General features: G+C 35.2%; 2 protein-coding genes across 9 annotated transcripts in view; both read left to right on the forward strand.

The window, feature by feature from the left end:
• The first annotated feature begins 9,672 nt into the window (after positions 1-9,672).
• On the forward strand, positions 9,673-50,629 carry LOC136037837 (uncharacterized). 7 transcript variants are annotated; one of them, XR_010620051.1, is made up of 8 exons: positions 9,701-9,776; positions 20,666-20,755; positions 21,921-22,080; positions 23,825-23,989; positions 26,416-26,833; positions 29,350-29,514; positions 39,936-41,897; positions 46,480-46,616. XR_010620051.1 is itself a non-coding variant. In XM_065720680.1 (6 exons), exons 1-6 carry the CDS (start codon positions 22,011-22,013, stop codon positions 50,561-50,563), a joined length of 786 nt encoding a protein of 261 aa, XP_065576752.1. In that variant the 5' UTR covers positions 18,236-22,010; the 3' UTR covers positions 50,564-50,629. The 7 variants fall into 7 exon arrangements, 2 of the variants coding, with proteins under 2 accessions (XP_065576752.1, XP_065576753.1); XR_010620052.1 differs by lacking the exon at positions 20,666-20,755 and having other exon boundaries at positions 9,673-9,776; XR_010620049.1 differs by having other exon boundaries at positions 20,666-22,080.
• A 10,240-nt stretch (positions 50,630-60,869) lies between these two features.
• LOC136037836 (origin recognition complex subunit 2-like) overlaps positions 60,870-72,089 on the forward strand; it is a 58,280-nt gene continuing 47,060 nt past the window's right edge. The window contains exons 1-3 of one of the 2 annotated variants that reach the window (XM_065720677.1): positions 60,870-61,016; positions 64,750-64,960; positions 71,648-72,089. The exon at positions 71,648-72,089 is cut by the window's right edge and continues 7,969 nt beyond it. In XM_065720677.1, coding sequence (XP_065576749.1) covers positions 64,954-64,960; positions 71,648-72,089 — 449 coding nt within the window. In that variant the 5' untranslated portion in view covers positions 60,870-61,016; positions 64,750-64,953. Of the gene's footprint in view, positions 61,017-64,749; positions 64,961-71,647 lie in introns of those variants that run through there. The other variant, XM_065720678.1, reaches the window with a different exon arrangement.

Genomic DNA, 72,089 nt, shown 5'->3' on the forward strand with positions numbered 1-72,089 from the left:
GTAGAGGTTTCAAACTCCTGTCTTTTAAAATGTGGATTTTTTTTTTGCCTGAAGAAAGATCACGGATGGGTGTCTATTTGTTGTTGTTTTTGTTTCCAGAAGTGATCGTATCAACCCACTATTTTCTAGAATATCGCGAGAGGGCTCATTCAAACGGAAATTAAAAGTTCTAGTGCCGAATTTTAAGTGACCAAATGAATTTTGAAGCCAAATGTCCCCCTCCCACGCTATTTTTTTTCCCGTAGTCCCCCGATCAAAATTTAACATAGGAATTTTGTTCACCATAGTTGAAAAATCTAATAACTATGACTTTGAAGACGGCTTAATCCACCACAGTTCTCGGGGGAAGGGTTGTAAGCTATGAACTCTGAGCGCAGCTTGCATAAAATTCAGAGCTTAAAGATCAGAGCTTAAATTTAAAATAAATTAAAATTTCAACTGAATAAAAAAAATTTGTATCGTTGTCCCTTGTCATCAATTAGCTCGTCTATTATAGTGACAGCTTCCGTCACCGATACACACTGTTTGGGAGCCGTCTTTAAAATTAAACTCGCAATCAGTTGCAGAACCGTTAAACTTATTTCTCGTACTGAAAGGTCCAACATCCCCAATCAGGAAAACTCGTAGATTCCCGATACTGTGTTTTTACTCTTTGCACATTTTAATGTAAGCAGTCATTAGATGCTAATGTCGGTAAGCAATGAGTTTTATAACACCAGAAAAGATGTTTCAAAGTTTCACCTTTGCTGAAATTTAAACCAAAACCACCGGTTCCCCAAAACAGACACTTAGCTAGATTTTAGAAAATTCTGAAAATTTAACTGATTCCTATTCAAGCACAGATATATCGAGAAAGTTGCTGGTAAGCCAGAAGTTGCAGGCTAGATTTCTGTGGAAAGCATAAAACTTGCCTGATTTTATACTTTTTTTTAGCACAAGCTCCGACTAGGTACAAGAATCTTTTTTGCCAGTCTTTTTTGGCAAAATAAAAATAGAGTAAACGAAAGTGGGAACATAGAGCGCTAATGGATAAAGAATTAAGACTATCTTGTTATTCGAATGTAGGTCAAAATTTTAACATAAATGGGACTGTGGAATTGGGAATGATGAAGTGGGGATAATTATTGAAATCAATCTATTGTAAATTTGTTTAATTTGGGACCCGCTATAGGACTAAGGTCATCCTGGCCCCATCCTGCTACAACTTTGAATATAGATGAATAATGATCATCTATTTTGTTGTAAAAATTTAATCACGTTCTAATATGTTTAAACTGCTCATATTGTTAAATATATTAGTTTTTGCCTCATTTATTAAAAATGCGTCTTAACTATTGTTTAAAAAAGAAGAAAAATAAGCCTTCACGAGTCAGTACAACACTATTTTCTGATTACATTTTCTTGGTTCTGCACTTTCAAGTGGACATGTTTTCGTGGTCAGAAATTTCAAACAGATCAGCCTGAAAATAAGTGTTTCGCACTAAGAATCTGCTTTAGGACCTCTTCTATAAAAATCTATTTCCCTTTATAAGCCCATTCCCTCCTCCTCTCATATCAAATAAAAACTTCAAGTTCACTTGATCCCTCAGTCAAATAAAGTTTCAACTGGGTTCCTTACGCCATAAATGTAATCCTTCGCCAAACCTTTGAGATTGCAAACACGCCCTTTGGACATTCTGGATGCACATAGTGTCCTATAACCTAACTTAGCTTTAACTTTAACTACCCAATTTTCCCTGGAAAGTTAAACTCAATACCTTAGACGATGCTAGGATATCATATATTTAACTTTAATGGAAGCACATAGTGTCTTTCAATTTAGCTGAAAGTCTCCTCAGACATCCGTGGAAGTTTCAATTTGATATCTTTAGCCTTTCTTGAGATATTACAAATGCACTCATTTAGAAACAAAGATACACACAGTGTCTTAATGTTGTTCATATCCCCCACGGCTTTCTAAAAGTTTCAAATTAATACTTTTAGCCGTTTTTAACATGTTGCTGGTGCGCTTTTGACAACCAGGATGCGCGTAGTGCCTTTTCATTTTGTTAAAAATCACCTTCAACAATTCATTTAATTTTCTAACTTAATGCCATTATCTGTTCCCTGAAAAACTTCACTTAATATCGCTTAGCTGTTTCTAGAAATTTGTTGATATACCCTTTCAAAACCTGGATACACTTGATGCCTTTTGGTCATGTCGCTATCCCCTAAAAATTTCAACCCAATGACATTGGCTGTTCCTGAAATATTCCAGGTGTGCCTTTTGACAACCTAGATGCACATATTTTCTTTTGATTTATTTTAACATTCACCTCAACTTTCTCTATAATCTTCAGCTCCATGCTCTAAGCCATTCCTGTGATACAACCGAGCTAACCTAAATGCAATTAGAGCTTTTTAATTAGTTCAATTTCCAACTTAACATGCTGTGAAAAATTTTAACTTATTGTCATTAGCTATTTTTGAGTATTTGCAGATTGACCCTTTGCACTTTGTTTCTTGTGATTTAGTTTAACAGCTTGTCCTATAATATTCTCTGAAATTTCTTACCTATTTTAAGCAGTAAATTAAGTACTTATGTAATTGATACATGTATTTGATACCCTTCCTGATACATTTTATGTATTATGGATCCTACCTTTTGACAACTTGGATGTATATGGTCTTCTTAGATTTATATCAGTATCTCCTGAAAGTTTTAACATAATATCGTTCCTAAGATGTGGAAAATATCCCTTTTGACAATCTTGATGCACATTATGATTTTGTTTTCCACGGCAAGAAAGTTTCAACTTCATACCCCGAACTGTTCTTGGCTGTTGCAGAAATGCCGTTTTTAGAGCATCAAAGCTCAAAGTATCGTCTGGTTTAGTTCAACATTCCCCTAAGCATACCTTAGAAGTTTCCACTTAGTATTCCCATTCTTCCCCTGTATATAGTAAACATGTGTTTTTGCGACCAAAATTTATGAAGTATCTTTTGAGTCACATGAACATCCCTCTTAGTATTTCCTGAAACTTTCAACTTAATACCCTACTAATCTTGTGATACTGAAAATACTCTCTTTTAACAACCTGGATGCAGGTTTTTCATTGAATTTTTTTAGCATTCTTCTCAACACTCCATGACAGTTTTAACATGGTAACCTTGGCCGTTCTTCAGTACTGAAAGTACGCCCTTTTGACAATTTGTTTGAAATTGGTGTCTTTTGAATTTACTTTTCTACCCTCCTCAACGTTCCCTGGAAGTTTCAACTCTATACCGTCAGACGTTCGTGAAATATTGCAGATACGCCTTTCTGTTAATTCAGAATACGCCCTTCTGCCCTAGATTTAAACTTAATACCCTAAGCCGTACCTGAAATGTCAGTTACTTCTGTGAAATTACCGAATGTTACCATCTCAAGCGACTTAAAATGGGATTATCATATTAACCATATTTTAAAACTCGTAAATACCACGCTTTCTCTCCTTAACAAAGTAAAAATTGTCCTAAATCCTATTAGTTGAGAGTTTACCTTTCATTTTTACGCCCAATCCTTGACTATACCCGTCTGGCTTGGCATCCGGATATTTCCAATTGATTGTCTGATAGGATGCAGACAGTTCTCAGAAAGTGCTCAAGAATTATTTTCAATGATGGTAAAGTCCTTTATATCTCTTTTTGTCGGAAAGCCAGTCAAGTCATCCTAAACGAAAGGAAAACAAAATTTTCTTTGCATTTTGCCATCAACGTCTTACATAACCTCCTGAAAAATTCCCTTTTCCCTAATCAATTTTTCTCCCCTCGACCATGCCTCCCTCGGTCTGTTTCAACAAAAATCCTCCTTTTGACCCCCAATGAAATTGTCCGCTCAAAGATATAGAAGAACTTTTATACCGAGTATAAGAAATAATATTAAATAAATGATCCCCCTTTTTACCTTAAATTATTTATTCCTATTTGTAGCTTCTGTTTAGTTTTTTTTTTTTTTACTAAATTATGTTTTGTAGCTTTTAGTCGCAAGATTAAATTGTCCTTGTATTTTCGTTTTGTTGTTGTTTTTTTATATTTAGTTTATCGCTTTTTAATTCTGCGAGTTTTCACATTTGAAATTTTGATATATTTTTTTCTGACTTACATTTGCTTCTTTTTTTTATATATATATGTGCTTTTTGACTGTAAGTTGTGAATTTGGCCCACCTGGGCTTGTAATAATAATTTATCAGAAATAGAATCTTATTTTATTTCTTGCGTTATAGGTAAATCCTGTGCATTCACATAGTTTCTTTCCGTTTAGGACTAGGGAATGCTTTCCCCTAAATGCTCCCCGTGAGCTTTTCCTTAATTCCGTTCTAGTTTTTTTGTGGGCTTTTCCCTTGCATTTTAGTTTATTTGTTTTTTTTACTAAATTGTGTTTTGTAGGTTTTAGCCACAAGATCAAATTGTCCTTGTTTTTTTTTTATTCAATTTATCCCTTTTTAATTCTGCGAGTTTTTATATTTTATATTTTTTTTTGTATGTGTGTGTGCCTTTTGATTGTAAGCTGTGAATGTGATCCGTCTGGGCTTGTACTAGTAATTTTTCAGAAATAGTATCTTATCTTATTTCTTACGTTATAGGTAAATCCCGTGCAATCACATAGTTTCTTTCTGTTTAGGACTAGGGAATGCTATCCCTTAAACATTCCCTTTTCCTTCCTTAAAGGAAACCTTCCTTAAGGTTTTTCCTTAGTACCATTGTATTATATGTTACATACGTAATGTAAAAAACAATGGCCATTTTGCATAGTCTACAGCTCTGTCCCTGAGGCTTTAAAGGATCTTGACGACCCTGGAGGTATAGCTACAGGCTCTTTCGATTATTTTGAACAAAATGGCAATTTAAAAATTTTATTTGAATATTTTTAGGAGTTGCGGAAGGGTATTTTTGAGAGTCGGGTTGGGGTGGGTTCCTCTCTAGTTACTTTGACATTTAAAAGGATCCTACAAGTCTGTTTTCGACTAAGTGAGTTCCTTCTAGAATTTTGACACAATCACCTCTGGAAAGTGGCCTAAGGAAAAATTGTACCATCACATTAAAGACATACCACCCTTTACCTAGGCAGTGCTACTATTCTACCAATTATAGTGTTAGGAGTGTTAGCCTTCTCTACGAAAGAAATAACTCTAAAAGAAATTTGATCTTAGATTTAGAAACATAAAATTGAGGTTGTCCCTCCCCCCCCTTCCTTGCTGATTTAAGAACTTGAAAATTCCCCATGTAAGCCCATGACACCATTGATATTTTATGTGCTAGAAATTTCCCACAGCTAGTAGTTATTTATAGAGCCGATTCCTTATCAAATATTTAGACAGGCGAATCCAAAAGCATTAGATAGATTAACAATAATAATACCATACAATGCTTATAAAAAATAATACCATAAAAGCCAAAATGATTTGAATTCGCTTTGTTAATTTCCCTAATAATTTCGGCTCAATATTTATGAGGGAATATAGTTAACCGATGTATTTTATTCTTTTTTAAGTGTTTTAACATCTTTAGACAATAAATAAAAAAAAATTATTCGCTTTCCATCTTTTCTTTGGAAAAAAAGAAAGTCAAGTGCTGCTAAGTCTTGTACCAATCACTCTTTTAGAAAGCAGAAGGGAACATGTTTCGAATTATTTTGTTAATTGTGTTACCAGAGCAACAGTTTGATTTGGATCTTTTGTTTTCTTATATCACAAAATTTATTAGACCTGAAATGTATTAGTTTCTAAGTAAAGTTGGAACCAAGGTTTGCTTGATGAATTAAAAAGCTGTATAGCTCTTTTATAGGGTGAAAAATAGTTTTGGCTAATGCTTGATGTCAGAAGAACTGGCTAAAGTTATTTTGTCAAGTTGTATCTTTTTGAAGCTGAAATGATTTTTAAATCAGTACTGTGTATTTTTAAGATACGTGACCATTCCAAGACCACATCAAAATATGTTCTTAGAATAATAATACCTTCTTTTAAAAAATTCTGAATTATTACTAAAAAATAGAGTCTGAAAAAAAGAGTATTTTTCTCACTGGTTAACTGATTTACCACTTTTGCGAGCTATTTTTTTATGGATTTCGGCTGAGTCTTCTGTTTCATTTTCTCCCTTCATGGCTAAGGCACAGGAATCGTATCAAAAGTACTTCATATACAGTGAAAGTTGAAGCCAGGCTACAAAGTTGGAGCTTTCCTTTTGTCCCTTTTCTATAGTTAAAAAGGAATTTTCCCTTTGCAAGAAAACCAAACTTTTAATTTTAGATTCATTTTGTACCAAAAATACTGTATTTTATAGTGCTAAGAGCATTATGGCCTTTTGAAGAAACATCGGTGAAGTTTTATATTAATAAATCGTAGTAAACTGTGTGTGAAGTTTAACTCCTATGTATTTGGCCAATTTTTGCTCCTTTAAGATTATGTAACTACTTTATTTTCCTTTATTGAATGCTTTCTTGGAAAAATTTTTTTTAAGTAATTTTTATTTCTTTTAAATTGACAAGCTGTCGCTATCACGTTTAATATTCATATCTGGAAAGTCAAAACTGAAGATATAATAGCCGAAAACTGTTAGCTCAGTTAAACTTCGATCCTCCTGATTTATATATTTTTTCTTCGCTGATCTAGTGTTCGAGAACATTGTACCAAACAGTTTTAAAGAATGGTCTTATTGGTCTAATGGTGATCAAATATGTTAGCACACTCTGACTATAGCCATCATATAATTGTAGAAGGACTAGCCACGTTGATCAGATGGTAAATAGACAAATAAGGTTGACATGGATTGTTGAAAAGCTATTTGAGAAATATAGAGCAGTTGAAAAAGTCTAAGTGACATTCAGCTAATGAAGATGTATTTTAATAACATGCAGGAAAGTTGTAGGGCTAGAACGGGAATGTTGGCTAAATAAATAATTTTTTTTAGATAGACGTTAAATCCAGAAAAGATATTGTCATATATCAGAGTAAACATATCTCTATCTTACACTCTTTGTGCTTAGAAGGAAAACAGTAAAACGGGATCTAATTTACTTAGAGGCAAGACTTAATACAGAGGACCAACGTAATATCGAATGAATACCATTGGATAAGGGAATAGTGTAATAACATTATAATAAGTTATTTTGAGACTGGTGTGGTTGAAGTTTTTATATTTCCAAAATTTTTGGAGATGAGGAAAAGGATCAATTTTTTTCGGGCTATTAGAACAAATCAATGGTTTTGAGGGCGAAGATTTTACATTTTTTTCTTAAATTTAATTCTGCCCTAGGTTGGAGGGAGGATAGATTATCTATCAACAAGTGAACAGCCTCTCTAACCACTACAGCCTCATCTATAACTCCTTCTTCTTCTTTAAAATTTTTTAGGTGTAATCTTGGACCATATATAACTCAATGGCTTTGGAGCCTACCTCTGAAGTTGAAATAATCTGAATCATCAATGGTTAGAGGGCTTACACCAAAACGTATTTCTGCTAAGGTTGTCAAGTTAGGAAACGAATCACGGTTCATGTTATTAACTGAACAATATAGTAAGCATACCAATCGATGCCCTTTTTTTACCCTTTAACAATATAATAATCACTTCTATAGCAAATTCAAATGTAAGCAATTTGTTGACCTCTTGAAAAATGACGACTTTCAAACAGTTCGTGGTAACGAACTGTAGTAAGGAGCGACCCGGCTCAATAGTAACCAAAACTCTAAAAAATTGAATTTTGATATCGATAGCTACATCAAAAGAATCTTATTTTAATGCTGGTTTTAAATATATAAGTTTCATCAAGTTCAGTCTTACCTATCAAAAGTTACGAGCCTGAGAAAATTTGCCTTATTTAGGAAAATAGGGGGAAACACCACCTAAAAGTCGTAGGATCTTAGCGAAAATGACACCATCAAATTCAGCGTATCAGACAACCCTACTGTAGAAGTTTCAAGCTCCTATCTACAAAAATTTGGAATTTTGTATTTTTTGCCAGAAGACAAATCACGGGTGCGTGTTTATTTGTTTGTTTTTTTCCCAGGGGTCATCGTATCGACCAAGTGGTCCTAGAATGTCGCAAGAGGGCTCATTCTAACGGAAATGAAAAGTTCTAGTGCCCTTTTTAAGTGACCAAAAAATTGGAGGGCATCTAGGCCCCCTCTCACGCTCATTTTTTTCCCAAAGTCAACGGATCAAAATTTTGAGATTGCCATTTTATTCAGCATAGTCGAAAACCATAATAACTATGTCTTTGGGGATGACTTACTCCCCCACAATCCCTGGGGGAGGGGCTGCAAGTTACAAACTTTGACCAGTGTTTACATATAGTAATGGTTATTGGGAAAAGTGCAGACGTTTTCAGGGGGATTTTATTTTGTTTGGGGGTGGCGCTGAGGAGAGGGAGCTATGTTGGGGGATCTTTCCTTGGAAGAATCTGTCATGGGGGAAGAAAAATTCAATGAAAAGGGCGCAGGATTCTCTAGCATTACTATAAGAAAACAATGAAAAATAAACATGAAAACGTTTTTTCAAATGAAAGGAAGAAGTAGCATTGAAACTTAAAACGAACAGAGATTATTACGCATATGAGGGGTTCTAAAAATACTTTAGCATAAAGAGTGAGGTATTTAGGAGGAGATAAATGACTCGCTCTTTATGCAATAGTATTTTTAGTAATTTCAACTATTTTTTCTACGGCCTTTCTGATTCAGGGGTCATTCTTAAAGAATTGGGACAAAACTTACGATTTAGTGTAAAGAAGGAGGTATTAACGAGGGTACAAACTCCCTCATATACATATTAAAATTAAAGAATATAAAAGTTTGTTACGTAAGTTAATTCTAAAGTTACGTATATTTTTTGCTAATAAAAAAATTCGTTAAAATTAAAATTAATAGTTGCCTTTTTATGTAACCGAAAAATTGCATGGCAACAAGGCCTCCTTCCCCATCCCATATTTCTCAAAATCGTAGGATCAAAACTAAGAGAAAGCCATTTAGCCAAAAAAGGAATTAATATGCAAATTTCATTTGAATAGTTTACGTGTTGAGAGTCAAAATCAAACATGCATTAATTCAAAAACGTTCAGAAATTACATAAAAAAAACTAGTTTTTTTAACTGAAAGTAAGGAGCGACATTAAAACTTAAAACGAACAGAAATTACTCCGTATATGAAATGGATTGTCCCCTCCGCAATCCCTCGCTCTTGATGCTAAAGTTTGACTCTTTGCCACAATTCTGCTTTTTAAAACAATTAAAAGCTTTAGCTTAAAGAGCGAGGGATTGCGGAGGGGACAATCCATTTCATATACGGAGTAATTTCTGTTCGTTTTAAGTTTTAATGTCGCTCCTTACTTTCAGTTAAAAAAACTAGTTTTCTTATGTATTTTAATCAAAGTATGAGCTATCGGTCGTTTTCTATAAAATGATATGCAAGTACTTGAGCTGCTTGTCCCCAGCAGTTTAAGGCCAAGAGGCCGGCTGGTACCAATATGGCTCTTCCTACTCACTCTCGCTCTCTTCTGCACAGTAGATCTTCATTAATAAATTAGCTCGTATTCCATTGTCTTTTTCATAATTTGGATCATCACCCTATAAATCGGCCTTTCAGTATTAGGAGGTAGTTGTAAGCTGATGATGGAGTCAAACATTTCTTCAATTTTTTTTTATTCAACAACATTTTTGGAAGCACAATATGCGTAAATGTTTTTTATCACGCGGATATCTTTTTGAATACCACATCACACAGGAAATGTTTTTCAGTCTTTTTGATTTGCTTTGAATAGCCTTTGGTTTGTTTTTTCAACTTAATTTGATCAAGTAAATTGGAAATTAAGATATGTAATAAGGCCCATCAGTTAATTTAGTATAGCCTAGAAAAAACAGAGATCAGAGCCAACCATTGAATTTCTCTTTCTAAACATAAAGATCACCAGTTATGGTTGTATCCTTGCCCCTTTTCATCTAGGGTTAGATATCCCTAATCTAAACTGTATTACAAAAATCTACAATTTGATAGGGATGCAATATTGTATGTCTTTCCATCTACACTTTGTTCTTACCGCCCAATAAAGAGAGTTCAAAACAAAAATAGGCTAATAGCCTATTCTTTATTTAATCTAAGACTGAATTTCTTCCCCTTCGACTAGTTAAATTCTATCTAAGAGGCTTTTGTCTGTCTAAGAAGGTAGGTTTAGTTGTGCTAGGTAGCCTCAGGAATGTATCTAGAGCCTCAATGATCCCTAAGAAGGTATTTTGAAGTTGAGCAATGGGCAAATTTTTTGCAGTTCATATAACTGCAAAACTCTTCATCAATTAATTGCAACTCTTCATTGATTTCAAGCAGACTTTTGACTTAATTTGGCAAGATAGATTATGGCACATCCTGCTACACTATGGAGTCCCTGAAAACATGATAATCCTGATAAGAAACATGTATTCACATTTCATCAGCCAAGTCCAAATGCCTGAGGGATTGACAGAGGGGTTTCTGACATTGGTGGGTGTTCTTCAAGGTTGCCTTTTGTCACCCCACCTCTTTAACCTATTCCAATCTTTAATCTACTCCAAGCTGACACTGACAAACTAGTGTCAGCAACCAATGCCCTTGGGATGGTTGTTAACACATTCCCAAGACCAAGGTTATGTGGGTGTCTAGAGACCCTGCTTCAAGAAACATGCAGCTAACAATAAAAGGAGAGCCAGTAGAAAATGTTGACTCCTTTTTCTACCTAGGGAGCCTCCTAACTTCTTATAATGACTGCTTAAAATCAATCAAACAAAGACTTGGCCTGGCAGGCACCAACTTCAAGAGCCTCTTGCCAATCTGGAAAAACAAGACTCTGTCAACTTCTCTGAAGGTGTGACTCTTCAACTCTCTCATAATCCCAATTACTATATACTCATGCAAAACTTGGTCAATAAAGGCTGATGAACAAAGAACAAAGGCTTTGATGAACAAAGAATCTCTGCGTTTGAAACTATATGTCTTAGATGCATTGCAGGGATTACCTACATTGACTGAGTCTCAAATGAAGACCTCCAAAAACTACTCGGTTGTCCCCACACCATCGTGGACCAGATCAGAAGCCAGCAACTCTGCTGGCTTGGCCATATCCAGTGAATGTTGGCCAACCAGCTTCCACAAATCAGTCTTGAAGGACAGGTTCACGTCATGCACCCTTGAGGCCAACCTTATAAGAGATGGACCAACAACTTCCCAGTCCATAACCTCCCCCAGCTGATTTGTCTAGTGCTAGATAGATCAAATTACCATCACCACATTCATCATTTGCTCAGAAGAGAAGAAGCCCACAAAGGCCAGACAGGACTTAAGTCAAGTAAGTAAGTCAATATATGAGCATACCATTTGATGCCTATTTGGTACTTGTGTATTATTCAGAACACACTCAATAAGTTAAGTTAGGTCCTTTTGTGAAACAAAATATGATGCAGGTACATTTGAAGTAAATATTTTATATATAGAGGTAGTTAGGTTAGGTTAAGTTTGGTATTTGATGTAATGCACCACCCCCCCCCCCCTCCATAATATGCCAATATATAGCCCAAACCTTTGATAAAGCTAATGAAATAAAGCAGAATATGATGAAAATATAATACTCTATTAGAAAAACTGTAAAATTACCATATAAATAGTATTGTAACATCATCAAACCATGTTATACATGCAAATTGACTTTTTTCAAACATGGCCTATTGTTACACTTCCAAAAATGTTTCTCATAAGAGTACAAAGTCATGTTGTGTGAATTGACACACTGTTTTGCTGTGGGCAACAACCCCTTATGCTGGAAAAATATAATTGCCTCTTTTTCAGTCTTCAGCAAATCCCAAATCTTCCTTTCAAAATCCATGCTCAGACACTATCTTCTATCAATGTGCATAGCAAACTAAATTGAGTTTTGTCTTTGTGGCTATAAAACTAGATTTTCCCAGCAAAATTCTTGAGTGCGTCTTGAGTCATGTACAAGTACCAAATATTTAATTAAAATGTACCTGCAAAATTTAGTTTTGTCTTTGTGGCTATGAAACTGGATTTTCCCAGCAAAATTCTTGAGTGTGTCTTGATAATGTACAAGTACCAAATATTTAATTAAAATGTACCTGTATTGTAGTTTGTTTCACAAAAGAACCTAAATTCACTTATCAAGTTTGTTCTGAATAATACACAAGTACTGCTCTTTTTGATGTTTTTTACAAATATAATAATTGATTCTACTGCATATTCAAATTTAAGCACTTTTTGACTTAACATCACCTTAATATAAATAGTTTTGATACTGAGAAAATGTAGAGTTATTTTGTTCAAAACAACTGAGAAGACATAGTATTATTTTTTCAAAAACAATTGATAACTCATACTTTTATTGAAAATTCATCATTTATAAGAGCTCAAAAAAAGCAAGCTCAAAATTTGTGGTAGAAGTGACTATTATATTCATAAGGAGCATAAAATAGGCATCAAGTGGTATGTTCACTTTATTGGTAAGTCAATTATATGAACTCTGAAAAATTTACCAAGTAATGTGTTGTAGGAGCACATTAAACTTATGATTATTGCTGTACTGTCTGTGAGCAACACTAGATGTACTCTGATTTTTGTTCACTCACAAGCCATCAGGGGCTTATTTGGTGGAAAAAGGATTTATTCCTACATTTGGAATAAACAATTGAGAAAAACCACCCCCAAAATTAAATTTGAATCTGTTTTGTTTTTTAATCATTTTTGTTACACAATTGTGAGGCTAATAAACAAGTTTTATAAATTATACTGTTTGCTATGCTTAGGTGTTATCCAATTTAAGTCAAACTCAACTGAACTGTAAAGATGAAAAACCAAAAGGGTAAAGGCTTATACCTAAGTTTTGCCTAAAGTCTTTGCAAGAGTGGACTCTTGGAAAGAAACTTCAGTTTCTTTGCAATCAGGTATACAGTAGGCCTCTAGTAATGCATATAGGAGAGAAACACACATAGACCTACATTAGATTTTATATATCTGGATATTTTAATTTAACTTATTTAAAGTTAGTTTGATCTTAAATGCACTTTAGTCAAGTTTAAAATTATTAGAATAAGTGAGCCAAACAGATTTTGATGTCAATGAACCAGAAAATGTGTGGTAATGGAGACTGCTCTGCTATGGAGGATGCTGATGATGTTAACATATTGGATACTTTATTCTTATTAAATAAAAAATATTTTTTCAACTAAAAGTAAGCCATAACATTAAAATTTTAAACAAACAGAATTAATTCTGAACATGAGTGGGATAACCCCTCCTCCACCCCTGCTCATTTTCCTCAAGTCTTAAAATCTCTTGAACTTTTTATTCAAATTCAGCAATCCTTGTATTTCAGGACATGTTCTTACAGAATGGCAAGAAAAAGTAACTATAGCTTAAAATACAAAGGATGAGGAAAAGGTAGCCTCACTCATATGGAATAATTTTTGTTAGGCTTAAGTTTTAGTAATCCTTACTTTCAGTTGAAAAATATGTCATATTAATTTAATTTTTGACCGAATTTCAAATCATGACACAATCCCCCCCTCCTCTTCCTTTTATTTATAAAATTTGCAATGGACAATTCTCCCTGGAAAATTTCATCCTCATGGAAAATTCCTGCCCAAGAATTTTTTATATCTCCAAGTAACAAATACTATGTGTAAACAGTGGGCAAATTGCATAAATTAAAACCATTTCCTCATGGATTATTTTGACTCCTGCCATAGGGACCATGGCGGATCAAAGAGACCCCCAGAGGACAGAGGCATAGTCATTGGACATGTCAACTATGATAAATCAAGTAAATATTTCAAATTTTTGTTTGATATCAATGGGAGAAAATCATGGTCATACATCCCTCCAATCTTTTTGGTCACTTAGAAATGGTGCTAGAACCTTTAATTTTTGTTCAAATGAGTGCTCTTCTAATCTTTTAGAACTATTGGTTTCATACAACCACCCATGTGGGAAAAAACATACATCCATGATCCTTCTTCTGAAAAAAAAAAAATATATATTTTGTAGATAAGAGCTTGAAGCATCTACAGTAGAGTTGTCTGATATGCTGAATCTGAGTGCACAATCTTTGTTGAGATTTCTTGACTTTTTGAGGGAGTTTCCCCTCTTTTTCAAAAATCAGAGAAATACTCTCAACTTGCAGGAATGTTACTAGCCACAGATTTTACTGAGGGGGGGGGGGGGTTTACTGACGGGCTGGTTATTTTTACCAACTTTTCTTTTGTAATAATTAGCATAATGTCCACCTCAAATATGAAGCTTGAGAGCACAGTTCAGCCAAAAGAATTGTTTCACCTGAAAAAGATTAGCCTTTCATTCAATTTCTTGTAGGAAGCTTATATTTAATTAGCTGGTGATCTAGTGGAGAAAGGAGTAAGAAAAGAGGAATAAAGTGACAATATGATTTGTATACAAACAGAACTCAGAAGTGAGAATTTTATAACTTCAATTAAAATATACAGATGAAACACAGAATGAGATATTGTAACAACAATACTCCAATTAAGAAGTCAAACATGTTTGTTATGGCACTCTCAAAACACATCATGACAAAGTGATCAAAACAATCATCATCCATTGTTTATATAAACATGTCATGAGCAGTTTCAGTTTGCTGTAACTCCTTTTCACCTTTGCCAAAGTTGGTGATGCTGTCATAATCCTCTGGTAAACTGACCAAAGAGCTGTGAATAACAATTTAAATGCATAGTTTTCACAGTATAGAGTCTTAAAGACGGTGCAATCAGTAACTTTATAGCTTTTCAACCTCAGTCCTGGCTGATAGGCCAGGACTGGATGAGTTTTGCAAGATCTTGGTCTTTTCCCAAAAATATATTTGTGACTTTCATATCTTTTCGATTTTACCCAGTAAGCTTCAGTATACTGGCTCCAGAAACGAAGAATTATGATGAATTGTATTCTCCAAGCCATTGATTAGGGCCCCAATGATGCTTTACAGTTTCTTGACATAGAACAACTTCTGGTAATCTAGCAGGTTGGCTCTAGGATTAGAAATTGTTTCTGAATAACAAGCAGGTGGAAGCTGTTTAAGTTGGAACTTGTCTTTGGCAAGTGAACCAACTTTTTCTCACTGTTTTTTTTTATGCCTTTATATCCCTCTCTTATCTGATCAGTCTCAGAACATATAAGATGCTGTATGTTGCCATGACTCTTGTGTTTGCAATCACCAGGTCAAGTTGTTTCATTTGAAGCTTTTCTTGCAAGAATCTTTGTCTTGAACAAGACTTGGCATATGAGCATAAGAATTAGAATAAAATCTAAGGAGGTAATGTGGCAATGCAGAAGTTGGACTTCTTCTTCTTTTTTTTATCTTGTCTTTGTTGTCTTCTGTTAGCTCTTTGAGAACTTCAGCAATGGTGTCAAAGCTGTCAAAAATTGTGTCAAAACTCTTTGACCTGAATAACCATATTATGGACAGATTATCAAGCTTCAGTATTGATCCAGCACTCTCAACTGCTTGTTTCTAAGCAATTACTCATTTCATTTGACCTTCAAAGAGGATTAAGTAAAAAATATACTTTCCAAAAAAAAATTTTTCAAAGCAAAGTAAAGGCAATTTTAAACTTAAGATCAGCAGATAAAAATATCTGTTGAAATTCAATCTAAAACAACCGGAAATTACTATTGTAGAATAATTGGTACCCAAATCAAACAGAAATTAAATTAACAATCATAGCATAAAACATACAACAAGTAAGAATTTAAATGAATAAATATATCTTAAAGCAAGTAAAGCTTAAATTAAATATGCAAATCAAGCTTAAAACAAAAAAATATTCAGTATTGAAGCATAAATGAAACCAAAAACAAACAGAAATTAAACAGTCTTGGAAGCAATAAAAAAAAGAAATTCAAATTGAATAGATGATATATAATGGAATTAATTGTTGAAAGATCCATCAGTTCAAAACATCATTTCACTGTTACCATTATTTTAATTTTCAATGCTGTAAGAACTGGAAGAGAAAATATCATTGAAGCGCCAATGATGCAGTAGGCTTTAGGTTTTTACAGTTAAGGAGGTAAAGTTTAGGTTTTTACAGTAGTATCCAAACTCTTGTTTGTAGTGAAACTATATTTGTCTTGAAAAATCTTGGAAAGACTTTAAAAATTTAAACTGAATGTTTGATGTATAATGGTATTAATTGCTGAAAGGTCATAAGTCCAAAATTTTACTTTAATTTTAATGTTTATTTTCAAAATTAAGTTCAAAAGCAAATATTTGTAATGTAGTTTTTTTAGAAGGGGGGGGGGGTTAGTTGTCCTCTGATCTCTTTTGACTTGTCAAAAGTGAACAAGAACATTCACTTTACAAAAAAAATTTCCTCTTTGAAGTATATATGAACGTCCCTTCCATAAGAACAATATATGCCCTGACGGTATAACTTACAATGCCTGCTTATTTGTTCTGGGCTGTTTTGTTGACACCAGAGTTTTGTTATCTACTTCTTAACTATTTGTAACAAAATGGCTATTTCAAAAATTTTATTTGATGCATTTGGATAAAAAAAGGGCATGGAGGGGGGGGGGGGCGAGATGCCCTCTGATCTCTTTTGACGCTTAAAAAGTAAGCTAGAACTTTCACTTTCCAAATAAATGAGCCCTCTCTGAAGTTAAATGCTAGCATCTCTTCCATAAAAACCATATATACACCCAGGGCATAACTTAAAATCCCTGCCCCAGGGCCCTGGGTGGTTGTCTTGACACAAGAAACTTTGTAGTCTGACCCTTGATGTACTTTTAACAAAATGGCTGTCTAAAAAATTTTATCTGATGTTTTTTTGGGAAAAGGGCGGGGGGCTAGTTGCCCTCCAGTCACTTTTGACTCTTAAAAAGGACACTATAAATTCCAATATCCAATTGAATGAGGCCCCTTTCAAGTTAATATGATGACCCCTCCTATATGAAGCACCACTGGAAAAAAACAAAAAAACATTGGAGCCATATGGCCTTTACTGTAGGCAACACTATAGCATTGCCTTTGATATAAATTTTACTGACAACTAAGAAGTGGGGTAAAATTTATTAAAAATGCAGGAATCTGGCTAGTGTATATTTTGTGGTGAAAATCAGAACAACTGATTAAACCCTGTTTTGCAAAACAGGACATATGTTTCTTTTGTTACCTGTTTCCATCCTGTTATAAAAATAAGTGCTCATTCCATATAGAGCAAAGCCCTTGTAATCAACTCACTGAAGTACAGCTTATCAGGATGACCTTGCGCATGGTACTCCCCACCAAGAATATCTGAAAACAAGTTTAGCCTGGCGATCATTAGCCACATGGAATAAGTTCCCAGCAGAGATAATCCCAGAAAATCCTCCCCTCAATGCATTCAAGAGAAGGCACAAGAAATACCTCAGTGCTGGAAAATGAGGTAATTACCAGGACTAGCAGCAAATCATCATCTATGATGGAGCAGTGAAGCCTCTAATGAAAAAAACAATTATATTTTTCATACGTTTTCATTGGAAGAGTAGGAGAGTTCCTGGGGATTCTGTAGACTGTCAACCATAGCTAAAAGATCCTCTAACATTGAGTTGTGTACATGGTTGGGTAACTTCAGGTTTTCCTCCCCAAAAAATATCTCTTGAGATTTACAAAAATTATAACATGACACAATCAAATTGTTTGTTACATGTATACCTAGTGTCTTTTTTATAGCCTTTTAAGAACAAAAAAATTAAGTTCCAATCTCTACCTTCAAAAAATTCCAAGTTAAAAAAAAATTTCTACCTTAGATGCTAATCTTGCTTTTTTTGCAGCTTGCCTCAAAGGCCTTTTTGTAACTGGTTCGTTACTATTATAAATTGATTTGGTAAAATATTTTCATAGATTATTTTTAATTAAATTTGAGTGTAAAGGATTTAGTGACTACTCCCCCAAATCTTTATTTAAAGAAATGTTATTATTCATTTTGAGAATAATTTTGATCGATTCCTGAACTACTTATTTTATCCACAAGTCATTTCTAATGAGCAAAGATTTTTTCAAAAACTATTGTGTGGGAGGGATAATATATATATATATATATATATATATATATATATATATATATATATATATATATATATATATATATATATATATATATATATATATATATATATATATATATATATATATATATATATATATATATATATATTTCTCATCAGTAATGATTTGGGGATAAAGCAGCTTTCTATTACTAATTGCCATGAAACTAGACCTGGCTCATGTTGCTGTAGTCAAGACACGTTTTGTTGCTTAGACTAACATTCTGAATCTGTTTAGCAGTCAGATCATCAATTTTAGATATTTTATGAAAAGAGTTGCTTCTGCAACATTTTGTTGCAGACAATAGTTGCTGAAAAGAGTTGCTTAGACAATAGCGTCGTAATATTAAGAACGATGTTGCAATGGCTGTGTGAACGCAAGGAAAGGCTATGCCAAGACAGTGACACCAGTGTCACTGCTTTTATTACTATCACTCTCCAGTATTGCCCCTAGACCTCAGAAAAATCAAGAAAATGGATTTGAAAAAGGGTAGGCTAAACTAGTTTGGGCTCTACACTATTTAGAAGTGAAACGAATGTATATACTTTTTTTTCAGGTGTGTAATTCAGCATCTGAAAAAAACTATTACCAACGTTTTGTCTTCTTTGAATGAAGTGACAATCCCTAAGATTAACTATGCAGGAAATGTGATGTCCCAAGTAATCACCATGTCTGTTGGAGGTCTGTAAGAGCCTCAGTTTTGGCGAGATACGCCTCTAGATGAAGAGCATCGCTAGTCATGCGGCCTCATGGGTATTTCTTCGTCCTCATTCGATTAACCATACCAACCAAAGCTTGTAAAATACCCTTCACAGGCAACAGCAAACATCAGGCCAAAAGGGTCGTTCAATGCTTCATATTATGTAAAGCACCTGTGACTGGAGTAATCTGTCCAGGAAGATTCTTTTTACTGCTTCTGCTGCAGACACTTTGGCGGCACTTGAACTCTTCCTGGGCAGAGGTATGGATCTAGGTATGGACCTTTCATAGATGTCAGCGTGAGAAAATGTTAAGGCATCTTTAACGTTCTTGAACAGCATACAAGAAGTAACCACCACTGAGACAGTGCTGTTTTATTGATGAAACTCACAGCCATACAAACCAAGGAGATGCAACCAATCAGATATGCTTTAATGACAGATAGAAACAAATAAATCATGGAGAACAGAAAGCACATAAAAGTCTTATTGAATGTAATAGCTCTATTCGGGGGCTTGGTACTACCTTTAGGGGACATGACAAAACAGAATTCTCAACAAACAAGGGGAATTTTGTCGAGACGTGCGATCTTCTTGCAGAGTACTCTCCTACTCTTTTCAACAAGATGCATAGACGGTATGGTCACTACACATCCGATGAATACTAGAAGGACCTTATTTCAGTGATTGGTCCTAGAACTCAGAGCACGCTAGTGGAAGAAGTACAAAGCGCTATTTACTTTGCTGTTCTGGTTGACAAAATGATGGACACCTGGACAGAAGAGCAGCCAAAGTAAAAGAGAGACCGATTGGATGTTATCACTTGAAGAGCCTGGATGCTGAAAGTATAACAATTTTCATTCACAACTCAGTGACAAGAATTGAATCAATAGGAACTGCTTTGTTGTACAGTTCTACGATGGAATAAATATGATGAACTTACCATTCTCCAGTGTTCAAGGAAGTTTGAGAGTGAAATCACCATAGGCGATCTACATTTGTTGCCATGCACATACGTTAAATTTAGTCATTGTGAGCTGTGTTGAATCTGTTGGCACTATTGGTTCTTTTTTCTCACTGGTCCAGACTCTATACACATCCATTTCCAACACCTACACTCGGCATTAGTTGTATGTTGAAGCTAAGGAAGCTACTGAAGTGCCAGTCCTGGAGCTGAAGAGAAGTGCTGCCACACGATGGTCTTACTTGTATTGATTAATATAGAAGTTTAGACTCCAATATGAATCTATTTTAGCTGTATTGTTTTCTTTAAGCGAGGGAGCCGACAGCAAAGCCTGGGTAGAGGCACCTGGGCTCCAGAAGAAAATAGGATCTTTCCTTGTTATCTTCCAATTGCACTGCATAGCAGCAATTATGTTAGTGCCAGAGCTGTCTCAGTAGCTCCAGGCCATTGACTTGGTTGTTTCTCAATTGAGCACCCTAATTCAGGGCAAAAGAAGGTAACTTACTGACCTTTATTCAGACCCTTCATTAGTATTACCTTTGAGAAGGCAAAAGAGTTCATGACATAACTTGAAATCGAAGTACCTGCTGTGTATGAACCCACAACTGGACCCTCGTTTGTTGGTCAGATGGCATTTCTGACGTCTTCAATCAAAGTAAATGTTCTCTGAGTGATGGAGGAACATTCTGGGTATTTTGATCGAGCTGGTTGAACAAGTTCGTAGGTTAGCCTAGTCTGTCCTGTTTAAAAACTCATTGAAATGTTCTTTCCATTTGTACATTTTTTCTAAATGTCCCCTGATGACAGTTTCATCTGATCTTTCAGATCAGATCAGATTTGTTTGTTGATTTGACCAATCTTCATCTAATTGTTCCACTGGTTTCATTAATTTTTTTTTCCTTTTTCAATTATTTTAGAAATCATCTTTTTTGGATATCCATTACTTATTCGAATATCCTTGAAGAAGCTCCTTCATTATAATTTAATGGATCCAAATATCCAAAAAGGTAACTTATTCTCTTTTTCTTTTTCAATTGTATGTTGAAATTCCCCTCCCAAATTATTTAAATTTCTTAGAAAACCTTCGATTTGTGTTTCCCCATAATTCCAAATACATAATCCATATATCTGCCCCAAAATTTAGACAGAACGAAAACAAGAGAAGAGAGAAACGAAGATAATACGAACCAGTGAAAAACGTAGACAGTGATGCGAATGTTTGGGTCAAGACCTCCGCTTGACCGTCCTTAGTGCACGATAATAAAATAAAAATTACTAATAAAAATCCAAAGGTAATTAAAAAAAATCATACCTTAAAAAACACATGAACTAACATATGAAGACCTTGTTACATAAAATATGTAACAGGGAAAGGGTAACTGAACAAAAGTACAAATGGTAACTCGATTTTTCAATTTATACAAATCATTTTTTGAAGCTAATCGCTTCCCAGGTACAGCACTATTACATACTCGCTTAGGATGCAAAATATGATTTTGTTGATTTTGTCATGATTAGCCAGTCTGGTCGTTGAAATTTTTATCCAAAATTTAGGTTTGAAAAATATGTTTCTTTGGCTTAAGTTTCTACATGCTCTACATAAATATTTGCTTACAATGGAAATCAGATTTGAATTTTTAATTGCTTTAGAAGGTAATTACTTAATTTTTCAACTGATAAATTGAATGCTAATAGACACTATCTTTTTTGTAGCTCATTTTATATCTATTTTTACTTTTTCAAGGCCTAAAATTGAGAACAACTAGATATACCCTCCTGAAAAAACATAGTGACATATACATAATAGGCCTACACTTTGTAGTGTTGAAAGCATTAAAGCCATGAATAAAACTTTCATTTCAGGAATAAAACCAAACTTTTTCAAGTTTTCGGATTGGAAATTTTAGCAATAGAAAACAGCTAACAGAATAAGCTGATAGCTATATTTTGCTGTTTTTGCCGTGAAATTTTATTGTAACTTAAATCCAGAACTACATTTTAAATTTAATTACATCAAAAAGACAGTTTTAGATTTTTTGCACCCGTAAAGAAAATAATAATCAAATTTGTAAAGCCTTTGACTGCTCAAGGAATCGAGTCTCTTCTGCTGGGGTTTCTGCTGTTGTTAAAAGTCATTATTAGACACCAATCGTAATGTCTTTTGTATTTTAGGACTCTCCTTGTTGTATCCAATTGTATCCAAGTTTCAATGATAGTACTATAATTCTCATAATTTGCATTGATTCCGTTCCAAGATTTTTCATGGACTTGCAACAAATTCTGAAAATGGCTGATCCCATCACAGTTTCTGAGGATTCTTTCATCAAGAATGGTAAGTTGTACAGTTGCTTCTTTTTGTCAGAATAAAAGAAAACCTACTTTGTTCTACAAAATAATTATTCCTTTTTTTCCTCCTTGCTTATTATGCGGTCCTCTAAAAAAAAAGGCTCTTAATCTAACAATTAAGAGCTTAATGGTGATAAAAATGGCTTCTTTGTGACGTAAAACCCATTTAAATTCAATTTATTAGCGTTAATTTTTAACTTTGGTGAGACAATTAATCATCTGGTAGAGAAATTTTATGTGATTCTTTCTCTGTGAAGGTATGATGAATTAAATATCTTCGCTAAAGCAGGGGTAGTTATGGGTATTCAGATGGGAATATCTAATCATAATGCATGTAAGGGATTAATAAAGTTATCAGAATTCAGCTTCTAAACTTTGGGAGACTATATTTTGTATTCTATATATTGGAAACTAATGTAGAAAACCTCGATTAATTGACATTTTTTTCACTTTTAATTGTCCATTTTTGTGATTGTTTAGCTTTAAAATACTATAATTTTTTTTTCCTTCTGTTGACCTGAACAAGTTGACCAGAGAGGAAGGGGGAAGCCAGGGGCAGTTTTCAAAGCTTATCATTGATAATATTTTGGTGGAGGACGGGTGTCCTCCCATAGGTCTTGGAATTAAATATTTTTATAAGTTTTTTTTTTTAGGAGAGAGGGGGGTGTTCGGTCTTGCAGGGCCAGGGGTAAGTTACCATAATTGTTGGAATATAATATCGTTAATAATTTTTTTTTTTGGGGGGGGGAAGAGGATTGGCCATGCAGAGAAGTCTAGGTGTCAGCTCTCTTTAGTTTTGGAATAAAATATCGCTCACAAGTTTTTTAGTGGTGGTGTGGGTTTGGCTTATCTCATCTTTTCAAATATTTTCAAAATCCTCTCAGAAGAACCTAATATTTCCCCTGAACATAACATATAATACTTTCCCCAGGGCTCCGGGTTTTTGTGTTGACCCTGAAGTTTTTTAACCGATGTTTTAAATTATTTTAACAAAATGGCTATCTCAAAAATTTGATTGGATTGATTTGAGGTAAAGAAGCCAGGATGGCTTGTTACCCTTTGGTCCCTTTTGATTCTCAAAAAGAGAAATAGAAATTTCAATTTCCAATAGAATGAGCCCTCGACGAACATATGATCATATGATCCTTCCTTCCATAAAAACCTATGTACCCCCAGGTTCTGGGGGGCTCTTTAAACCCTGAAATTTTTACTATTTGATTTTTAGTCAATTTTGGACATAATAAAAATCCCAAAAATTTTATCGGATGTATTTGGGGAAAAGATGGCCTATTAGGGAAGGAGAGGTGGCTAGTTGCCATCAGGTTAATTTTGACTCTCAAAAAGGGAACTAGAAACTCCGATCTACAGTCGAGTGAGCCCCCTCTGAAGTTTTTACTATCATCCCTTCCATAAAAACCTAATATGCCTCGGAGGCATAACCTAAACCGATTGTCACTAGGATCTGGGATGGGGGGGGGGGCTGTGTTATTCCGGGAGTTTTTGTCATATGATTTTTGGTCAATTTAGTCCAGCAACACTTATCCAGGAACTCGTAGTTATGAGAATTTTGTTATATATTTCAGGTTTCTGTTTTCTTTTGCTTTATATTAAGTAGATTTTTAAAAACGATTTTTGAAAAAAACAGCATATACATGTGATTTTATGTATAAATATAATGTCTGTATATTTACATTTTTACGCGTGTCTGTTTAGTTAAAATTTTGTTTTAGAAGTTGAAGATGTTTCACCAGTTGACAGCGAGAAGCTCTTTCATTTTCCAAATCATCTTTTGTCACCAAGACGTGAAGATGTTCCTTTGTTCAATTTACCTAGCATATCAGGACCATGTAAATTTGAATACGACACCCAGGAATCCAAATGTTCTAACAATGAAGGTACATTGGAAATATTGTTGTTTTTTTTTTATATATGTTAGATAATATTTTATTGGACAAAAATATGACTAAGGAATTCATATTAAGATGGAACTTTTTTTTGTATCTTATTCCAATGTGCAGGTGTTTTTGTAGTCTCTCATGATCATTTTTATGGCACTTGGTATTAAACAATTGACATATAGCAATCGCAAATCTGTCGGTCTGTCGGTCCTGGTTTTACTACTTAAGGCACTTCCAGGTAAGCTAGGACAATGAAATTGGGCAGGCGTATCAAAGACCGGACCAGATTAAATTATAAATAGTCGTTTTCCTGATTTGACTATCTGGGGGGGGGGGAGTGGGGAAGTCGGAAAAAATAGAAAAATAGAAGTATTTTTAACTTACGAACGGTTGATCAGATCTTAATGAAATTTGATATTTGGAAGGATATCGTGCCTCAGAGATTTATTTTAAATCCCGACCAGATCTGGCGAAATTGGGGGGGGGGGGTTGAGAGGGGGAAACCTAAAATCTTGGAAAACACTTAGAGTGGACGGATCGGGATGAAACTTGGGTCGAAAAATAAGCAAAAGTTCTAGCTATATGATTGACATAACCGGAACGGATCCACTCTTTTTGCGGTAGTTGGGGGCGGGGGTTGGGGTTAATTCTGAAAAATTAGAAAAAATGACGTATGTTTAACTTTCGAAGGAGTGATCGGATCTTCATGAAACTTCATATTTAGAAGAACCTCATAACTCAGATCTCTTATCTTAAATCTCAACCGGATCCAGCGTCATTGGGGAAGGGGGCAGTTGGGGGGTGGACCGGAAGTCTTAGAAAAACTTAAAGCGGAGAGATCAGGATGAAACTGGATGGGAAGAATAAATCCCGTCTAAGATACGTGACTGATATAACCGGAACGGATCTGCTATCTTTGGTGGAGTTGGTGGGGGGGTTAATTTTGAAAATTGAGGTATTTCCAACTTACTAAAGGGTGACCAGATCTTAATGAAATTTGATATTTAGAAGGATCTTGGTGCTTTAAAGCTCTAATTTTAAATTCTGACCAGATACTGGGACATTGGGGGGAGTTGGAGGCGGAAACCGGAATTCTTGGAAAACGTGAAAATTTGGGTATTTTATCTTACGAACGGGTGATCGGATCTTAATGAAATTTTATATTTAGAAGGAATTAATGTCTCAGAGCTCTTGTTTCAAATCCCGACCAGATCTTTTGACATTGGGGGGAGTTGGAAAACACTTGGAGTAGAGATATCGGGATGAAGCTTGGTGGATAGAATAAGCAAATGTCCTTGATACGTGATTGACGTAACCGTACTGGATTCGCTCTCTTTGGAGGAGTTGGGGGGAGGGGTTCAGTGATTTTTGCGAGTTTGGTGCTCCTCGACGTGCTAAGACGATGAAAATTGGTAGGCGTGTCAGGGAGCTGCACAAATTGACTTGATAAAGTCGTTTTCCCAGATTCGACCATCTGGGGGGCTAAAGGGAGAGGAAAAATTAGAAAAAATCAGGTGTTTATAACGTATGATTGGGTGATCGGATCTTAATGAATTTTGATATTTAGAAGTACATCGTGACTCAGGGCTCTTATTTTAAATCCTGACCGGCATTAAGCCTCTGATTTTCCTTTTGAATCAATTTATTGATTCTTAGAATTTTGTTAGAGCTCATACCATATTAGCTCTTGGCTCTTAGCTATTCTTGCCTCGTCACAAGTGCCATATGAACTCTTAGCTCTTGTTAAATTTTCACTTGAAAGTGGTTTGGTAGGTTTCAATATTAAACAGTTCGTGGTAACAAACTGTATGTAAGGAGTGACGTAGCTCAATAGTAACCGAAACTCTAACGACAGAATTTTGATACCAATAGGTACATCAAAATAAATGCAAGAAAATTTTTCGTATTTTCGAAAAATGGGTGAAACACCCCCTAATTGTTATAGAATCTTAATGAAAATCGCACCATTAGAGTTAGCGTATCAGAGAACTCCAATGTTGAGGTTTGAAGTTTCTATCTGCAAAAATGTTGAATTTATATTTTTTGGCAGAAGAAAGATTATGGATGCTTGTTTATTTGTTTGTTGTTTTTTTTCTTTTTCCAGGCGTCCTTCCAGGTTTGACCCAGTTGTCCTAGAATATCGTGAAAGGGCTTATTTAAACGGAAATAAAACGTTCTAGTCCCGTTTTTTAAGTAACCAAATAGATTGGAGGGTAATTAGGGCCCCTCGCTACCCCTTTTCCCCCCCAAAATTGTCCGATAAAAATTTGTAGATGGCCATTTTATTCATCTAGTTGAAAGATCTAGTAAATATGCCTTTGGATGTAACATAATACAGCATCATTTGAAAGGTGTTCAAGCTATAAAAATTGCCCATTGTTTACCCATAGTATTTATTATTGGTAGGCATACATACATTTTAGGATGAAAAGACGAATTTCCTGCTGTTTTTTTTATTCACGGGGAAATTTTCAACGTCGAAATTCGTAGACGATGCCACCAGAAGCATGACATTGAAGCCCTAATAAAAAAACGCCGCCTAACTTGGTTTGGCCATGTTTGTCGGAGGTCAGATGACACCCTCACTAAAAAGGCGCTATACTGCAAACCCCTCGCACACTGGAAGAAGAAGCGAGGTGGACAAGTCAAGACCTGGCTTAACACACTCAAGGTGGACCTAGAGCCGATTGGTGGTTTCCGACGACACGGCCGAAGATGGGACAAGCAGTGGCTTGAAATATGTGCACCACACACACACGACCGAGCGGCTTGGCACTCAACCGTCTGCCAGATCATAGCGCCAGGGAGAGCTGAAGAGCTTGTGTCCTGAAACAAGTACAAGTAAGTAAGTTTCAATGGGAGGCAAGTTTCCACGGGTTGAACTTGTTAAAGAAAATTAAACTCTGGGGGAATTCTTTAGAATATCTATGCAATTTTTTTATTTCTTGCTTTCTCATTTCCGTCTCAATTTTACGCTTGGAGTTGTTAAGGGTAATTGCCTGGGTAAATTTTCACCAGGATTGAATTGTCTAGAGAATCTATCCACTGGGAGGGTATTTCTCCTTGGAGGTGGGATCAGATTTCCTGGGATTATTTAAAAATTAAAAATTCAGAAATTAAAAAAAAAAAATAGTTTTTTCTTTCAACTGGAAGTAACGAGGAAAATTAAAACTTAAAACGAGCAGAAGCTATTAAGTATATATTAAATACTAAGAATATAGGAAGGGGCCTGGCTTCTCCTCAACATCTTGCTCTTTGTAATGTACGCTAAAGTTTAAATTTGTCCCAATTCTTTGAGAATGACTTCTGAGACACTATGTTCGTTTAATTGGAACAATAAGAAGGTTTTTTCGAAAGTACTAAAAACATCAGCATAAAGAGGGGGGTTTTGAGGAGGAGGTAACCCCATCCATATGCGAAATAATTTCTGTTCTTTTTAAGTTTTATTGTTGCTCCTATCTATATATAGATTATATAGTTCATATTTGTAGTGTATATGTCTTTTTATAAAACAAGGGGTAAATCTGTCTATTATATTGATTTGAAGTTTACTTTAAATAAGCAGAAAGTTGGCTGCTATGATCTGAAGTGCCTAGAAGCTAAACTCTACTGTCTAATCTTGTAACCGAAATTCTAAGAAATGTAATTTTGATACCAATACATGCAGCAAAAGAATCAAATTTGTATGCTGATTTCAAATATATAAGTTTGATTAACTTTACTCTTATTTATCAAAGGTTACGAGCCTGAAAATTTTTTATATATTTTCAAAAAATGGGGAAACACCTGCCAAAAGTCATAGAAGAGTCATGGCTTTTCTAGCGACAGCCAGATGGCGACATAGCTTTTCAGCCGAATAAAGGTATCCATTTTGGTTTCTATCAATTTCCCTTATTCAGCAACATAATCTTAGTTTGCTATTTTTAAAATTTTTCTTGTCTGGGTTTTCTAAATTCTTTTTTTTTTGTGCAAATTCTATTTCAACTTGTCTGTGAAAATGGTACATAGAATTTTAATAATTTTAACACATACTTGAAGAGGATTTTGAAAGGAACAAATTTACTGTTAATTTTTTCTAATTAATTTATAAAAGATATTTTCATCATTTTATTTGTCTCCATTAGAAGTTTTTACCATCAGTTTTATATTAGAAACTCCTGCACTGTTTTATAATTAGTTTGAATAGGCGGGCATAAATACGGTCAGCGTTTCAACTTGTCTTACTGACATCACAAGTGAATGTTTCAACATATTATGAAAATAGGAGTGCTCCGTCAAATTAAATTATGGTCAAAGATTTTGAAAGACGAGAAAGGCCATTAAAGAAGAACTTGGTATAGTTACTTTATAGAAGTGTTTTTTTGGAAGATGGTAAAGAATTGAAATAAAAGAGGCATTGGCTTGGTTGCTGTGCAGAAGCACCGGGAAAAGCTGAAGCAAAGATACAAAAAGCTTGGAATACCACGAGTTTCAAAACATTTACTTGGCCTGAACGAAACATATTTTCAAGAAGAGACCGCAGCAGAACTCCCAAGACTGAAAGTTATAACTGCTGGTAGCAATTTCGAATCGAATAATTAAAAAAATATTCGACGGATGGTCTATGCGCCATATTTTCGAAAGAGCTACGAAGAATTAGTAGTTAAACATATTTAACCACAACTTAGTTCATTTCGCAGCATGAACTTTTCAAAGACCTTAAACTCATTATAGATTTGTGGAGTTTTAGGGGCTTAGGTCCCCACTATTTTAACGAAATGGCTATCTCCAAAATTTGATTTGATGGATTTGAGGTTAAGAAGCCAGGACGGCTATTTGCCCTCCAGTCCCTTTTGATTCTTAAAAATGGAACTAGAACTTTCAATTTCCTATAGAATGAGCCCCTGACGAATTTATATGATCATTCCTTCCATAAAAACTTTATATGCCCCCAGGTTCCGGGGAGGGGCTTTGTAAACCCCGGAGTTTTTAATATTTTATCATGGGTCTATTTTGGAAACCATTATTATGTCAAAAATTTTATCGGACAAATTTGGAAAAAAGAAGGTTCGTTTGGGGGGTGGATTGCTATTTGCCATTAGATTAGTTTTCCCTTTATAATTTCAGGCTTTCCTTTTTTCAGTGTTAGTGAATTTCGTTTAATGTTCCTGGTTTTCTTTTGCTTTATAAAAAGTAGAGTTTTAAAAACAATTTGTGAAAAAAACCCTGCATATCTGCTGATTTTATGTATTCATATAACATCTTTATATTTACATTTTTACACGTAACTAAAAATAAAAAATCAGATTTTTCAGATTTACTTAGTAAGCTTTACTGTTAATTTTTTCTTTGTCTGTTTAATTTAAATTTTGTTTTAGATGTTGAAGATGATTTACCACGTGACAGCGAGAAGCCCTTTAATTATTCAAACCATCTTTTGTCACCAAAACCTGAAGATGTTCCTTCGCTTAATTTATCTGGCCTTTCAGGACCATGTAAATTTGAATACAACACCCAGGAATCCAAATGTTCTAACAATGAAGGTACATCTAAAACATTGTTTTTTTTGGTGATTGAAATGTATTAGATAATATTTTGGACAAAAATAGGACAAAGGGACTTAATCTTAAGATGGAACTTTTGTTTTATCTTAAGTCAATGTTCAGATTTTTGTTTAACTATTTTTGCAGTCTTTCATGAATTTTTTTTAATTTTCACCTTACAGTGGTTTGTTAAGTTTTATTATCAAACAGTATATGATAACGAAGGGTAAGGAGCGACCCGGCTCAATCGTAACCGAAACTCTTAAAACGGGATTTCGATATTAATTGATACATCAAAAGAATCCGATTTTTTGCTGATTTCAAATATATAAGTTTCATTAAGTTTAGTCATTCCCATTAAAGGTTACGAACCTGAAAAATGTTTCAATAATTTAAAAAAAATGGAGAAACACCCTCAAAAAGTCATAGAATCCTAATCAAAATCTCACCATCAGATTCAGCGTATCAGGAACCCTGTTGTTGAGGGTTCCTCACCTGTAGGTGAGGAGTTCTATCTGCAAAAATGTGAAATTTTGTATTTTTTACCAGAAGAAAGATCACAGATGCGTGTTTATTTGTTGTTTTTTTTTCCCAGGGGTGATCGTATCGATCCAATGGTCATAGAATATTGTGAGTGGCCTCATTCAAATGGAAATTAGAAGTTCTAATGCTTTTTTAAGTGACCTACAAAGATTGGAGGACAACTAAGCCCCTTTCCCCCCACTTTTCCCTCGAAATCGTCCGATAGAAATTTTGAGATATCTGTGATAAAACATACTATAATGATCTGGTATAACGTAGAACTATAATGATAAAACAGCGAGGATTGTGGAGGTACAGCTTTTAAACTTTTTATATGATAGTACACGATTCAAGATGAATTCATTGAACAAAGAATTGATTTAGGTTCAGTTCTTGGACAGCATTCTTTGCTCTTTTGGATGGAGAAGAGTTGCGGCCTAAGAAACATGTTGTTTTTGGCCTTTCCAGTTATTTTATTTCCCCTCTTTGTATGGCTTCTATTTTGAAAAAAATTCTTTAAATTGCAGTTTAGTACACTTTTCCTGATGATAAATATAATTACAAAAAGGGAGCATCATTACATTATTTGCATATACAATTTAGAGATCTGACTTTCAAACATATACAGGGCTCCTGAAAGAGGGAGGTGGTACAAGGAGGCCATGTTCGAGATCAGGAGACGTTGACAGTTGTAGTAGAAGTGTTGCTATTAGTAATAGCAATAATAGCATCAGCAATAGCACTAGTAGTAGTAGCAGTAAAAGCAGATGTAGTATGCACTTACTGATCTTGAGTAAGTCAAACCTCCCCCTCAAAATATCCAACAAGTTTCAATTTATTACCCTACACGTACACTTATTACATTACTGATAGGCCCCACATGCATACACAATTAATCACATTAGTCATATCACATGCATACACAATTAAGAGATCTGACTTAAACATATACAAGGCCGCTGAAGGGGGGAGGGGGTACAAAGAGGCCATGTACGAGATCAGGAGATGTTGGCAGTTGTAGTAGAAGTGTTCCTATTAGTAATAGCATCAGCAATAGCACTAGTAGAAGGAGTTGTAGTATGCACTTACTGTTCTTGAGTAAGTCAAACCTTCCCCTCAAAATATCCAACAAGTTTCAATTTACTACCCCACACGTGCACTTATGACATTACTCATGTGCCTCTTTGACAGCTTGCATGCAAGTAGTATGTTTTGGTTTAGTTCAAATTTTTTCTCAATATTTCGTGAAACTCACCGTAATACCTTTATACCATCTTAGTACCAATATAGCCTAAAAAGTAGCAGTCGGAGTATTAGAAGTATTGGCGAAGATATGAGTGGCAATACAATTTAAAAACTAAATTCGATTTCCAACTATTTTTTCACTGGAATCCAAACCGGTCAAAAAAACGTCAAATTTTTATTTGAATGTTGATTTGTGCTTCAAGTCTAGCAAATTATTGAAATTATTTAGAATTATTCAGTTTTCAGTAGAAAAAAAGTAATGGAATTTTTGGTGATAAACATAATAAACAATATTTTTTGAATCTCAAACAATTTTTTTACAGTTTTGTTGTATGTAAAAATTGTCCCTTTATCAGTTGATCATCCCTCTCATCTAGCCCTGAAAGTATACCTTTGTAATTGAGCGAACTTTGCAGCAAACTTTGGCACTTTAGTTTTTATCCTGGTCTTTTTGGTTCTGGTGCTTTTTGGTTTTGGTCTTATTTGGATTTGTTGGTGTTTGGTCCTTGGCATGAAAATAGGATAAACAGAATAGCTAGGTCGCGCACTCTTTATCAGTTGAACCTCCCTCTCATCTAGCCCTGAAAGTATACCTTTGTAGTTGAGCGAACTTTGCAGCAAACTTTGGCACTTTAGTTTTTATCCTGGTCTTTTTGGTTCTGGTGCTTTTTGGTTTTGGTCTTATTTGGATTTGTTGGTGTTTGGTCCTTGGCATGAAAATAGGATAAACAGAATAGCTAGGTCGCGCACTCTTTATCAGTTGAACCTCCCTCTCATCTAGCCCTGAAAGTATACCTTTGTAGTTGAGCGAACTTTGCAGCAAACTTTGGCACTTTAGTTTTTATCCTGGTCTTTTTGGTTCTGGTGCTTTTTGATTTTGGTCTTATTTGGATTTGTTGGTGTTTGGTCCTTGGCATGAAAATAGGATAAACAGAATAGCTAGGTCGCGCACTCTTTATCAGTTGAACCTTCCTCTCATCTAGCCCTGAAAGTATACCTTTGTATTTGAGCGAACTTTGCAGCAAACTTTGGCACTTTAGTTTTTATCCTGGTCTTTTTGGTTCTGGTGCTTTTTGATTTTGGTCTTATTTGGATTTGTTGGTGTTTGGTCCTTGGCATGAAAATAGGATAAACAGAATAGCTAGGTCGCGCAATCTTTATCAGTTGAACCTCCCTCTCATCTAGCCCTGAAAGTATACCTTTGTAGTTGAGCGAACTTTGCAGCAAACTTTGGCACTTTAGTTTTTATCCTGGTCTTTTTGGTTCTGGTGCTTTTTGGTTTTGGTCTTATTTGGATTTGTTGGTGTTTGGTCCTTGGCATGAAAATAGGATAAACAGAATAGCTAGGTCGCGCACTCTTTATCAGTTGTACCTCCCTCTCATCTAGCCCTGAAAGTATACCTTTGTAGTTGAGCGAACTTTGCAGCAAACTTTGGCACTTAAGTTTTTATCCTGGTCTTTTCGGTTCTGGTGCTTTTTGGTTTTGGTCTTATTTGGATTTGTTGGTGTTTGGTCCTTGGCATGAAAATAGGATAAACAGAATAGCTAGGTCGTGCACTCTTTATCAGTTGAACATCCCTCTCATCTTGCCCTGAAAGTATACCTTTGTAGTTGAGCGAACTTTGCAGCAAACTTTGGCACTTTAGTTTTTATCCTGGTCTTTTCGGTTCTGGTGCTTTTTGGTTTTGGTCTTATTTGGATTTGTTGGTGTTTGGTCCTTGGTATGAAAAGAGGATAAACAGAATAGCTAGGTCCCGCTCTCTTTATCAGTTGAACCTCCCTCTCATCTAGCCCTGAAAGTATACCTTTGTAGTTGAGCGAACTTTGCAGCAAACTTTGGCACTTAAGTTTTTATCCTGGTCTTTTCGGTTCTGGTGCTTTTTGGTTTTGGTCTTATTTGGATTTGTTGGTGTTTGGTCCTTGGCATGAAAATAGGATAAACAGAATAGCTAGGTCGCGCACTCTTTATCAGTTGAACCTCCCTCTCATCTAGCCCTGAAAGTATACCTTTGTAGTTGAGCGAACTTTGCAGCAAACTTTGGCACTTTAGTTTTTATCCTGGTCTTTTCGGTTCTGGTGCTTTTTGGTTTTGGTCTTATTTGGATTTGTTGGTGTTTGGTCCTTGGCATGAAAAGAGGATAAACAGAATAGCTAGGTCCCGCTCGCGGACCTTTACAGAATTTTACCTTACGAGAGACTAACGTTCCGTGGGAGGCAAATTTTTTGATAAGGCTAAAAATGGGAATGTCTTTGTGCCCTTGGAGGAGAACTCATCAGCCCCGTAAAGTATGTTTGTTTTTGCTAAATAATTCTATTTATTTAAACATTTTACCAGTCGGGATGATTCTGAACTGTAGAATGTATGTGTGCCTCATACTTTCCCATTAATTTTGACAGAATTAAATTGAAAGCCAGTTGAAAAACTCAATGGACATTCGTTTTCATAGTGCCATAAGAACTTTGCTGGTAAATTGTTTAGATTAGAAGAAAGGATGAATTTCACTGTTTCTATATCTTTTTTATATTATACCGAATAATTAATAGTAACAAAGTATATTTATTTCTTTTTAGTTAAAAACAATTTTTCTATTTGATCATGTTATGTTGGGAATCAGTATGAAATGGGTTTTGCCTGGTAAGTTTTGTTGCAACCTAATTATATACGCATTTTTGTTTCCATAGGGTTTGTTGTTACTCTCTATTCACTATGTTCAGTTTTTGATCAAATATGTTCAGTTTTTGATCAAATGGCGGTTTTTAATCAAATTTTTGAAGTGCGATATGAGTACAGGGCAATAGGGCTTCATTTTAATATTCTTTATCAACATGGAAGGCTTGTCGTGTAAACCTTTGAAGGTGCTCATTCAGCTTAATTGAAACTTTTATTGCTTTTTATAAGAGTCAAAAAGACTGATGCTATCCTGTTTCCCTCCCAAGCCCTATTTTGCTACCCTTCATGCAAATATATTAGATTAAAATTAGCTATTTAGTTAAAAATAGTCAAAACGCTGTGAAGTTTAACCGTAATACCCTCATCTTTTTTTATTACACCCAGGATTCAACCCCCCCCCTTCTAAGTTATAAATACTACACCCAAAATATATATATATCTGAGTTGTCAGATTTGTAGCCCCCTTAACAAACATACACGAAGTGGAAACAATAGGGAAAATCTTTTCAAGACAATGGAAATCAACTCAAAGGATATTTCGGCCCTACGTCCAAGGGCCGTCTTCAGCACAATACGAGAAAGAAAAAAATATGTATATAAACTTACATTAAAATATGAGAATTAAAACTAACAATATTTTTTTTTTTTTACTTTTTAAAAACAGCCCTAGCATCCTTACTTCAACGAAGTTCAACCAGGACTTGAACGAAGTTCAACTCAACATGAGTGTTTTTTTTTATTTGTTCTTTTTACCTTTTTTTATTTGTCTTTGATTTTTTTTGTCTTTTAAAATCAAGCGATAACTTGAAACCCTGCTTTTCAAATTTTGCTGACTCAAGTAAAGAACCGCCTTCTAAAGCCATTTGCATTCATCAATAGATAACCGCCGCTTTTTTGTACAGTTCGATCTCTTCTGCGTAGCTTAATTTCGGTAATCGTACAGTCTGTTCTTTAAATAATTTATCCCTATTGGAACTGGTACTTTGTAAAACTCGAGGAAAACGTGACTCGTTTTTTTATGGCACTTGGTATTAACCAAGTGACATATAGCAATCGCAAATTCTGTCGGTCTGTCGGTCTCTCTGTCCCGGTTTTGCTACTTTAGGCACTTCTAGGTAAGCTAGGACGATAAAATTTGGCAGGCGTATCAGGGACTGGACCAGATTAAATTAGAAATCGTTTTCGCGATTTGACCATCTGGGGGGGGAGTGGGAGGAGGTCGGTTAATTCGGAAGTAATAGAAAAATGAAGTATTTTTAACTTACGAACGGGTAATGGGATCTTACTTAAATTTTATTTTGGAAGGATATCGTGTCTCAGAGCTCTTATTTTAAATCTCGACCAGATCCGCTGAATTTGGGGGGGATCCTAAAATCTTGGAAAAAGCTTTGAATGGAAGGATCGGGATGAAACTTGGTGGGAAAAATAAGCAGAAGCCCTAGATACGTGATTGTCATAACTGGAACGGATCTGTTCTGTTTGGGGGAGTTGAAAATTCTGAAAATAGGAAAAAATGAGGTATTTTTAACTTACGAAGGAGTGACCGGGTCTTAACAAAATTTAATTTGTGGAATGGTATCGTGTCTCAGAGCTCTTCTTTCAAATCTCGACGGGATCTGGTGACATTGGGGGAAGTTGGGGGGGGGGCTAAAATCTTGAAAAACGCTTAGAGTGGAGGGATCGGGATGAAACTTGGTAGTAAAAATATTCGTAAGTCCTAGATACGTGATTAAAATAACCCGAACGGATCCATTCTTATTGGGGGAATTGGGGGAGGAGGGTTAATTCTGAAAAATAAAAAAATGAGGTATTTTTAACTTAGCAAGGAGTGATCAAATCTTACTGAATTTTGATGTTTAGAAGGATATCGTGTCTCAGAGCTTTTATTTTAAATCCCGACCGGATCCGGTGAAGGGGGGGGGCGAAACCTAAAATCTTGGAAAACACTTAGAATGGAGGGATCGGGATGAAACTTGGTGGGAAAAATAAGCACAAGTCCTAGATTCGGGATTGACATAATCGGAACGGATCTGCTCTCCCTATGGGGAGTTGGGGGAGGGGGGTGAATTCTAAAAAATTAGAAGAAATGAAGTATTTTTGACTTACGAAGGAGTGATCGTACCTGAATGAAATTTCATATTTAGAAGGACCTTTAAACTCAGATATCTCTCATTTTAAATCTCGACCAGATCTGGTGACATTGAAGGGAGTTGGAGGGGGAACCAGAAATTCTTGGAAAACGTGAAAATCGAGGCATCTTACGAATAAGTGATTGGATCTTAATGAAACTTTATATATAGAAGAATCTTATGTCTCAGATGCTCTATTTTCAATTCAAATCGGATCCGGGGACATAGAGGTTTGGAGGGGGGAAGCACAAATATTGGAAACAGGAAATCTTGGAAAACCCTTAGAGTGGAGAGATCGGGATGAAACTTGTCGGGAAGAATATGCACAAGTTATAGATACGAGATTGACATAATCGGTACGGATCCGTTCTCTTTGAGGGAACTGGGTGTTGTTAATTTGGAAAAATCAAAAAAATTGAGGTACTTTTAACTTAAGAACGGGGGACCGGATCTTAATGAAATTTGATATTTAGAAGGAACTCATGTCTCAGAGCTCTTATTTCAAATCTCGACCAGATCTTTTGACATTGGGGGGTGTTGGAGGGGAAACCGGAAATGTTGTAAAACGCTTATAAATGTCATAGATACGTGATTGACATGATCGGACTGGATCCGTTCTCTTTGGTGGAGTTAGGTGGTGGCGTTCAGTGCTTTGGCGAGTTTGGTTCTTATGGACGTGCTAGGACGATGAAAATTAGTAGGCATGTCAGGGAGCTGCACAAATTGACTTGATAAAGTCGTTTTCCGCGATTCAACCATCTGGGGGCTGAAGGGAGAGGAAAAATTAGAAACATTGACGATTTTTTATTTTACGAGTGGGTCATCGGATCTTAATGAATTTGGATATATTAGAAGGAGTTCGTGACTCAAAGCTCTTATTTTGAATCCCGACCGGCATTAAGCCTCTGATTTTCCTTTTAAAGCAATCTAGTGGTTCTTAGAATTTTGCTAGAGCTCATACCATATGAGCTCTTGGCTCTTTTGACCTTGTCAAAAGTTCCATATAAGCTCTTTAGGGTCTCATTTTTGCTCTTTAGTTGCATTACCTTACCCTAGACCTTACATCCTCCTTTGTCACCAGAAGAGCCCAGGGCACCCAAAAGATGCCGCCAGTCATCCCTCATGTGCCCCGCAGCAAGAGCATCTTCTCATTCTGGTTTAAGAGAAGCCTTTAGGTTTCGCAAGTTCGTCTGATAAGTATGCCTCAGCGTATTGCGCGGCCTGCCTCTACTTCTTCTTCCTCTTGGTTGCCTCTGGAACGTAGCTTTCAGGATTCAGATTCATCAATAACAAGGACATGCTCCTGATATTTTTACCGACGTGTCCTATCTATCTCATCTTCTCATTTGAGATTTTTTTTTGTGACTAGTGAATTTTTATTATTCTCCGGAGACATATATTCTCGAAAGCTAGAATTCGCTATTCTTATTCGTTATTCAGATGCCAGGTTTCAGAAGCATATAACAGGACGGGGATGACGTTGCTAATAGACGAAGTTTGAATCAGAGGGAGAATTTCTGCTGCCTCCACACTAGTTTCAGTTCATTGAATGTACTTGGAGACAGCCCGATGCGGCATAATTTATCTTTTTCAGTGGATCCCGTATTTATCACTGTGCTCCCAAGGTATTTAAATTCTAGAATCTGTTCAATGTCCTGATTATTGCGTCTCAGGTGTAAAGGTGAATCCGTTACTGCCATACTTTTTGTTTTATCAGCGTTGATTCTTGGGCCCATAAGTCGGCCTCTATCACGTACTGCTTCTAGTAATTCTTTTAGTCTCTGTTCACAGGACTCAATAAGCGTGATATCGTCGGCAAAGTTTAAATCATTAATCTGGCGTTTCACTTTTATTTTTGTGCTTCTGGTGCCAGTGTTGGGGAGCAGATTGTCAATGGTACGGGCAAACAGGAAAGGTGACAAGAAACAGCCTTGTTTAATACCGGAATGGACACGAAAGTATCTTGTTCTTCCTTTTGTCGTTTTGACATAACATTTAGAGTCTTCATATGGAGCCATTACGAGGGCTACCAACTTCTCAGGGACCCCATAAAAGGTTGGTAGTTTCTGTTGAGTCTCGCGATGCAGCGAGTTTAAGTCCTTTTTAAAGTCTATAAATGCCATGTACAATTTGCTTTGCCACTCTTGGCTTTCATCTATTAACACCCTTAGGGTGAAGATCACACCGGCACACGAACGTCCTGGTCGAATGCCATGTCGCTGCTCTCTCAAGTTCTTGTCGAGTGGTTTCTGTGTTCTGTGGAGGATTATTAGTGCAAGAAGTTTACCAGGTATGGGTGAGAGACTAATGCCTCTCCAGTTCTCAGTAGTGCCTTATCGCCTTTTTGAAGAGTTCTATGAGTGCTCTGTGCCTCAAATCTGTTGGTACTTTTGATGTCTTCCAAATTTTTCGTTACAGAACACCAATTTAAAAATACATGATTTGATTGATGCCATTATTAACTCCGCCGTGATACGGTCTTTGCCAGGTGCGTTGCTGTTTTTCAATTTCTTTGATCCTGTTAGTAATTCGTCAACACTCGGGGATTCTGTATTTATATTAAGCTTGAGGCAAGCTATAGAGGATACGTCGAGAAGCTCTTCACGCAACAGTCTATTCGAAAGCTTTCCAAAATGGTTGGCCCATGTCTCATCAACAACCAATCGCTCGGTGATGAGAGCGCCATCAGAATTTCTTACAGATCGATCTTTGCTGATGCTTAAAGTGGTTTTGCAGGTAGTGAGCGGTTACCTGTATGTTTCTTTAGTTTCAAGAGAATGGTGGCTATCAGTAAATTGCGATCTGGTTCTTCATCTGCTCCTATATAAGCTCTGACATCCTGGAGATTAGAGCGCCATTTCTTATTAAAGAGACTGTGATCAATTTGGTTTTTATTAAACCATCAGGTAAAGTCCAGGAGTATTTATAATTGTCTGAATGATCAGCGTGAATCTGCTGAATGTCTCAGCAGATCATATTAAAATGAAAAATTAATCAGTAATTTCCCCTTGTCATTTTGTATTCCAATACCATGCTTTCCGAGGACCTCTGGATAGAAATTGTAATCATTGCCAATTTTAGTTTTACGATCTCCAAAGAGGCATAAATCATCATATTTTGGTATGTCTTTAAGAACACTTACTAATTCATTGTTGAAGCTCTTCTTATACTTTGTGGATGCTGCATTCGTGGGGGTATAACATTCTACTAGGGACAGTTTCGCGTGGAAACCGAGGAATCTAGCTGTTTTTAGTCGTGATGATATTGGGGTCAAACTTACAGCTTTGGAAGGAGCATTTGTTGGCAGAACGCCAACTTCCTTAATCCTTAATCTCTTGTCGCATTGGTGCACCTGTATTGAATAGTATGATCTTTGCCTATTCGTTTTTGTCCCATACCCGTCCGTCGTACTTCAAGAAGAGCTAGGATATCAATTTTATATTGAATCATCTGCTTTATGACTTGTTCCTTCTTAGAGTATTGGGAAATGGTTCTCAGGTTCCAGAAGCCGAGTTTAAGCTTTTTCTTTGCAGTCATCAGCATTTTTCATTGCATTAGAATAACTAATTTTAAAAGCTGATATTAGTATCACCACGAGGGAGAGAAGAGGAATCGAAAATAAAATTAATTGTCAAAAGATATTGAAAGATATACTGTTTTATCTCAAGACTTCTAAAACATATTGAAAAATTAATTTTTTGTTTTCGGTTTATTGAGGTATGAAATTTAGTTTTATTTGGGTTTGTTTTCTCTCTAGACTTTTGAAACATATTGAAAGGTCCTTTTTTTGTTTTTTTAGTTCTGATTTTTTTTTTTATTCGTTTTTTTTTCTCTATAGACTTTTTATATTTTAGGTCACTTTTCACCACACGGGTCTGGAACGCACTTGTAGGGAATTTCGTCACTATTTGTTTCAAAGAATCCATCTACGAGTGGTTTTTCAAACGCATGTGCTTTTGAATCTGAAGGAAAAAGTTTAGGAAATCAGAAAACTGGTTCGAAAAGTTGCATGCAAAGTGACAAGAATAGAAAATTGGAAAGATATCAAAGAACTCATAAAGAGAAAAAATCATTTAAGTGTGAGATAAGTGACAAGATATTTTCTCAAAAGCAGCAGCACCAAAGGGTGCATTCTGGAGGAAAGCCTTTTAAATGCGGTGTATGTAAAAAAGGCTTTTCGGAACAGGGCTCTTTGAACAGGCACCAAAGAGTTCATACCGATGAGAAACTGTTTAAATGCGATGAATGTGACCAGACGTTTTCTCTTGCTGCAAATTTGAACCAACACCAGAGAGTGCATTCAGGTGAGAAACCGCTTAAATGCGATGTATGTGACAAGACGTTTTCTCGCGCTGCACTTTTGAACACACATCAAAGAATTCATACCGATGAGAAACCGTTTAAATGCGATGTATGTGACCAGACGTTTTCTCTTGCTGCAAGTTTGAAAACGCATCAAAGAATGCATATGGGTGAAAAACCATTTAAGTGTAATGTGTGTAACAAGACCTTTGCTCAGTCTTCAAATTTGAACCAACACCAAAGAGTGCATTCAGGTGAGAAACCGTTTAAATGCGATGTATGTGACAAGACGTTTTCTCTTGCTGCAAATTTGAACACACATCAAAGAGTTCATACCGGTGAGAAACCGTTTAAATGCGATGTATGTGACAAGACGTTTTCTCTTGCTGCAAATTTGAACACACATCAAAGAGTTCATACCGGTGAGAAACCGTTTAAATGCGATGTATGTGACAAGACGTTTTCTCGTGCTGCACATTTGAACATATATCAAAGAATTCATACCGGTGAGAAACCGTTTAAATGCGACGTATGAGACAAGACTTTTTCTCAACCTGCAAGTTTGAACCAACACCAAAGAGTGCATTCAGGTGAGAAACCGCTTAAATGCGATGTATGTGACAAGACGTTTTCTCGCGCTGCACATTTGAACACACATCAAAGAATTCATACCGATGAGAAACCGTTTAAATGCGATGTATGTGACCAGACGTTTTCTCTTGCTGCAAGTTTGAAAACGCATCAAAGAATGCATATGGGTGAAAAACCATTTAAGTGTAATGTGTGTAACAAGACCTTTGCTCAGTCTTCAAATTTGAACTAACACCAAAGAGTGCATTCAGGTGAGAAACCGTTTAAATGCGATGTATGTGACAAGACGTTTTCTCTTGCTGCAAATTTGAACGCACATCAAAGAGTTCATACCAGTGAGAAACCGTTTAAATGCGATGTATGTGACAAGACGTTTTCTCGCGCTGCACATTTGAACATACATCAAAAAATTCATACCGGTGAGAAACCGTTTAAATGTGACGTATGTGACAAGACGTTATCTCAACCTGCAAGTTTGAACACACATCAAAGAATTCATATCGGTGAGAAACCGTTTAAATGCGATGTATGTGACAAGACGTTTTCTCGCGCTGCACATTTGAACACATATCAAAGAATTCATACCGGTGAAAAACCATTTAAGTGTAATGTTTGTAACAAGACCTTTGCTCAGTCTTAAAATTTGAACCAACACCAAAGAGTGCATTCAGGTGAGAAACCGTTTAAATGCGATGTATGTGACAAGACGTTTTCTTGCGCTGCAAGTTTGAACACACATCAAAGAATTCATACTGGTGAGAAACTGTTTAAATGTGACGTATGTGACAAGACCTTTTCTCAACCTGCACATTTGAAAACGCACCAAGGAATGCATACGGGTGAAAAACCATTTATGTCTAATGTTTGTCACAAAACTTTTTCTTATTCATCACATTTGGACAGGCACCAAAGAGTGCATTCAGGTGAGAAACCGTTTGAATGCGATGAATGTAAAAAATGCTTTTCTGAACGGGGCTAGTCCAAATGTTGGCGGGGCAAGTTCAAACATGTATACCTTTCTCAATAATATATACTATGCTTAAACAACGAACTAATTGCCTTACTTATAGCCTTTGTTCTGAAGACTGTGGGGAGGTTGACATCCCTAATACTAGACCTTTCCACTATGCTGAACAAAATAGGTCTCTTGAAATTTCTTTTGGATTTGTTTTGCGGAATTACAGGCTTGAGGGGGGGGGATTAATTTCCTTTCTTTCACTTTTGACTCTTAAAAAGACACTAAAACTTCCAATCAAATGAGCTCCATTCGATCCAAAGTTTATGCAACTACCCGTTCCATAAAACCTTATATGCGCTGGGCATAACTTACAACCTTTTTCCACTGACTAGAGGGAGGGGGACTAGCTGCTCTCCATCATGTTTGACTTTTAAAAGGGAACTATAACTATACATTTCAAATCAAATGAGCGTCTTCTAAAGTTCACACAATCACCCCTTCCATAAAAATCTTTTACGCCGCTTGGGCATAACTTACAACCCTTATCCCCTGACTATGGGGGATTTTGTTCACCCTAAAGACCTTAATATGTGATTTTTGGACTAATTTTGAACAATTGGCTATCTCAAATTTTTGTTGAATGAATTTGTAGAAAATAAAACGTAGTAGGGGGGGGGGGGTGTGCCCCCGATCAGTTTGACTTTCAAAAAGGGAACTAAACATCTGATTTCCAATTAAGTGAGCCCCTTCCGGAGTCTATACGACCATTTTCCATAAAAACCTTATTTTCCCTCGGGAATAACTCAGCAATTTTGCGCTTAAGGACTTGGGGGGGGGGCTTATCCCCTATAAAACAATTTTCAGACCTTTCAACTAAGTTGAACAATGTGGTTACCTTAAAATTTTGATTAGATGCTTTTCGAAAACGGGTTTGGGGGGGGCATGTTGCCCTCCAATCACGTTTGACTATTGAAAAAGGCCCTTTCAATTTCCAATCGAATGAGCCTTTTTTTTAAGTAAATACGACAACAAATGGTAATATCAAAAATTCTACCAGATGCATTTTGGGAAAATACGAGCTACGAGGGGGAATATCCGCCCTTTGATCAAGTTGAATCTCAAAAAGGGTATTAGAATGTATAATTGCCAATCCAGTGAGCCCCTTCGAAGTTTATAGGACCACCCTTTCTATAAAAACCTTATATGCCCCTAGGACATAACTTGCAACCCTTGCCCAGGCGGTGGTGGGGGGTTAGTCATCCTCAAAGACATAAATAACATAAAAATGGTTACTAGCCCCTTTAATTTCCAATCGAATGAGGTCTTTTCGAAGTTTCTACGACAGCAAATGGTCTTGTCAAAATTTCTGTAAGTTGCATTTTAGGAAAATAAGAGGTATGGGGAGGGGTATCCACCCTTTGATCACTCTTAATCTTAAAAAAGCACTACAACTTCTGATTACCAATCCAATGAGCTCCTGAAGTTTTTAAAATCACCCTCTCTATATAAGCTTTATTCCCCCAGAATATAACTTACAACTCTTGCCCTGAGGGCAGTGGGGGGGGGGGGGTTGTCCTCCTCATAAACAATATTTTTGGACCTTTCATTTATGTTGAACAAAATACCTTTCTAGAAAAGTTGATTGGATGTGCTTGGGGAAATGGTGGGTTTGGGAGGGGTGTTTGTTGCCCTTTAATCACTTTCGACTATTGAAATATGGCACTAGCCCTTTCAATTTCCAATCGAATGACCTCTATTCAAAGTTTCTTCGACAACTCCTTCGATACGAAGTGCCCTGGTCAAAAATAAAAAAGTAAATAAATAATACATGGTGCCAACCGCGCTTTTTACTTAGACAGCTCTATTGCGCTGTCTTATTCCAATGTACTGTCTATTCCAAAAGCATAAAATTGATTAAATTCAATTTTACCCATCAAAAGCAACAAGCCTATACAAATTTACCTGACTATAGAAAAAAGGCAGAGACCACCCCAAAGAGTGAGTTGGTCTTAATGAAAATAATACTATTAGATTCAGAATATTTAAAAACCCTTCTTTAGAGGTTTGAAGCTCCTCCCACACAAAAATGTGGAATTTCACAGTTTTCTGAACTGAGAGGCCACAGATGCCTGTTCATTTTTATTTAGTTCTTTCACCTATTGTGAATGAATCGCGGTGGGTCATAATTTAGATGGGGGAGGGTAGATGCCTAAAAGAGGTATTAAAAAGATTTTAATATCCAAATTGTCTAAATTTCAATTAGGCCTTAGATAAATATAGAAAAGAGGGAAGGGGGGTATTAATCTTTGAATACCCTTCAGTTAAACAAAGGCCGAAATAAGGAAGTTAATGGGTAATACAGGTTTTATTCGAACAGTTCGTGGAAACGAATTGGTAACGAATTTAAAAAACAGGTTTTTTTTCAACTGGAAGTAAGGAGGAAAATTAAAACTGAAAACGAGCAGAAGCTATTAAGTATATATTAAATACTAAAACTTAAAAAAAAGGAAAATTAAAACTTAAAACGAGCAGAAGCTGTATATATTAAATACTAAGAATATAGGAAGGGGCCTGCCTTCTCCTCAACATCTTGCTCTTTCTAATGTACGCTAAAGTTTAAATTTGTCCCAATTCTTTAAGAATGACTTCTGAGACACTATGTTCGTTTAATTGGAACAATAAGAAGGTTTTTTCAAAAGTACTAAAAACATCAGCATAAAGAGGGGGGTTTTGAGGAGGAGGTAACCCCATCCATATGCGTAATAATTTCTGTTCTTTTTAAGTTTTATTGTTGCTCCTATCTATATATAGATTATATAGTTCATATTTGTAGTGCATATGTCTTTTTATAAAACAAGGGGTAAATCTGTCTATTATATTGATTCGAAGTTTACTTTAAATAAGCAGAAAGTTGGCTGCTATGATCTGAAGTGCCTAGAAGCTAAACTCTACTGTCTAATCTTGTAACCGAAATTCTAAGAAATGTAATTTTGATACCAATAGATACAGCAAAATAATCAAATTTTATACTGATTTCAAATATATAAGTTTGATTAAGTTTACGCTTATCTATCAAAGGTTACGAGCCTGAGAAAATGTTACTTATTTTCAGAAGAATGGGGAAACACCCGCTAAAAGTCGTAGAAGAGCCATGGCTTTTCTGGCGACAACAGCCGCATAAAGGTATCCATTTTGGTTTCTATCAATTTCCCTTATTCAGTAACATTTTCTGAGTTTGCTATTTTAAAATTTTTCTTGTCCGGGTTTTCTATTTTTTTTTTTTTTTTTTTTTTTTTTTTTTTTTTTTTTTTTTTTTTTTTTTTTTTTTTGTGCGAATTCTATTTCAACTTGTCTATGAAAATGGTACATAGAAATTTATAATTTTAACTCATACTTGTAGAGGATTTTGAAAGGAACAAATTTACTGTTAATTTTTTTCTAATTAATTCAAAAAAGATATTTTCATCATTTTATTTGTCTCCACTAGAAGTTTTTACCATCAGTTTTATATTAGAAACTCCTGCACTGTTTTATAATTAGTTTGAATAGGCGGGCATAAATACGGTCAGCGTTTCAACTTGTTTTACTGACATCACAAGTGAAAGTTTCAACATATTATGAAAATAGGAGTGCTCCGTCAAATTTTTAAATTATGGTCAAAGATTTTGAAAGACGAGAAAGGCCATTAAAGAAGAACTTGGTATAGTTACTTTACAGAAGTGTTTTTTGGAAGATGGTAAAGAATGGAAATAAAAGAGGCATTGGCTTGGTTGCTGTGCAGAAGCACCGGGAATAGCTAAAGCAAAGATACAAAAAGCTTGGAATACCACGAATTTCAAAACATTTACTTGACTTGAAAGAAACATATTTACAAGAAGAGACCGCAGCAGAACTTTCAAAACTGAAAGTTATAACTGCTGGTAGCAATTTAGAATCGAATAATTAAAAAAATATTCGACGGATGGTTTATGCGTCACATTTTTGAAAGAGCTACGAAGAATTAGTAGTTAAACATATTTAACCACAACTTAGTTCATTTCGCATTATGAACCTTTCAAAGACCTTATACTCATTATGACGAATTTATATGATCATTCCTTCCATAAAAGCTTTATAGGCCCCCAGGTTCCGGGGAGGGGCTTTGTAAACCCTGGAGTTTTTAATATTTTATCATGGGTCGATTTTGGAAACCATTATGTTGTCAAAAATTTATCGGACAAATTTGGAAAACAGAAGGTTCGGTTGGGGGGTGGATTGCTATTTGCCATTAGATTACTTTTTTCTATATAATTTCAGGCTTTACTTTTTTCTGTGTTAGTGAATTTCGTTTAATGTTCCTGGTTTTCTTTTGCTTTATAAAAAGTAGAGTTTTAAAAACAATTTGTGAAAAAAACCCTGCATATCTGCTGATTTTATGTATTCATATAACATCTTTATATTTACATTTTTACACGTAACTAAAAATAAAAAATCAGATTTTTCAGATTTACTTAGTAAGCTTTACTGTTAATTTTTTCTTTGTCTGTTTAATTTAAATTTTGTTTTAGAAGTTGAAGATGATTTACCACGTGACAGCGAGAAGCCCTTTAATTATTCAAACCATCTTTTGTCACCAAAACCTGAAGATGTTCCTTCGCTTAATTTATCTGGCCTTTCAGGACCATGTAAATTTGAATACAACACCCAGGAATCCAAATGTTCTAACAATGAAGGTACATCTAAAACATTGTGTTTTTGTTGATTGAAATGTATTGGATAATATTTTGGACAAAAATACGACAAAGGGACTTAGTCTTAAGATGGAACTTTTGTTTTATCTTAAATCAATGCTCAGATTTTTGCTTAACTATTTTTGTAGTCTTTCATATCTTAAATCAATGCTCAGATTTTTGCTTAACTATTTTTGTAGTCTTTCATGACAATTTTTTAATTTTCGCTTGACAATGGTTTGTTAAGTTTTATTATACATCAAATAGTTTGATGTATAATATCAAACATTATAATATTCAACATATATCATAATACCATGTGTTTATCAAACAGTATACGATAACGAAGGGTAAAGAGTGACCCGGCTCAATTGTTACCGAAACTCTTAAAACGGAATTTCGATACCAATAGATACTTCAAAAGAATCCGATTTTTGCTGATTTTAAATATACAAGTTACATTAAGTTTAGTCTTTCCCATTAAAGGTTACGAGCCTGAAAATTGTTTCAATAATTTCAGAAAAAACACCCTCAAAAGTAATAGAATTCTAATCAAAATCTCACCGTCAGATTCAGCGTATCAGGAACCCGGTCGTTGAGGGCTCCTCACCTTTAGGTGAGGAGTTCTATCTGCAAAAATGTGAAATTTTGTATTTTTCTTTTTTACCAGAAGAAAGATCACAGACGAGTGTTTATTTATTTATTTATTTGTGTTTGTTTTTCTTTTCCCTGGGGCGATCGTATCGATCCAATGGTCCTGGAATATTGTGAGTGGCCTTATTCAAATGGAAATTAAAAGTTCTAATGCCCTTTTTAAGTGTCCAAAAAATATTGGAGGACAACTAGGCCACCTTCCCTTCCCTCGAAATCGTCCGATAGAAATTTTCAGATATCTATGATAAAACATACTATAATGATCTGATAAAACATAGAACTATAATGATAAAACAGCGAGGATTGTGGATGTACAGCTTGTAAACTTTTTAATATAATAGTACACGATTCAAAAATTCATTATAACTGAAATCATTGAAATAATAATTGATTTAGGTTCAGTTCTTGAACAGAATTTTTTGCTCTTTTGGATGGAGAAGAGATGCGGCTGAAGAAATATATTGTTTTTGGCCTTTCCAGTTATTTTATTTCACCTCTTTGTATCGCTTCTTTTTGGAAAAAAATTCTTTAAATTGCAGTTTAGTGTACTTTTCCTAATGATAAATATAATTACAAAAAGGGAACATCATTATGTTATATGCATTTACAATTAAGAGATCTAACTTTCAAACCTATACAGGGCTCCTGAAAGGGGGAGGTGGTACAAGGAGGCCATGTACGAGATCAGGAGACGTTGACAGTTGTAGTAGAAGTGTTGCTATTAGTAATCAAACAGTTCGTGGTAATGAACTGTAGTAAGGAGGGACCCGGCTCAATAGTAAACGAAACTCTAAAAATTGGAATTTTGATGCTAAAAGATACATCAAAAGAATCAGATTTTCATACTGATTATAAATATATAAGTTTCATCAAATTTAGTCTTTTTCATCAAAAGTTATGAGCCTGAGAAAATTTACCTTATTATGAAAAATATGGAGAAACACCCCCTAAAAGTCATAGAATCTTAACGAAAATCACACCATCGCGTTCAGCGTATCAGAGAACCCTACAGCGAAAATTTCAAGCTCCTATCTACATAAATGTGGAATTTTGTATTTTTTGCCAGAAGACAGATCACAGGTGCGTGTTTATTTTATTTCATTTTATTTTATTTTTTCCCCAGGGGTCATCGTATCGACCAAATGATCCTAGAATGTTGCAAGAGGGCTCATTCTAATTGAAATGAAAAGTTCTAGTGCCCTTTTTAAGTGACCAAAAAAATTGGAGGGCACCTAGGCCCCCTCCCACGCTCATTTTTTCCCAAAGTCAACGGATCAAAATTTTAAGATAGCCATTTTGTTCCGCATAGTCTTGCTCCCCCCACAGTCCCTGGGGGAGGGGCTGCAAGTTACAAACTTTGACCAGTGTTTAGATACAGTAATGGTTATTGGGAAGTGTACAGACGTTTTCAGGGGGATTATTTTGGTTTGGGGGTTGGATTGAGGGGAGGGGGCTATCTGGGTGGATCTTTCCTTTGAGGAATATGTCATGGCGAAAAGGAAACTCAATGAATAGGGCGCAGGATTTTCTAGCATTACTATAAAAGAAAACAATGAAAAAATAAACATGAAAAAGTTTTTTCAATTGAAAGTAAGGAGTCGCATTAAAACTTAAAACGAACAGAGATTATTAAGCATATGAGCGTTTCTAAAAATTCTTTAGAATAAAGAGCGAGGTATTTAGGAGGAGATAAATACATCGCTCTCTATACTAAAGTATTTTTAGTAATTTCAACTACTTATTCTACGGCCTTTGTGATTCAGGGGTCATTCTCAAAGAATTGGGACAAAACTTAAGATTTAGTACAAAGAGCGAGGTATTAACGAGGGGACAAACCCCCTCATATACATAATAAAATATAAGAATATAAAAGTTTGTTACGTAAGTTAATTCTTAAGTTACGTATATTTTTTACTAATAAATTAAAAGTTCTAGTTACCTTTTTAAGTAATCGAAAAATTGGAGGGCAACTACGCCTCCTTCCCCATCCCTTATTTCTCAAAATCGTCTGATCAAAATTAAGAGAAAGCCATTTAGCCGAAAAAAACAGAATTAGTATGCAAATTTCATTTTGATAATTTATGTTCGGAGAGCCAAAAATAATTTTTTCTTTGTCTGTTTAATTTAAATTTTGTTTTAGAATTTGAAGATGATTTACCACGTGAGAGCGAGAAGCCCTTTAATTATTCAAACTATCTTTTGTCACCAAAACCTGAAGATGTTCCTTCGCTTAATTTATCTGGCCTTTCAGGACCATGTAAATTTGAATACGACACCCAGGAATCCAAATGTTCTAACAATGAAGGTACATCTAAAACATTGTTTTTTTGTTGATTGAAATGTATTGGATAATATTTTGGACAAAAATAGGACAAAGGGACTTAATCTTAAGATGGAACTTTTGTTTTATCTTAAGTCAATGTTCAGATTTTTGTTTATCTATTTTTGCAGTCTTTCATGATTTTTTTTTAATTTTCACCTGACAGTGGTTTGTTAAGTTTTATTATCAAACAGTATATGATAACAAAGGGTAAGGAGCGACCCGGCTCAATCGTAACCGAAACTCTTAAAACAGAATTTCGATATCAATAGATACATCAAAAGAATCCGATTTTTTGCTGATTTCAAATATATAAGTCTCATTAAGTTTAGTCTTTCCCATTAAAGGTTACGAGCCTGAAAACTGTTTCAATAATTTAAAAAAAATGGAGAAACACCCTCAAAAAGTCATAGAATCCTAATCAAAATCTCACCATCAGATTCAGCGTATCAGGAACCCTGTTGTTGAGGGTTCCTCACCTGTAGGTGAGGAGTTCTATCTGCAAAAATGTGAAATTTTGTATTTTTTACCAGAAGAAAGATCACAGATGCGTGTTTATTTGTTGTTTTTTTTTTTCCCAGGGGTGATCGTATCGATCCAATGGTCATAGAATATTGTGAGTGGCCTCATTCAAATGGAAATTAGAAGTTCTAATGCTTTTTTAAGTGACCTACAAAGATTGGAGGACAACTAAGCCCCTTTCCCCACCACTTTTCCCTCGAAATCGTCCGATAGAAATTTTGAGATATCTATGATAAAACATACTATAGTGACCTGATAAAACATAGAACTATAATGATAAAACAGCGAGGATTGTGAAGGTACAGCTTTTAAACTTTTATATGATAGTACACGATTCAAACTGAATACATTGAACAAAGAATTGATCTAGGCTCAGTTCTTGGACAGCATTTTTTGCTCTTTTGGATGGAGAAGAGTTGCGGCTGAAGAAATATGTTGTTTTTGGCCTTTCCAGTTATTTTATTTCACCTCTTTGTATGGCTTCTTTTTTGAAAAAAATTCTTTAAATTGCAGTGTAGTATACTTTTCCTAATGATAAATATAATTACAAAAAGGGAGCATCATTACATTATTTGCATATACAATTTAGAGATCTGACTTTCAAACATATACAGGGCTCCTGAAAGAGGGAGGTGGTACAAGGAGGCCATGTTCGAGATCAGGAGACGTTGACAGTTGTAGTAGAAGTGTTGCTATTAACAATAGCAATAATAGTGTCATTAATAGCACTAGTAGTAGTAGCAGTAAAAGCAGATGTAGTACGCATTTACTGATCTTGAGTAAGTCAAACCTCCCCCTCAAAATATCCAACAAGTTTCAATTTATTACCCTACACGTACACTTATTACATTACTGACAGGCCCCACATGCATACACAATTAATTACATCACATGCATACACACTTAAGAGATCTGACTTGAACATATACAAGGCTGCTGAAAGGGGGAGGGGGTACAAAGAAGCCATGTACGAGATCAGGAGATGTTGGCAGTTGTAGTAGAAGTGTTCGTATTAGTAAAGCATCAGCAATAGCACTAGTAGAAGGAGTTGTAGTATGCACTTACTGTTCTTGAGTAAGTCAAACCTTCCCCTCAAAATTCCAACAAGTTTCAATTTACTACCCCACACGTGCACTTATGACATTACTCATGTGCCTCTTTGACAGGTTGCATGCAAGTAGCATATTTTGATTTAGTTTGAATTTTTCCTCAATATTTCGTGAAACTCACCGTAATACATTTATACCATCTTAGTACCAAAATAGCCTAAAAAGTAGCAGTCGGAGTATTAGAAGTATTGGCGAAGATATGAGTGGCAGTACAATTTAAAAACTAAATTGGATTTCCAACTGATTTTTGACTGGAATCCAAACCGGTCAAAAAAACGTCTAATTTTTATTTGAATGTTGATTTGTGTTTCAAGTCCAGCAAATTATTGAAATTATTTAGAATTATTCAGTTTTCAGTAGAAAAAAAGTAATAGAATTTTTTTTAAACATAGTAAACAATATTTTTTGAATCTCAAACAATATTTGTACAGTTTTGTTGTATGTAAATATTGTCTCTTTATCAGTTGAAAATCCCTCTCATCTTGGCCTGAAAGTATACTTTTGTAGTTGAGCGAACTCTGCAGCAAACTTTGGCACTTTAGTTTTTATCCTGGTCTTTTCGGTGCTGGTGCTTTTTGGTTTTGGTATTATTTGGATTTGTTGGTGTTTGGTCCTTGGCATGAAAAGAGGATAAACAGAATAGCTAGGTCCCGCTCTCTTCAGCAGTTGAACATCCCTCTCATCTAGCCCTGAAAGTATACCTTTGTAGTTGAGCGAACTTTGCAGCAAGCTTTGGCACTTTAGTTTTTATCCTGGTCTTTTTGGTTCTGGTGCTTTTTGGTTTTGGTCTTATTTGGATTAAATAAAAAAAACTAGTTTTTTTAACTGAAAGTAAGGAGCGACATTAAAACTTAAAACGAACAGAAATTGCTCCGTATATGAAACGGGTTTTCCCCTCCGCAATCCCTCGCTCTTTACGCTAAAGTTTTTAATTGTTTTAAAAATTAGAATTGTGGCAAAGAGTCAAACTTTAGCGTAAAGAGCGAGGGATTGCGGAGGGGAAAAACCGTTTCATATACGGAGTAATTTTCTGTTCGTTTCAAGTTTTAATGTCGCTCCTTACTTTCAGTTAAAAAAACTAGTTTTTTAAAATTTAATTTCTGAACGTTTTTTAATTAATGCATGTTTGATTTTGGCTCTCCGCACATAAATTATTAAAATGAAATTCGGATACTAATTCTCTTTTTGGCTAAATGGCTTTTGAGAAATAAGGAGTGGGGAAGTAGGCGTTAATTGGTTACTTAAAAAGGCAACTAGAAATTTAAATTTTTAACGAAAGTTTTTATTAGTAAAAAATATACGTAACTTAAATATTAACTTACGTAAAAAACTAAAAACTTTTATATTTTTATTATGTATATGAGGGGGTTTTTCCCCTCGTTGATACCTCGCTCTTTATACTAAATCTTAAGTTTTGTCCCAATTCTTTAAGAATGACCCGTGAATCAGAAAGGCCGTAGAAATAGTAGTTGAAATTACTGCAAATACTTTAGCATAAAGAGCGATGTATTTATCTCCTCCTAAATACCTCGCTCTTTATGCTAAAATATTTTTAGAACACCTCATATGTTTAATAATCTCTGTTCGTTTTAAGTTTTAATGCTACTCCTTACTTTCAATTGAAAAAAAACTTTTTCATGTTCATTTTTTCATTGTTTTTTTTTATAGTAATGCTAGAAAATCCTGTGCCCTTTTCATTGAGTTTCTCTTCCCCCATGACATATTCCTCCAAGGAAAGATACTCCCACATAGCTCCCTCCCCTCAAACTAACCCCCCAAACCATAAGAATCCCCCTGAAAACGTCTGTACACTTCCCAATAACCATTACTATATGTAAACACAGGTCAAAGTTTGTAACATGCAGCCCCTCCCCCAGGGACTATGGGGGAGTAAGTCATCACCAAAGACATAGTTATTATCGTTTTCGACTATGTGGAACAAAATGGCTATATCAAAATTTTGATTTGTTCACTTCTGGAAAAAAATGAGTGTGGGAGGGGGCCTAGGTGCCCTCCAATTTTTTTATCATTTGAAAAGGGCACTAGAACTTTTCATTTCCATTAGAATGAACCGAATTTCTATCAAATGAACCTGAATTTCCATCAAAATCAATTAAGATTCGATCACCCACTCGGAAGTTAAAACTACTTAATTTTTTCTAATTTTCCTCTCCCTTCAGCCCCCCCCCAGATGGTCGAATCGGAGAAAACAACTTTATCAAATCAATTTGTGCAGGTCCCTGAAACACCTACCAATTTTCATCGTCCTAGCACGTCCAGATGCACTGAACTCGCCAAAGCACTGGACCCCTCCCCCTAACTCCCCCAGAGAGAGCAGATCCATACCGGTTATTTCAATCACGTATCTACGAGATTTGCTTATTCTACTCGCCACGTTTCATCCCGATCTCTTCACTCTAAGCGTTTTCCAAAATTTCCAGTTTCCCCCTCCAACCCCCCCCCCCCCCCCAATGTCACCAGATCTAGTCGGAATTTAAAATAAGAGCTCTGAGACGTGATTTCCTAAATATTAACTTTAAAAATACCATGCGAACGGTCACCCGTTCTTAAGTTAAAAATACCTTTAGGAAAAATGGACTACCTGCGCAAGTCTAGTGGGAATTTCATCTTCCCTGAATGTCGAGATTGTCCAGAAACTGACTTTCAAGAAATTATCATGAAGCTTCCCTCACCGGTTTCAATAGGAAGAACTGGTCGAACAGCCAAAGGTCTTATATTTGGCCCAATTTCCCACAAAATAAATTTAATGCCGCAGTTAACTTGTATATTATTCTAATTAAATGTTAATATCATCTGAATTTATTACAAACATTAATTACCGAATATCCGGAAGGGCCCCATGTATGTCAGAAGTCACCCCCTGGTTGGGGCAACTTTGGACACTTGAGAAGGTCACACGTTTTTAGGTCTCTCCAAGAAATGACTTGATGGATGTCATTTAAACAAATCACCAAGAAAAGTGAATAATTGTATGTATATATATATATATATATATATATATATATATATATATATATATATATATATATATATATATATGTATATATATATATATATATATATATATATATATATATATATATATATATATATATATATATATATATATATATATATATATATATATATATATATATATATATATATAGTAACTTACCTTTAGGTTACGATAGTAACAGTTAATAACTGTTTACCTTTTGAAAACTAGGCGAGGGTAAAACCTTTGCTAGCCTGCAACTGTCCGCGCGTTTCACCTTGTTTTCACCCGTAATCATAAACGGGCCAGTTTAACTTAAGCCCTCATATTTAATTTATCTTTCTGTTTAATGTGACCTTGAGTCATTAGTGTTTTTTTTTTGAGAATCGAGTTGGTGGAATGTTTGCGTTATGTGTTTTGATTTTGGACTTTTATCAACTATGGCGTAAATCAAGACACATTCTGGCAAGTGCCCCCCTCTTTCTGAGAAGGTTGAAAACTACACTAATAAAAGGGGTAGAAGGCCGAAAAATATCAATGGTGGAGCCCAATCTTCGTTGGTTCCTCCTTCAAATTTGTGTTTATTTTGGGATTCAATATAGCAATATTTACCTCATTCTTGTAGCTAACTAAATAATAATAAAAAAACAACCATTTTTTCAACTGAAAATAAGGAGCAACATTAAAACTTAAGACGAACATAAATTATTCTGTATACGTTGGGGGCTGGTTCTTCCCAAACCTTCACTCTTTTCGCTAAAGTTTGACATTTTGTCACAATCCTTTAAAAATGACTGCTTAAAGAAAAGCGGCATTGAAGTTGAATGGGATGTATTATTAAAGAACTTTAAGGCTTTAGCGTAAATAGTGAGGGTTGAGGAAGGGGCAGTCCCCTCGTATACGGAAGAATTTTTGTTTGATTTAAGTTTTAATTTTGCTCTTTACTTCCCCCCTCCCCCTCCAAAAAAATTGCGTTGTCAGTGGTCAAATTTCATAACTTATACCCGTTTCTCCAGGGTATGTCGGGGGCCAAGTTTCCCTAAAGGCATAGCTACTTGTCCTTTAAATTTTGGTTAACAAAATGGATATCAGACGTTTTTGGTGAAAAAGGGGGCGTAGGAGGGGAACTAGTAGCCCTCTAATCTTTCTTCTTACTTTCGTTAGAGAACTTTCAATTTTCGTTTTAACAACTCCTCCCCTGGTATTCTAGGATTATTGGTTCGATACAGTCACCCCTTGGAAAAATAATAAACACCCATCCATTATTTTCCCCATTTTTGCATATGGGAGCTTACAAAATTGTTATGTGCCGCCAGAACCAATTGGGTTCTTAAACCATTTGCCCCTAGAAAGTTATATAAAGCGGATATTGAATCCATCATTTTATATGCAACACCTGTATGGTTGTCAGTGTTGTCAGGTTGTCAGCAATAAATTATAAAAAAGTTAGTATCTGTCCGAAGAATTTCTATGGTTTTGATTTCCAAAGCTTTTTTATCCGCTAAAACTGAGACGGCTTTAGCAGGATGTTTCCCTATCGACTTTAGAGCCAAAGAGATAGCTCTCACCAGATATCTAAAGAGAAGAAGGCCTGATTATTGGCCAACCCTGAATAATTTAAATAGCCATAAACTAAATGAACATACATATTATACTGACTCGCAAGCAAATTATGTACTCAGTAATTTCTTTTCTACCTCTAATACTATAAATGAAGTTCGGAAAACTTTACGCAAAAACTTGTACATGAAATGGTATGAGTTATTCGGTCAAACTGTTAAGCCCTGGACCCTTCAGTTTTTTACTGATCATTTTGACCTTCTTCAGGTGGCAAAAAACTTCTCCTAATTATAAACGGACACAAATTGTTACTGGTCACTGTAAATTAAATTAATTTTTATTTACAATTAATAAGAGTAATTGTTCCACTTGTGACTGTGGTGCTGAAGAGACTTACATCATTATCTTTTTAAGTGTAAACTTTTTGAAAGTAAAAGAACCGAAATGTAATTTAAATTATAAGAGTTTTCTTCCTCTGATATTTTTAATATTTATATAATTAATATTTCATTTTTAATGTTAATGTTGTTTCTTTTGTTAAAGAGGCCTGGTATGCCGTTCTAGCATACTTGAGCTGAACGTAGACACTGGATATTGTCTATTTTTTTGTGTATGCTATTTAGTAGATTGTAATTTATAGCTCTATTTGTAATATATTCTTTGTGCTAGTGAGATAGTGTGTTTAGATAGTGAAGTACTCTGTACGGGTTTAGTCACTGAATAAAATCATTCACATGGGAGCTTGAAACCTCTACAATGAGTCGTATTTTAAGCTGAATCTGTGAAAGGTGTGATTTTCATTGACGTTTATTGACTTTTTGGAGCGTTTTCCCCCTTTTTTAAAAATCAGGTAGATTTTCTTAGGCTCGTAGCTTTTGATTGGTAATACTAAACTTAATGATACTTATATATTTGGGATAAGCATAAAGCGCCAATTCTTTCGATATATCTATTGATATCAAAATTCTGTTTTTTTTAGTTTCGGTTACTATTGAGCCAAGCAGCTCCTCATAGTTACCACGAACTGTTTGAGAACAATCTCAGAAATCCTTAAATGCCAACTTTGTTAGAGTGGAACATCATATATTGAAATAATACTTAATGGAGTTTCTGTTTAAAAACCGACGTACTACGATGTTAAGGATTTTTAAAGATACAGCCTTTACTCTTTTAGGATAGTTCTTTACTCTTTTAGTATTCCTGAATGATCATGGGATGCGAAAGGTACAACTCCTCAGCTAGTGCAGAGTTTGGGAGCATGGGCAATATAATAATTTTTCTCTCCAAATTATTGGGGGGGGGACTGCACCCTCGAAACGACGCCTCTTGTGACACCTTATGTCTAAAATCGAGTCCATTAAATAAGTTTCTCAATACTCTATAGATTATATTCTGAAACTTTAATTGAGTTGCTGTTATTGTTGTAAAAAGACAGTATGCCTCTACATGCACACATATCACATGGGGAAGGGACCTCACCCTTCTCCTCAAGGAGAGAATTTGAATTTGGATAGGGTGTCTAAAAGGACGTTGGTCGAACAACTCCGCTTTGATGATTCCGATCGTATATATATAAGATCATTGCAGTATGCTTGGATTTCACCTGGGTGTAATTAGTCCACTGTTTTTATGACGCTTGGTATCTAGCAAGTGACATATAGCGATCGCATTCGGTCGGTCTGTCGGTCTGTCCGTCCGTCTGTCTGTCCCGGTTTTGCTACTTTAGGCACTTCCAGGTAACATAGGACGAAAAAATTTGGCAGGCATATCAGGAACTAGACCAGATTAAATTAGAAATTGTCTTTTCCCCGATTCGACCATCTGTGTGGGAGTTAGGGGGACGGTTAAATCGGAAAAATTAGAAAAAGAGGTATTTTTAACTTACGAGCAGGTGATCGGATCTTTATGAAATTTCACGTTTGGAAGGATACCGTGTCTCAGATCTTTTATTTTAAATCCCGACTGGATCCGGTGACATTGGGGGAGTTGGGGGGGGGGGCTAAAATCTTTGAAAACGCTTAGAGTGGAGGGTTCGGGATAAAACTTGGTGAAAAAATAAACACAAGTCCTAGATACGTAGTTGACATAACTGTAACGGATCCGCTTTCTTTGGGGGAGTTGGGGGGAAGGGTTAATTATCAAAAATAAAAAAATGAGGTATTTTTAACTTACGAAGAAGTGATAAGATCTTAATGAAATTTCATATTTAGAAGGAATTCGTAACCCAGATCTCTTATGTTATATCCCGACCGGATCCAGTGTCTTTGGGGGGGGGGGGGGCTGGAAATATTGGAAAACGCTTAAAGTGGAGAGATCAGGATGAAACTTGGTGGGAATAATAAGCACAAGGCCAAGATAAGTGACTGACATAAACGGACCGGATCCACTCTCTTTGCTGGATTTGGGGGGGGGGAGTAATTCGAAAAAATTAGAAAAAATGAGGTATTTGTAACTTACGAATGGGTGATCAGGTCTTAATGAAATTTGATTTTTAAAAGGATCTTATGCTTTAGAACTCTCATTTTAAATCTCGACAAGATTCAGTGACATTAAGGGGAGTTGGAGGGGAAATCTTGGAAACCGGAAATCTTGGAAAACGCTTAGAGTGGAGAGATCGGGATGAAACTTGATGGGAAGAATAAGCACAAGTTATAGATACGAGATTGACATAATTGGGACGGATCCGTTCTCTTTGGGGGAGCTAGGGTATTTAATTTGGAAAAATTAGAAATTGTGGTATTTTTAACTTAAAACGGGTGTCCTTATGTTAATGAAATTTGATATATAGAAGGAGCTCATGTCTCAGAGCTCTCATTTGAAATCCCGACCAGATCTGTTGAAATTGGAGGGAGTTGGTGGGGGAAACTGGAAATCTTGGAAAACGCTTATAAATGTCGTAGATTCGTGATTGATGTAACCGGACTGGATCCGCTCTCTTTGGGGGAGTTAGGGGGTGGGGTTCAGTGCTTCGGTGAGTTTGGTACTTCTGGACATGCTAGGACGATAAAAATTGGTAGGAGTGTCAGGGAGCTGCACAAATTGACTGAATAAAGTCGTTTTCCCTGATTCGACCATCTAAGGGGCTGAAGAGAAAGGAAAAATTAGAAAAATTGAGGTATTTTTAACTTCGTTTTCGTCAAGGGAATAAAGTCGTTTTCCCCGAGCATCTGGGGAGGCTGAGGGGAGAGGAAAAAGTAGAAAAAATAAGGTATTTATAACTTACGAGTGGGTGATCGAATGTTCATGAATTTTGATATTTAGAAGGACCTCGTGACTCAGAGCTCTTATTTTAAATCCTGACCGGCATTAAGCCTTTGATTTTCCTTTTAAAGCAGTCTATTGATTCTTAAAATTTTACTAAAGTTCATACCATAGTTCCCTAAAAAAGCTAAGGTCCTCCTTTATCCCAATCTGTCGAACTTCTTACTCGACAGTTTCTTTCTGTTTTAAATAGTAGAGTTAAGAGAAAGGGTCAAACTTCAGCGTAAAGAGCGAGGTGTTGAGGAGGAAAAGCCCCTTTCATATACGGAGTAATTTCTGTTCGTAAGTTTTAATGTCACTCCTTGCTTTCCGTTACAAAAACTTGTTTTTTTTTATTTAATTTCTGGACTTTTTTGAATTAATGCATGTTTTGATCTTGGCTCTCCGCACATAAATAATTAAAACGAAATTTGCATATTAATTAGTTGCAATTAATCGGAAAATTTTCTGAAAAAAGAATCGAAGGAGGAGGCCTAGTTGCCCTCCAAGTTTTTGATTACTTAAAAAAGCAACTAGAACTTTTAATTTTTTACAAACGTTTTCATTGGTAAAAAATATACGTAACTTACGAATTAACTTACGTAACGAACTTCGATATTCGTATGTTTTTATTGCGTATATGACGGGGTTCAACCCTCGTCGATACCTCGCTCTTTACACTAAAGCTTAGATTGTGTCCCAATTGCTTAAGAATGACTTCTGAATCACAAAGGCCGTAGAATAAATAGTTGAAATTACTAAAAATACTTTAGCGTAAAGAGTGAGGTATAACGAGGAGGTAAACCCCTCATATGCGTAATAATTTTTGTTCGTTTTAAGTTTTAATGCTGCTCCCTACTTTCAGTAGAAATTTTTTTTCATATTTATTTTTCATTGTTTTTTCAAATAAAGCTAGAAAATCCTGCGCCCCCTTCATTGAAATTCTCTTCCCCCATGAGAAGTCTCTCCATGGAAATATCCTCCCACGTCACCCCCCTCAAATCTCCCCCCTAAGCCAAAAAAATCTCCCTGAAAACGTCTTTACACTTCCCAGTAACCATTACTATATGTAAACACAGGTCAAAGTTTTCAACTTGTAGCCCCTCCCACAGGGACTGCGGGGGAGTAAGTCGTCCCTAAAGACATAGTTATTAGGTTTTTCGACTATGGTGAACAAAATGGCTATCTCAGAATTTTGATCTGGTGACTTTGGGGAAAAAATGAGCGTGGGAGGGGCCCTAGGTGCCCTCCAATTTTGTTTGTCACTTAAAAAGGGTACTAGAACTTAAAATTTTCGTTATAATGAGCCCTCTCGCAAGATTGTAGGACCACTCAGTCGATACGATCACCCCTGGGAAAAAACAACAACAAAAAACAAACAAATAAACACGCATCCGTGATCTGTCTTCTGGCAAAAAATGTGAAATTCCACATTTTTGTAGATAGGAGCTTGAAACTTCTACAATAAGGCTATCTGATACGCTGAATCTGATGGTGTGATTTTCGTTAAGATTGTATGACTTGTATGGAGTGTTTCCCCCTATTTTCTAAAATGAGGCAAATTTTCTTAGGCTCGTAACTTTTGATGGGTATAAATGATCTTGATAGAGCTTGAATATTTAAAACCAGCATTAAAATGCGATTCTTTTGATGTAACTATTGGTATCAAAATTCCATTTTTTATAGTTTCGGTTACTATTGAGCCGGGTCGCTCCTTACTACAGTTCGTTACGCTATCGTTGAGCGTGCGCTATTCTAGAAAGCTGTTAATTGTTATTGAAAAGATTATACTACAATGTGTTTTCGAACTTTTATTTTCTTCTAGGTATCTTGGAACTTCCTATTATTTATCTCATAGCTTTTCCACTGAGCCTGCAACTGAATCCAAATGTCGTTAAAGCTAAGATTTATTGATAATGATGAAGTGCCTGTTCTGGTTACTCAAAGCTCGAGAATTGTGAGAGAAAAAAAAGTAAGACTATTTTGATATATTTTGACTATTTTGTTATATATATATATATATATATACATATATATATATATATATATATATATATATATATATATATATATATATATATATATATATATATATATATATATATATATATATATATATATATTTTAATCAGGGGAGAAGGTAATAGCCCCACGTCCTCGGGAAGACTGCAGATATGAATTGTAAAATTTGTAGAGCCAAAAATATTTAAATTTTTAAGTGATGGAAAAAAAATTATTCGTAAAAGTATAATCAAAAAGTCTAGTTGCTCTTTCTTTTTTAGACCTTAGTATACTACGACGGTTCATTTCCTCCATACCAGATATACAAGGCGTTGTAGCTCATCAAATTATACAGTTGGCTATAGCCAACTGTATAATGCGACTCGGCCCAATAATGACCGAGACTCTATAAAATGAATTTTGATAACAATTATTCCATCAAAAGAATGAACTTTTTATGCCAATTTCAGATATATAAAATTCTTTTGAATTTACTGCTACCCATCAAAAGCTCCAAGCCTGAGAAAATTTGCCTGATTTTGGAAAAAAACGAGGGAAGTAACCCCCCAAAAGTCAATCCATCTTAATAAAAATCACACTTCTTATTCAGCATATTAGAGATTCCTACCATAAAGGTTTAAGCCCCTATATACAAAGATGTAGAATTTCATATTTCTTGCTATTAGAAAGGTCACAGATGCGTGTTTGCTTATTAATTTTTCTCTGGCGTAGTCGAATCTAACTGATTGTTTAAGAAGCCCGAGGGAGGGCTCATTCAAACGGAAATTAGCATTTCTAGTGCCTTTTTTAAGTGACCAAAAATATTGGATGAAAACTCAGCCCCCTCTCACGCCCGTTTTCCCTAAAAATATGCAAACAGAATTTTGATAAAACCACTTGGTTTGGTATAGTTAGAAGATTCAATAACTGCGTCTCTGGGAATAACATGACTCCCTATGCCGCCCGGGGAAAGGGCTGTAAATTATGCAATTTGTCCACTGTTTACATGTAGTATTTGTTATTTAGAAATGTACGACAATGTATAAGGGTGGAGGGGGGGTAATTTTCACGCGAAAATTTGCAGCTAAAAAACTTTCCAGTAGAACCTTTCATGGAAATTTTTCATGGGGGGATTTCCTGAATGATTTGAAAATTATCAAAAATTAAATTGAAAAACAAGGTTCTTCAATTGAAAGTAAGAAGCAAGAGTAAAACTTAAAACGAAAAAAAAATATTTCGTATATTAGGAGGGCTGCCTTTTCCTCGTCTTTACGCTAAAGATTGACTTTTTGTTCCAATTTTTTAGAAACGACTGCTGAAACAAAATGGCCGTTGATTAGGAATAAAAAGTTTTTTTAAAGCATTAAAATATTTTGGCGTAATGTACGAGCAATGAAGAAGGGGAAGCCCCCCCATAAACGGTATAATTTCTATTCTTTTAAAGTTTTAATGTTGTTCTTTACTTTCAGTTAAAAGCTTGTTTTATTTGTCTTAATATCAGTATAGCTCAACATCGTCGCTTTCTTGTTTTTAGGTGTGCGTCTGTTATTTTCACATGCGCGAGAGATACGCTAAAAATTGTATTATAAGCTGTTAAAGAGTTCGTTTTAACGAACTGTAAGTGAGGAGTGACGCGGCCCAAAAGTAACCGAAATTCTAGAATATCGGAATTTAATATCGTTATATACGTCAAAAGATTGGCTTATTATGCTGATTCCAAATTAAAATTCATTAAGTTTAGTGTTACTCATCGAAAGTTACGAGCCTGAGAAAATTTGCCTGATTTTAGAAAAAGAAGGGAAACACCCCTAAAGTCAAGGAATCAATAAAAATCAGACCCTCAAACTCAGCATATAAGAGAACTCTACTGTAGAGGTTTCCGGCTTTTATCCATAAAAATGCAGAATTTTACATTTTTCTCCGAAGAAAAATCACGGATGCGTTTTTATTAATTTTTCCCTTTTTTTCCCAGGGGGTCGTCTTAGGATCCTTAGGGCAGCTAGTTCCCCTGTTAAAAAAATACCACGGCAGCGCTTGATAGCAGTGTTATTTAAAAAACTTTAATAAATTGAATAAAAGAACAATTTCCTCAACTAAAAGCAAGGAGCATTAAAATTTAAAACGAGCAGAAATTATTCCGTATATGAAAGGGGCTGCCTCCTCCTCAACTCTTCCCTCTTTGTGCTAAAGTTGTTTATTACTTTAAAAATCAGAGTTGTGGCAAAGAGTCAAAATTTAGCGTAAAGAGCAAAGTATTACGGAGGTGCAGTCCCTTCCCTATATGGAGTAATTTCTTTTCATTTTAAGTTTTAATGTTGCTCCTTACTTTCAGTTGGAAACTTCGTTTTTATTTAATTTGCTTTATTGAATCCTAAAATAAACACAAAGGTTAGTGGAGACACCAATTCCTTTTATTATTGTAATTTTAGACCCTCTTGGGGGAAGGGGGGGGGGAAGACATACTTAAAAACCTTCCCTAATTTAGCAGGTTTCTCTAAAATTTAGCTGGTGATTATGAATCCCTTTTTTCGTGAGGTATTGTCCACTTTCAATAATCGCGTACACAATATGGCACATGCCCCGCATGGTGGTATTGTGTCTTTTGTTTGCGTGAAGGGGTGTGCAGAAGTAGACTAAGTGTGTACGAAGCACGTTGCACGCGACCAAACGAGTGTCGCTCTTGTTAAAAGCCAGGTGGATGAGAGCTGATAAATATCCGATTGATTGGAATCTACTGAAATTTTAATTCTTTTTTCTTTTGCTGCACGCTAAATTAGGCGCGTTTCTTCGGATTTTCGGCCAAGCAGCGTGAATTAAAGACTTTTTTTTTTTTTTTTTTTTTTTTCTTTTTTTTTTTTTTTTTTTTTTTTTTTTTTTTTTTTTTTTTTTAGTATATGAAGTTATGTTAGGTGATGATTTTTTTTCACAGTCGTTCGAGCTGTTTTCCCAAACTGATGAAGCTGTTTGCCCAGATTGTTTTTCTGTCTCCTTTATCTTTTAACCCTTAGTTTCCACTTAAAAACCCTTGGAGGATTTCAAAAAATAGGCGCATTTTCCAGAAAATAATTGCTTTCAGTTTTTGGCTTTAACGCCTGAATTTGATTTTTTTTTTCTTTTTCTTTCTTGATCATTTTTTTTTTCTCTGATTTCTCGTAGCAGAAATAACCCTTTCCATTTTATTTTCTTTCTCGATTCTGTTATTTATTTAAATGTGTTTTGTTGCTTTTTTTGTTAAAAACATTCGCTCTTCTCAGAAAAAAATCGTAGAAAATGCTGAAAATATTGAACTAAAAATTGTTATATTCAGTCGTAAATTGTGTCATGCCAAATACAAAAGAATCGCTGTAAATATCCCTAAACGCTGAACTGAGAATACAAATGCTCAATGGCTATAGACCTACTAAATGACTCTCTAGCATAACAGCTCGACTGAAGTGTGAAAATGGTTTTTTTGTGTCATATTTTGTATATATTGTATATGTTTCTTTATATGTAATATAAAATGAATAGGTGTCAGCATTTATCTTGTGAGAGTGGAGATAATGTGCTGATGTATTTGAGTATCAGTTGGCTCTATTTTGTTGGCTTTTTATGTTCAAAAATGAAATTTTAGGCGTTAAGTTATATGGTAGTTTAGTTCATTAGAGTCGACTTTTTTGGAAATCATAATTTCAACCCGGAATTTAATTATATTTATTTCAAAGCTATTTTGGATAAAAGTGATCACACTAGCAGAGCATTAAATGAAGCGAATGTATCTATAAGAACGCCTCGAAGGGTGGCGGCACTGAAGGCGGAGATTAGTATGAGAAGTGAACAAACAAAGAAAGACATTTGGAAGAAAATTTGATGTATGAGCCAGCGAGGGTGCCAGTGAGGGTGATGAAGGTGGAGAAGTAGATCCCGTTATGCCTTGTAAGTAAATGTTTCCTAGTTTTTTGAATAGTTTACGCAATAACAGGGACAATCAGGAAATTTTAACCTGTCCCGGATATTCAGGAAAGGAGAGCTATTTCTATTTACGAAGAAATAGAGTAATTTTTAGGTTTATTTTACCTACTCCTTCCTTCACCTCTCTTATTGTTCCTCTCCTCTCTTCACTAGATACGAACGAACAAAGTTCCTGAATGCTTGTAACAACCTAAGAAAACGGGAACTTTTCGTAGTATGTACGTGAACAAGAGCGTATAGAAAGGATGCGACGAGTCTTTATAACGAATTTTAAAGGCCGTATCTGCTGATCCTTACCCTGAAATGAAAACCTGCAAATCAGGTTGTTGCGACCCCTCCCTCATTCAAAGAAATGATTGGCTGATGGGTAAATCGATAATCTTGCATAAAAGAGCTATAATTTAAAGAATTATGAATTACTGCAGACAGGTGAGTAGGGCGGTTTTGAAATTATCTTGAAAAAAAAGTTTTCTTTGATGGCACTTCCATGTGGAGAAAACAGTCAACACTAACGTTTTACCAGATCAAAAAATGGGAGACATTTTTCTCAGTTGAAAGTTCAAATTGATAAGAGTCAAATATGAGTCGATAGCTTATCATCTCACCTTCTTTGTACTTATCCGACAATGGAGACAACCTCCAGGGGCTCTGGAAATTGCTTCCCTAGCATGACACATTTTTTGAAATTAACTATTTTTTATACAGAAAGTTAATATTTTAAAGATTATATGGGTCTTATGAGACAAAAGAATAAAAGAATAGATATTTACTTTTAGCAGTTTAACATGAAAGAATAAACAAGTTTTCAAATAATAAGTAAGGAGAAAAAATGAAACAAAATGTCTAGAAATTTGCGGATGAGCGCACCTTTCTCTCATTCGCTCCATATCTTCTTTTAATGTTAGTCTTAATCTCACTTTGTAGGCTTAATCTTGCTCGCAAACTCAATTTTTTAGATTAATTTCTTCTTGTTGTTAATTGCAAACTTTGCACCAATTGTCACACCGTGGGATGGCGGAGGTTCACGCTGTGTGACAACAAAACCTGCCAATAACAGGACTTGAAATTCTTTTCTTCACCAATGGAACTGTTTATGGTCTCACCCCCTGACAATTTTTTGTTTCACCAAATCATGAAAATGGGCAATGACCTTCAAGCTACTCAAAGCATTGCGTGTATTCAACCCGACACCGATTTCTTCTATGGACAAAAATGTCCTAGCTGTCTCAGAAAACTAGCACAGAAGAGTATATACCATGGCTTAAAAAGGCCCCATTTTATTCCTAAATTGCCCCTCTTTTTTACCTCTTAATCCTCTCTCTTAATTGTTTAGAACGGCCACAAAAGAGAATCTTCTGGATGTAACATAAATGTTACAAACCTCATAAAGATAATTTCCTCCTGCTCAAATTTCTGATACTGTATGAATAAAAGTAACTAATATCGACCATAGCCATTGAGATATCAATAATGTGCTTGTGGCTGCTATTATAATAGATGGCTCAGATTTTCGTGGACAAGCAAACAATATTTCTCTTAATGCTCTCTCTAGCCCCTCTCTTAATCTTATTGGCAAACTCATTTTTTTTAGATTAGTTTCTTCTTGTTATTAATTGCTAACTTAGCGTTAATTGCCACACGGTAGGGTGGGGGAAGGTCATGCTGTGCGGCAACACAACATGTCAATAACAGGACTTGAAATTCTGTTCTTCACCAATGGAACTGTTTACGGTCTCTCCTCTTTGAAAAATTGTCAACCTTTCAAAAATCTGTTTGATTGGAGATAGTGTAGCAAACCACGGTGGCCTTGTGGGTAGAACTAGACAAGCCGTCTCACTATCTTCACTGACCGGTGGCTAAAGGATCTGTGCTATCGCCTGTGATACCAACCTGATGTTATAATACATTCTGAGAAGGTTAAAATACATTTTAATTATGAACTTATCCTGGCTCAAGGAAAAAGATGAACGGATTGGAACCAGCTGATGTAACTTACGTCGTGAAGATGATGATGGACGTGGAATGATGTTATGAATGAAAAACCCGACTCCAGGTGACAAACAGTGCTTTTTTTCCTTTTTTTCTCTATATTCAAAACATTTCGATGAAAAATATTAAAATATTTCAGTTTTTTTAATAATTTTAATGTTTTTATTCTGGTCAAAAGCCTGTATAATCCGAAAGGGGAAAAATTATAAAAACATCAAAAATAGATAGAGAACCAACATAGAACAAATGTAGTACATTCATAACTTACCCCTTTATATCCCATCCTAAAATACAGACATATAATGTCGCAACTAGCTCAGTACTTAGCAGAAAGAGTTGCTCAACACACACACGCACACACACAAGAAAAAAAAAATAAAAATAAAAGAGAGATGAATATGGTGGAATGAAAAATTAGCAAACAAAAATCTTCAAACAGGTTTATGGGTGGTATTAAGCTGTTTTATGGGTAGATTGAATAACAATACTGGTTACGCCGATCAAGTTGGTGGGAATAATTATACACCTCTTTAAGATAATGAAAACCATTAATCGTATGTCTGCAAATAAGAGATTGTCATTAAATATTGGTGCATCACGCATGCCAAACTACTCCTACGAACAATTTAATGCAGAGCCAAGCTGCTTCAGACCGACATAGCTATCCACGCTCTTCTTGCATCCCAATCTATTCAAACATTATCTATTTACCCCCCCCCCCCCTACACATAAGCTCTAAATTTCATTTAAATTCTTCCTTATCACATTTTCCCACTCCATTCAAGGACGACATTTTGTTCGTTTGGCCCCAAATGGGTTGCCAAAAAGCCAAATCTTTGGTAACCTGTCATCCTTCTTCTGGAAAACGTGTCTGTGAAAGCTTCAATCGTAGTTTAAATTTTAATGTGTGTTATAATTCTGTTCACCATTTTTGTTCTGTTTTGTAGCTTTTTTTTTTTAGCTTTGTTATTCCCTTGGGAGTGGCAGTGAATACAGGCCCTAAAAGTTTTATGTCTTTTTGTGTTTGCGCTGTTTCTAAACCTCTTTGAACTTGCGCAAATTCTTAGATTCGGTTCTTGAGTCGACCACTTTACAACTCCCTTAATGGACTGCCAAAATCTGATATATAGCTAGAAGGTAAAAGCTCTGACTTTTCCAACAAAGCTTGGTAATGCAACCAATGCCTTGTTAGGCAATCCTGCTTGAGTATATGCTCCTACACTTGGAAAAAAAATGAGAAATTTACGCAACAACTCTCATATTTGGACGTACACAATAATAATGGCGCTGTTTTCGCCAAAATTTTGTATATCCTAGCCTGTAATGCCATTAATCCTACTGTCGAAACTAAAATTTGCGATTTTTGTCTCAAGTCCAGAAAATGTCCGTCAAATTTAGTCTTTATAAAGTTTAAACTTTGTCGATGAATTTAGTATTTATGAAAGTTCCTTTTCTAGGATTTTGTGTTGGTGATACCCCAACTAATCTAGGACCTGTCCTTTTGTTATACTCAATAACTTATTTTCTGTGAATCCATAAAAGTGAATTCACAGAAAAATCCATGAGTGAATCCATAAAAGGAACTAAACATAGTTCCTGAAAGGAACTATATATGTAGGAAAGTAATCTTGTCATAATGATTTTCCTTTTGTTTTTACGACATTTTTATCCATTCTGCTCTTTTGGGATACGTATTTCGAACATTAAATACGGATTTGGGGCTGCTTTAGATTGGTCGATTCAGAGATTGCATTTTCCTATTTCCTACTATGTTCAATTTAATTTAGTAGCCAATTTGTTTACAATTATTCTTCATCGTGGTTTCAGTTTTAGAATGATGATTGATGCAAGAACACCGCGCAGTTTGAAAATCAAAATTGCATTGGGTATGGAATATTGCAACTATGGATATTACTATTGTTGGAAATAAGCAACTACGAAATAACATAGATGACAGTATTTATCCGTTATACTTCTGTTTTACAGATGTCTCTGTTTAGCCTGAGAAGGAATCTTGCATACTTTGTAGCATCAATTATAGTAGTAAACCCGTATAATCTTTGATTTTGGCGAAAAGTGATGAAAAAGAGCAGCCTGTCTCTGAAATGCACCCCCCCCCCTCAAACAAAAGTTGGATGTATTTGATGCTGCGAGCAACTTGTTTCATTGTTATAATTAATCGTTGCTGGACCCATGTAAGAAGGCAGATCTCTCTCTAAAATACATTAGGAACGAATATAAGGTTAACCAACACACAAATGCTTGTATTCATGTCATTTATCAATAATTTTGTTTTAAAGAATGACTTATATACCATTGAAATATTTCTTATTTTTAATTTTTTAGTATATAGCGTTGTAGTATCTAGTGTTGTAGTAATTTCTTAGCGTTGTAGTATCATGCAGGGTCGTATCTAGGATTTTTAAGGGGAGGGGTACAAAAACTTTAAAAAACGTATCAACAATTTGTTTATATTCATTTTTGTCACGTTTTTTAAAAGTTGGACAAAACAAGGATTTAAGGGAGGTTTAAGTCTTCCATCGTGGTCACTGGCGTAGCAAAATCTAGTAAAGGGCAAAACACAGCTCATATTCACCCAAATTATTAAACCAATGTTCAAGGAAACTGTTTAGTGAGAAACAAAAAATCACAATCGACACTATTTCACGAACAATTCCTTTTTTTCAATAGGGAAGTTTTTCAAAGAAAGATAAAGAGCTAGATTAAATCAAAGACGAGGAGAAATAAACCCAGAAAATGATTCAAACTGAAAATGAACAGAAACAACTATCAATAATTCAATGAGATTCAAAACGACAAGTTATTATAGTGAGGAACAAAATAAGGACTGATCTGTTAGGGGAATGGCTTTTACCACTTTTATTGCTCCTGAGATATCGCAGATGCGCCCTTTTGAGAATATGGGTGCACTGAATTTCCTTTAAGTAGTTTAACATTCTGATCAACCTGTCTGGAAAGTTTCAGCCTATTACACTCAGCTATACCTTGGATAATGCAGATAAACGTTTTTGACAACCTGCATGCGCATAATTTATTTTCACTTGATTCAACATCTCCCTCAACATTTCTTGAATGTTTCCCATTACTATACTTATTTATTTGTATTATTCATTACTACATGGTTATGGTAGCCCCCTAATATTTAAGATACTTTCTGTTCGTTTTAACTTTTAACATAGACTCTTTACTTTCATTAAGATGAAATAGCAAGCTGTTTTCAAATGAAAGTAGATAGTGACATTAAAATTCAAAACGACCATAAATAGTGTTGTGTGTCACAAAGGTGGGGCAGCTACAGACTCAACACCTAAATTTAAATTTATTTTGTATGCTTGTAATAGTCTAAAGTTTTAGCAATTTCAAAAATTGCTAAATGTAAACTGTGGCGAAAGAAAAAACCGTTTGGAAACTGTGTTTTGTTTTAAGACTGCCAAATCGTAATTTTACCCTTTTTTATAATTGATAACATTAAAACCCCTTAAATAGCAACTTTAGCGTAGACTAGTCTCCATTTGTAAAATACTTAGACTGCTTACTCTGTTTTTTTTTACCCGTATATTCTAATCTTAGCCTTGTCTTGAGCAAGCGCAGAAAACATGGACAAAAATCTATACTTTGTTTTAGGACATTTATGTTTCAAATATAACCTCATTGTCGTTAAAAATCAAAATAATTTGCAAACATATACTTACCGTCTTTTGATTTTGAATTTCTGTTCTACAGTTTTTACATTTCAATACCAGCAGTCGTGGAAATAAAACCCCTTTTATGAAATTCATGTTATGTGTTTTTGTGTAGTGTTTTATTTTGGTCTTTTGGATTTCCGTGTTTACCATATTTCAATATTCACATCCGCTAATTATATTCAATATTCAATATTTGAATAATTGCCATACCAATATTTAAGAAACTGGGATTATAATAAATGAGCGTAGAAAACATTGGATCCATACTATATTTTTTTAGGATACTAGTGCACCAATAATTTTTAATTATTGACTCCCAAACCCTGTTAAATAATAACTTTTCTGGGAATTGAAAATTAAGTGAGAAAAATGTAATCATAACCTTTTGGCTTAGGGCACGAATTTGATCACTTAAGACCAATTAGCCAAAAAAATATCTTTGGATTTTGGGGTTCAGATACATGATTAAACACCTGATTTGAAATTTGTGTCAACCACGTTTGATTTAGAATAGCCGTCGTTTCATTTAAGACTAGTCCTAAAATTACCCTTGAACAATTATAAAGATTAACCCCCCCCCTACCCTACTCAACCTTATCCCTTATCATGTTTTCGTGTATTAGTTTTTAGAAATCAGTTTCGTTGGATGTTATATGAAGATTCATTTTAAAAGAATTACATAATTTAAAACACCACTAGGTGATATGCAGAAATTTGGCGCATAATCAAAGCATATTTTCTTTAAGAACATTCAATTTACAAATTATTTTAAAAAAAATCAGTAATTAGTCAGAAGAAGCTCTTTGGGACAACTAATGATTGGCCTATTTCTACTAAATGTCCAGAATTTTTATAAAACCTACATCGATCAAGAAAAATTCAGTCATCTTTTAGTATATATATTGAAAATAAGAGCTGCCGTTTACATTTTTTGGAAAATGTGTCTTATTTGCAGGTAACCGTGTATCCAATAAACCACGCAGTTTACAAGCGGCGCGGCCAAGAAAATGCAAAAATAATCAAAGAAAAAACAGAGGATCTGTGGGAAAACCCGAAAAGTGTTATGTACACAGAAAAAAACAAGAAGCTTTTCAAAAACGTGGTAGACAAAATCCCTGTGGCGAATCAGTAAAAAGTGTTCCTGGAACATTAAAAGGATTCCGCAAAATAGCTTTAGGACTACGAAGTAGAATCGGTGAAGTAGACGACACTTCTCAAATATTTCAATTGGGCTCACCAAATGCATTCTATACATCAGAAACTAGTAACAAAGAGGAAAGAGAGCCTCTTCTTTTGAATAGTAGCCTAAACAAGACAAAAGACATACCATTAATATCGGTCGCTGACTCTGTTACAAAGTGTCAGAGCGATGTGTCAAGTATCCTTCCAAATGAGAA

This window comes from Artemia franciscana, chromosome 17, assembly GCF_032884065.1.
Source record: "Artemia franciscana chromosome 17, ASM3288406v1, whole genome shotgun sequence".
NCBI lineage: Eukaryota > Metazoa > Arthropoda > Branchiopoda > Anostraca > Artemiidae > Artemia > Artemia franciscana.

What these genes read in the sequence shown, in the direction of transcription:
- LOC136037837 (XM_065720680.1), top strand. Translation starts at nt 22,011, where the DNA reads ATGGACTTGCAACAAATTCTGAAAATGGCTGATCCCATCACAGTTTCT. An exon ending in GGATTCTTTCATCAAGAATG is followed by an intron (nt 22,081 to 23,824) that starts GTAAGTTGTACA and finishes ATTTTGTTTTAG; the next exon opens with AAGTTGAAGATGTTTCACCA. An exon ending in CAAATGTTCTAACAATGAAG is followed by an intron (nt 23,990 to 29,349) that starts GTACATTGGAAA and finishes ATTTTGTTTTAG; the next exon opens with ATGTTGAAGATGATTTACCA.